Below are 72,089 nucleotides of genomic sequence, written 5' to 3' on the forward strand. Positions count from 1 at the left end.
GGTTGTTACATAAAGCATTTTGCCATATGCCTAGCAAAGCTATTAGGAACTGACATAGAAAGCTTTGCATTTAGCAAACATATTTGCATGTCTGAATTTCACAAAGGAATTTGTCATATCAACTTTTAAGAAATAAAAAAGCTTTAAAAATTTCCAACTACACCTGTTTCTCTAAAGATTTAAGGACACAAGCTGAGGTTTTTCTTCCAAAGTGGGGGACTGGTAGAGGCCCATTTTTTTTACTTCGATTTATTGTCCTGATAACACACCCCTTCATTCCTCTTGAGGTATCCTGCTTTAAGTCCATATTCACATTCATTTAGAGGACCAGGTCTTTCCAAACATTTTGCTTTACAAAATTTATTTTCCCAATATAAAGGACTATATCTATATCCAACTGGGATCTTATACAAGAGGGACGTATTCGCGTCAAAATAAGACACGCTTCAGCTCTGTTTGTCTCTTGACCCAAGCTCCTTAGAATTACATTCTCTTTGTTATAGCATTTAAACTTTGGTTAAATATTTTGCACAAAGTATAATTTTAATAATATATCTTTTAAACGTAGCACAAAAGGATATAGTACAAAAGCTAAAGCAAAGTAAAGTTAAAGTTAGCCAACGTCTCTACTGGCAGTGGCATGTAGGGTACGTGTAGATACACACCCCAGTGAAAAGCATATAGCTACACAGAGAAGTGAAAGGCTCTGGCGGTGAGGAGGCAGCAGGGAGCTTCTGGAGCCTTTCCCCACTGCCAGCCTTTCACTGCATCAGAGAAAAGCTCCAGCAATTCCGTGTGACAGGGAAAGATCCAGCTGCTGGAGTCTTTCCCTGCAGTGGGGAAAAGCTCTGTCAGCGTGACACTGCCCTGCTAAAAATAGCAGCATAAATGTGGGAGGCAGTGCTGGGGTGTGTATAAAGCTGTGTTGAGTATATATCCTAAGGTTCTGGCATGTCTTTACTCACCTAAGCAGTGCCTCACAATCAACACTGCTGTTTATACACAGGCTGGGGTGTGTGTGTGTGCCATGTATGTATTCTACATGCCACCATAAATGTAAATATAGCCTTAGGAAAGCTGCCATTTAAAGTTTGTATAACCACTTTTTGGGGGGTGGGGTGGGAAACAGTTTTTATGACCAGGCAGGTGTCATCTTCTTGACACTTCGCTACTTTCTGGATGCCAGAAACCAGAAGCCTTCCGCAATTTCTTTGATTAGCTTGAACATTTTATAACATAACTAACCAAAAACATACACAGGTGTTGTTACATTTTCAAGCATCCTGGCTATAACCTACTTGTAGGTATATTTTTATATTCAGAAAGAATGCAAACACATTTGTAATGAGCTAACATAATAAAAATACGTTATAATACTTTTATTAATATAATTTTTGCATCAACATTGTGGTCTCTGTACCACACAGGGAATAGCTTTATGACCCAGGAGAGCAGTGGATATGCAGAGTCACCAAAAGTTTCTTTGTGGATAGAGAACTCATCATTTTTGATTTGTGGGATGGGAAGAATGTAGCCCTCAGCCCATTGCTGAAAAGGACCCCATAACATTTAAATTAATCCTGCACTTTGCCTAGCCACTAGGCTTGTCTCATGGGAGCGTAATAGCTGCTTCTGTTAATTAATATACTCCATGGCTTATTGGGGCGGATGCAGAATAGGCATGTGGGTTCCACTTGTAGCTCCGGCACAGTTCAGAAAGCCAAATCAGTTCAGATCATTCAATGGTATTTGCTTATCCTGTTCACATGACCTGCAACTGTCAGTGTATTGCCACAGTGGCACCCACCATGAACTTCTCAACTCTATTGCAAATTAGTTCCCAAATGACCATTAACTCTGTGGGTTAGCCAGCCATGTCAGGACAGCAGGGGCGGCTCTAGAAATTAGGCTGCCCCAGGCAGCGCGGTGTGCTGCGCCGCCCTTCCTCCGTCCCGCGGCGGGTCCCCTCTTCCCGCGGCTCCGGTTGAGCTCCCGCGGCAGGTCCACCGGAGCCCCGGGACGAGCGGACCTGCCGCAGGCATGACTGCGGGAGCTCCACCGGAGCCGCGGGAACAGCGGACCTCCCGCGGGCACGGCTGCGGACGGGTCCGGCGGCGCCGCTTGAGCTGCCGCAGTCATGCCTGCGGGAGGTCCAGCCGAGCCGTGGGACGAGCCCCCCTCCGCAGTCATGCCTGCGGCAGGTCCGGTCGTCCGCGGCTCCGGTGGACCTCCCGCAGGCATGACTGCGGCAGGTCCACCGGCCCAGCCTGCCGCCCCCTAGATTTGGCCGCCCTAGGCAACAGCTTGGTTTGCTGGTGCCTAGAGCCGCCCCTGCAGGACAGTCACAAGTTTCGTTTCCAGGGTGAGTTGTGATCTCATTGTAGCACTGCAATGATTGGGCCAGATCCCCACAAAGACAAAGAAAAGTCTACTCCTTCATTCAGAAGCCCTGCAGGCACATCCTAGATCTCAAGAACTCTTATCCCAAATGTGTGGTTGAAATCCTGTTTTGAAAGCAGTGCTCCTCCAGTGAACTTCATCTTGAAGTAACACCAAAAGCCAATTACTCTGTCAGAGAGGAAACGCATTGTGAATTTCATCAACTGCTGATCCTGGCTGTCTGCAGGTGCAGTCAGTGCACCTTCCACTAGCTCTCCTGGGATGCCTGAGACATCCACAATTAATTTACAGAAGCAGCAAAGAATCCTGTGGCACCTTATAGACTAATAGACGTTTTGCAGCATGAGCTTTCGTGGGTGAATACCCACTTCTTTGGATGCAAGTAGTGGAAATTTCCAGGGGCAGGTTTATAAAGGCAAGCAAGAAGCAAGCTAGAGATAACGAGGTTAGTGGGAGGATGAGGCCCTGTTCTAGCAGTTGAGTGAAAACCAAGGGAGGAGAAACTGGTTCTGTAGTTGGCAAGCCATTCACAGTCTTTGTTTAATCCTGAGCTGATGGTGTCAAATTTGCAGATGAACTGGAGCTCAGCAGTTTCTCTTTGAAGTCTGATCCTGAAGTTTTTTTGCTGCAGGATGGCCACCTTAAGATCTGCTATTGTGTGGCCAGGGAGGTTAAAGTGTTCTCCTACAGGTTTTTGTATATTGCCATTCCTAATGTCTGATTTGTGTCCATTTATCCTTTTCCTTAGAGACTGTCCAGTTTGGCCGATGTACATAGCAGAGGGGCATTGCTGGCATATGATGGCATATATTACATTGGTGGACGTGCAGGTGAATGAACCGGTGATGGTGTGGCTGATCTGGTTAGGTCCTGTGATGGTGTTGCTGGTGTAGATATGTGGGCAGAGTTGGCATCGAGGTTTGTTGCATGGATTGGTTCCTGAGCTAGAGTTACTATGGTGCGGTGTGCAGTTACTGGTGAGAATATGCTCCAGGTTGTCTGTGGGCGAGGACTGGCCTGCCACCCAAGGCCTGTGAAAGTGTGGGGTCATTGTCCAGGATGGGTTGTAGATCCCTGATGATGCGCTGGAGGGGATCTTAATTTACAGGATCTTAAGCAGAAAAGTATCTCTCTATAGCACGAGTGAGAGATCTATGACTGTTCATCCTGGCCTCTGTTTTGAGAAATAGCTATGGAAATGACTGCCCTTCCCAGAGAGTCGTGGGAGTTTCACCCCCATCTCCCACAAACCCCTTAGCCTCCCAGAAGGCCTTTTGAAATGCGTATAGGTACCCAGGGGACAGTGCAACTGCAACAGTGTACTGGAGTGATAAATATGGACAATAGGGCAGAACTGCACCAAAAACAGGACAGGTAGTATGGAAGCTCCAGGCCATTGCTATTTACATCAGTGTGAGATCACTGCTTCAGTCAGTTCCTCAGCGTAGGCTCAGACAACTGGGCAAACAGTAGAAGGTGATTTTATTTGTTAACAGTTGTCACCAGGGAAAGCAGCTCCTTTTACAAATCTTCTAGAATAAGGGATTGTATATTGCTGTAGAGAAACAGACATTCAATTTGCTACAGGCAGAGCAAGCCTAGAAGTAAATATGGTTTTGTTGATTATTTTGGTTGATGGACTTGGGCAAATACAATCTGTTCCAAATCACATTTCTGTCAGTTAAAACTTTAGAAACATGCTAATTAAATATAAGTCATTTTACTTTTCATCTGTTTGTGTCAACTTTATTTCCAGAATTACCAAGGACTAAAACTGAATGCAGTAACTCCTTAATCAATGTCATCCTGGTTAACGTTTCATTGTTACATCACTGATCTATTAAAGAACATAAACATTTAAAGTTGCACAATGTTTGCTTATAATATTTTGTGGCTGTGGGGGCTTGGAACCAGGGTGGGTTGGCAGCCCCCCTATCAGCTCCCCTTCACAACCACTCCAGCGCCTCCCACCCACCGGCAGCCTTTTGGATCAGCAACTCCCCACTCCCTCCCCCCACCTCCCAACTGCAGCAATCTGCTGTTTTGAAGTGTTCAGGAGGCCCGGGGGGGGGGGGGAAGAGGGGAGGAGTGAGGATGCAGCGCGCTCGGGGGGAGGGGGTGGAGCAGGGGAGGGAAGAGGCGGGGTGGGGGTGGAGTGGGGGTGGGAAGAGGCGGAGCGGGGTGGGGCCTTGGAGGGAGGGATGGAGTGGCGGTGGGCCTGGGGAAGAAGTGAGGGTCGAGCCCCCCCGGCACTTTGGAAAGTACAGGAAGAGGAGCAGCCGGACGATCAACCCTCTTTCACCCTGTGACTCTACCACCTCAACCAAGCTTCACAATCATCATTGCTGAGTACACTATTCAATTGTTTGTTTAAAATTGTTTAAAACTTGCACTGTATATATATATATATATATATAATGTCTTTTGTCTGGCGAAAAAAAATTCCCTGGAACCTAACCCCCACATTTGCATTAATTCTTATGGGGAAATTGGATTCACTTAACATCGTTTCGCTTAAAGTCACATTTTTCAAGAACATAACTACAACTATAAGTGAGGAGTTACTGCAGATATTTACCTTCCTATGGATTCAAATACATCTTTGAGGTTCTTCATACCAAGACTCATAGACTTTAAGGTCAGAAGGGACCATTATGATCATCTAGTCTGACCTTCTGCGCAACGCAGGCCATACAATCTCACCCATCCACTTCTATAACAAGCCCCTAACCTATGTCTGAGTTATTGAAGTCCTCAAATTGTGGTTTGAAGACCTCAAGCTGCAGAGAATCCCCCAGCAAGTGACCCGTGCCCCATGCTGCAGAGGAAGGCACAAAACCTCCAGGGCCTCAGCCAATTTGCCCTGGAGGAAAATTCCTTCCTGACCCCAAATATGGCGATCAGTTAAACCCTGAGCATGTGGGCAAGATTCACCAGCCAGCACGCAGGAAAGAATTCTCTGTAGTAACTCAGATCCCATCCCATCTAACATCCCATCTCAGACCACTGGGCATACTTACCTGCTGATAATTTGGCAATTGATCTTTGATTAATTGCCAAAATTAGGCTATCCCATCATACCATCCCCTCCATAAACTTATCAAGCTTAGTCTTAAAGCCAGATATGTCTTTTGCCCCCCACTACTCCCCTTGGAAGGCTGTTCCAGAACTTCACTCCTCTAATGGTTAGAAACCTTTGTCTAATTTCAAGTCTAAACTTCCTAATGTCCAGTTTATATCCATTTGTTCTTGTGTCCACATTGGTACGAAGCTTAAATAATTCCTCTCCCTCCCTGATATTAATCCCTCTGATATATTTATAAAGAGCCATCATATCCCCCTCAACCTTCTTTTGGTTAGGCTAAACAAGCCAAGCTCTTTGAGTCTCCTTTCATAAGACAGGTTTTCCATTCCTCGGATCATCCTAGTAGCCCGTCTCTGAACCTGTTCAAGTTTGAATTCATCCTTCTTAAACATGGGAGACCAGAACTGCACACAGTATTCCAGATGAGGTCTCACCAGTGCCTTGTATAACGGTACTAACACCTCCTTATCTTTGATGGAAATACCTTACCTGATGCATCCTAAAACTGCATTAGCTTTTTTAACGGCCATATCACATTGGCAGCTCATAGTCATCCTGTGATCAACCAATACTCCGATGTCCTTCTCCTCCTCTGTTACTTCCAACTGATGCGTCCCCAATTTATAACTAAAATTCTTGTTATTAATCCCTAAATGCATGACCTTGCACTTTTCACTATTAAATTTCATCCTATTACTATTACTCCAGTTTACAAGGTCATCCAGATCTTCCTGTATGATATCCTGATCCTTCTCTGTGTTAGCAATACCTCCCAGCTCTGTGTTATCCACAAACTTTATTAGCACATTCCTGCTTTTTGTGCCAAGGTCAGTAATAAAAAGGTTAAATAAGATTGGCCCCAAAACCGATCCCTGAGGAACTCCACTAGTAACCTCCTTCCAGCCTGACAGTTCACCTTTCAGTACGACCCATTGTAGTCTCCCCTTTAACCAGTTCCTTATTCACCTTTCAATTTTCATATTGATCCCCATCTTTTCCAATTTAACTAATAATTCCCCATGTGGAACTGTGTCAAATGCCTTACTGAAATCGAGGTAAATTAGATCCACTGCATTTCCTTTGTCTAGAAAATCTGTTACCTTCACAAAGAAGGAGATCAGGTTGGTTTGGAACGATCTACCTTTTGTAAAACCATGTTGTATTTTGTCCCAATTACCATTGACCTCAATATCCTTAACTACTTTCTCCTTCAAAATTTTTTCCAAGACCTTACATACTACAGATGTCAAACTAACAGGCCTATTACTCGGATTACTTTTTTTCCCTTTCTTAAAAATAGGAACTACGTTAGCAATTCTCCAGTCGTACGGTACAACCCCTGAGTTTACTGATTTCATTAAAAATTCTTGCTAATGGGCTTGCAATTTCATGTGCTAGTTCCTTTAATATTCTTGGATGAAGATTATCTGGGCCCTCCGATTTTGTCCCATTAAGCTGTTCGAGTTTGGCTTCTACCTTGGATGTGGTAATAACTACCTCCATATCCTCATTCCCATTTGTCATCCTACCATTATCCCTAAGCTCCTCATTAGCCTTATTAAAGACCGAAGCAAAGTATTTATTTAGATATTGGGACATGCCTAGATTATCCTTAACCTCCATTCTATCCTCAGTGTTTAGCGGTCCCACTTCTTCTTTCTTTGTTTTCTTCTTATTTATATGGCTATAGAACCTTTTACTATTGGTTTTAATTCCCTTTGCAAGGTCCAACTCTGCATGACTTTTAGCCTTTCTCACTTCATCCCTACATGTTCTGACCTCAATAAGGTAGCTTTCCTTGCTAATCCTGCCCATCTTCCACTCCTTGTAGGCTTTCTGCTTTTTCTTAATCACCTCTCTGAGATGTTTGCTCATCCAGCTTGGTCTACAACTCCTGCCTATGATTTTTTCCCCCTTTCTTGGGATGCAGGCTTCTGAAAGTTTCTGCAGCTTTGACTTGAAGTAATTCCAGGCCTCCTCCGCCTTTAGATCCACGAGTTCTTCAGTCCAATCCACTTCCCTAACTAATTTCCTTAATTCTTTAAAGTTAGCCCTTTTGAAATCAAAAACCCTAGTCCCAGATCTATTTTTGTTTATCCTTCCATCTAGTTTGAACTGAATTAGCTCATGATCACTTGAACCAAGGTTGTCCCCTACAACCATTTCTTCTATGAGGTCCTCACTACTCACCAAAACCAAATCTAAAATGGCATCCCCTCTTGTTGGTTCTTCAACTACTTGGTGAAGAAATCCATCAGCTATCACATCCAGAAAAATCTGAGCCCTATTATTGTTACTAGCACTTGTCCTCCAGTCTATATCTGGGAAGTTAAAGTCTCCCATGATCACACAATTCCCAGTAGTGTTTACTTCATTAAAAACATTAAAGAGGTCTCTATCCATATCCAAATCAGATCTCGGCGGTCTGTAGCACACCCCAAGCATTATCTCAGGGGAGGCTTTAGGAGCTTTCTTCCCCCAATGTGATTTTTGCCCAGACAAACTGTCTTATCCATTCCATCACTTTTTATTTCTTTACAGTTAACCTCATCATTTGTATACAATGCTACTCCACCACCTTTGCCTTTATTTTTGTCTTTCCTAAACAGCACATAACCTTCAATACCTGTACTCCAGTCATGACCACTATTCCACCATGTTTCTGTTATCCCTATAATATCCGGTTTTACTTCCTGCACCAGTAGCTCTAGTTCCTCCATTTTGTTACCTAGGCTCCTCACATTAGTGTACAGATATCTTAATTTTTGCCATTTGGCTTCACTGACATTCTTTACCCAGTTAGGCACAGACATTCTACCTCCAGTATCACCCATTAGACTGGTATCTACACTACCCTTCCTCTTATGTCCATTCTTCTGCCCATGGCTGTATCCTCTCTTGCTTTGTTTTCTTCCCTCTCAATGTTGAATTCCGGCATGGAGATTACCTGGACATCTCCCAACCATCTCCCCCAAATTCCTAGTTTAAAGCTCTTTTAATCGGTTGTGCCAGCCTCCATCCTAGAAGTCTATTTCCCTCCTTACTCAGGTGAAGTCCATCCCGAGAGAACAGTCCTCTGTCCATGAATGCTTCCCAGTGGCCGTACATACCAAAGCCCTCCTTATAGCACCACTGCCTGAGCCATCTGTTTGTCGCCATAATCTTGTCACACCTTTGTTGCCCTTCTTTAGGAACAGGCAAAATTCCACTGAAGATCACCTGAGCCTCGATTTCCTTAAGCGTCTTCCCCAGTCTGGCATAGTCTCCCTTGATACGTTCCAGCGAGAATCTAGCCGTATCATTTGTTCCCACATGAAGGACAATCAACGGATTCTTTCCCGCTCCCATTAGGATCCTTTTCAACCTCAGGTCCACATCCCGTATCTTAGCACCCGGCAGACAGCACACCCTTCTGTTCTCCGGATCAGCTCTAGTTACAGGCCTGTCTATTCTTCTCAGTAAGGAGAAGACCTGCCTTTTCCTGGTGACAGTGTGAATCTCCGGTCTATCCCCTGCTCCCACTGGCTGCAAGTCCTCTCGATTCCTATTCACCCTTGCAATCCTCCGCAACCCATCCCGTATCCTCCTGGGGCTCATATTTGGTGTTGTCTCCATTGACTCTTCCCCTCTTCCTGTAGGACTAGCTGCTCTTCTCTTTTTCCTTGCCCTCTCACCTTCAGCGACCACCTGCTGTGCCCCTTCTTCATTTTCCAACTCCGCAAACCTGTTCCTGAGCTCTATTTCTCCTTCACTGGCCCGTCTTTTCCTCTGCCTGGTTCTCTTAGTCACATGCTTCCACCGTCCACTTTCCTCACCCAGCAGTCTCCCCTCAGAATTCTTTGGTCCTGCTTCCATCTGCAAGTCTGAGCTTGTCCCTTCAGCCTCCTCATGTCTTTGCTCCATCATCTGCTTGAACCCCCTTCTAAACTCAACCAGAGTTTCCACCTGCATCTCCAGTCCTCAGATCTTTTCTTCCATCAGCTCTATCAGGTGGCACTTCATGCAGACAAAACTCTTTTCAGGTACCCCCTCCAGGTTCATGTACATGCCGCAGCTTCCACATCCAGTCATCCTCATTGTGTCTTTGCTGCCTCTCTATCAGTCATAGCCTTCCCACCTAAAACCTGTTAGTCCAAGAAACACAAACCAAAACAAACCCCCCCAACAGGCACCAGAACACTGGCAGACCACCACCCATTCCCTTCACTGACCTGTCAGTTCCTCTGCCTAGTTCTCTACATCTCCTCCGCAACCTCACCCTGTAAACTCCCACTGAAACTCCCCTGTTTACAGCTCTGTTTGCTGGCTGCTGTGCCGCTGTCTATGCCACTGCCTGACTGGCTGGCTGCCTTTATAGGACCCCTAAGCAGGGAAGCCCCACCCCCTAAACAGGGCTCAGCTTCTCTCCCAGCACACTGCCCCTACCAGCCTCCACACATACAAACTGCAAAATACAATACACAAAATACAAAAACCTGCTCCTCCAACAGAAGTCCCACTGAAACTCCCCTGTTTACAGCTCTGTTTGCTGGCTGCTGTGCCGCTGCAGCTGTCTATGTGGAATTATTTTTGGTTGGGGGACTTTCTAAATTGGTAGATCATTGTATGTGTATTATATAGAGAATCTCAGGTAAATTAATCAAAATGTTGTGAAATTTTAATCTCTACAAGTTCAAAACAGTGACTGCACAGCCCAAACCAAGTTCAAACTCACATTCTTAAAGAAATCAGAGACATTTGACTGTCATTTTTTTTTTGCCACCGTGAAGCTGGTTAATTCATAATGAGGGCTTAGGTGGTAAATTTCTTTCCTCTCACTTAACATTTAAGTAACATTAATTACTTAAATTAATATTAATTAAAGTAACATTAATTACTTTCTTTTAACAAAGGGAACTGTGTTCTCCCAAATTCCCACTCAATTAAAGCCCTGCTTCTAACTTTGCACAAGGAAGCATTAAAAGAAATCAGCATTACTGGAAGATCCTTCCCACATGAGAATAATTTAAGGAGATCTATCTATATATCTATCCAGCCATGCAACTTAGGCACTTATATGGCCCTGTTACCGTAGTATCTGAACACCTCACTCTCCTTAATGAATTTATCCTTACAACACCCCTGTGAGGTAGGAAAGTGCTATTATCTTATTTTACAGATTGGGGAGTTGAGGCACAGAGAAGCTAAATGACTTGCCCAAGGTCACACAGAAAGTGCAGGGCATTGAAATTGCACTCCCAAATCCAAGGCTACCACCCTAAACATTGGGTTGTTTTGCCTCGCCACCAGCTCAGGAAGAAAGCAACAATCATCATTGCCATCTAGTTAAGTATACCCTCTGTATCCCCTCCGAGAATACAGAGGCTGATTATAGAGCCTGGACATTGAGTTTTGATGTTTGTATATCAGAGGAGGAAATACACCCTGATAGCCTCATATGGAGAAGCACTACAGAATGTAATAAAAAATACTAATTTGTCACATTAAATTTCATAGAAAATTATATTTCTGCTGTAGAATGCTGTAGAATTATTCAAGAAACACAGAAAGGATTTTGTTCCCTTTTAAATTCTATAGATTTTTACAATAATTTCTATAGAATCCTGTTGGTTTAATCTCTATTAAATGTAGTGACTTGATAGTACAGTTCCATTTATAAATAGTTTATAAAGGGCTGATAAATGAGTAATGGATATTACAAGCATACTACAGACATGAGTAGTATGCATTATAGACTGTTACAAACACATCAGTAGAAAGTGTTATCAATGGTTATAAGTAACTTGTTAGACTCTATAACAATGGTTAAATATTTATTAAAACTTCTATTCATCTTTTGTTAACTTTTTATAAACTATTTATCAGTGGAACCTTAATATAAGGTGTGACCTTAAATTCTATGCAACTTTCCCATAAGGGCTTAGAGAAGTATAAGGGGCTGGTTATAAATTAAGTAATACATTTCCGATGATATTCAAGACTCACCCATCCCCTTGTAACACTTTGTAATGCTGAAACAAGTGAAACATGCAAAATTCAGGACCCGCCCCTTAATATGTTATATAATTTATGGACAGCCCCTAAGAATCAACATATCCCTCTAGGTATGTTTTTTGAGGACATAGTTTATGATGCACCGATCCCAAAAGGTTTTGAAAAACATCTTTTCACAGAATTACAGTGCTTCTTTTTTTAGAATTTGTTGCTATGGCTTTTGCTATAGTAATTGGAAGAGCAGTTTTTTCTTATTAGACACCAATGAACCACACTCACATGCTTCAGCGTGAGCACCAGCTGCTGTGGCCCAAATCTTGGAATTGCTAGGGTCAGCCTTGATTATAAATTAGAGCAGCCTTAGGGCCCCCCTGATTGGGAGAAGAGAAAGGTGTCTCTAAACCTAAGGGTTGTTCAGATTTACACTGACTGGAGTGGTTCCATAGGCACTGCTCCACTGGGTAGGGATTGGCTGGAGCACTGTAAGCTCTGGCCTCAACCACTATAACCAAAGGTTGGGGGGAGGATCACGTGACATAAAGCTGGCTACCCTGGGTTTATGCCAGCTAAGGATTCCCTGTGCCTGGAGAATCCTGAGTTGACTGAGGAAACTAAGTTACTTGCACACCACTGAAGTGACACAAAGAATAATTAGGCAGGGCCGAGGATCTCAGGGCCCTCAGCCTTCAGCCTTTCCACTGAATTTTCCAACAAGGTTTCCACTTATGAAGGTGATTTTTCTTACATGGACACCTGCCCACTAAAAAATGAATGGAGATTGTTACAACCTGGCCCAGTGCCCCTCTATACGGTCACCAGTTGGTTGGAAGTGGACCCAGTTTCTGGATCCACATGCTTCTAAACTGACTATCTTGTACCCAACTTTGCTCCTGCCTTATTCTGGTCCTGTACCATTTCACCCCAGCCTTGCTCCCTTGCGTGCCTTCTGACATTGGCTCTGGTTACTGGCTTCTGGCTCCAGCTCTGACCCTTGGCCCTGGTTCTTAACTCTTTACTCCAGCTCTGAGTCTGGGCTTAATTTCTGGTTTCTGACTCCAGCTTTGGCCTGTGGTGGCTCCTGTCTCTTGTCCCCAGCTTTAGCCAGTAGGCCAAGTTCTGGCTCTAGCTACTAAGTCAGCCCACCCATGTCCTGCTCCTGACACACTTTGCAATACAATAAATGAGGTGCCTTGGGCAAGCCTAGACATGTGTTCAGCACATAATACAAAATGGAGATCCCAAAAGAAAATGGAATCCACAGTCACAGAGACCATCAACTTATTGCTCAGAGGCCACTGAACAGCCATCCAATGGTAATAACTATTGACCCCTACTGACATGTACTGGAAATGAAGACTGAGAGGTGAAGGTCCCTAGAACCCCTTTTTATGAACCCCATGACTCTTCCTGCTCCCTGAAGGCTAAATTTCTGAATGATAAAAAAGGGTCCTGTGGTTTTATCAAGAGGCAGCAAGCATTGTAAAGAATATTGATCTCCCCTTATCCACTTTTTTTCAGTCATCATCACTTTCATTTTAACTTTAATAACCATGGTACACACATATACACACAGTCACAACTATAAGACCTAATCCTTTCCCATTTAAAGCTTCACCTTCAAAAGGTGAAAATCCATGTGCTAAAATCTTATTGCACAGAGCCTGCAGATTTTTAAAAATTGTAATATGAGAGTGAAATTATTCCTGGGTCAACATTCATAGCACAAAAAAGGGCTCTAAACTCATCTTTCATGTTGGAAAGAAACTCAGATGATTTGAGACTAGGGCCTTGAATATTTTATACAACTTTTATATCCCAACTGAAGTTGAAAATTGACTCCTATAGTACAACTGCCTCTTTTTAAAAAAAAAATAAACATTTTTACTGACAACCATTCATTTATAGTCCTTATGACTCTCCAGGTATGTCATTACCTATCAGAGAAAATATGAATAGGACAAAATTAATGCTTTCTTCAGGTTTTCCTTGTTACAGAGTTAAGGGAAGATAAGATGCAATGGGCCAGATTCAACCCAGATGTAATCATAATGAAGTAAAGGGATTTACACCAAGGATAAATTTGATCCAATAGTTCTCTTTTGATCAGTTAAATTGTTAATTATAAGTGAAATTCAGTTCTGTATCCTTTTGGATATCCATTTTTTTGTGGATTTCACATCTGAAAAATTTATTGAACTGCATATTATCAGGTATTATAAGAAGAAAAGTGGTATAGTACTTTACCTGCTATTTAAATGTAAACAAACTTTTTTTTAAAAAATGCTGCATTTTAGTATTATTTTTAAACTTGCTATATTTCCTGGAAAAATATCCTGCAGCAAAAATTTTTGCAAGTTAATGACTTGCTACACAAAAATATTTTAAAAGTCTGTATAAAATGTATTACCTTTTAATTCCATATATCACATAATCTTTTAATATAATCTTAACTAAAAAAGGTCAGTGTCAGCTATAACTAAAATATGTCATATTGATTAGATCTGATAAACATCTGAGACCAAACTATGGTCTGTGCTGCATATAGCAGTAGTCACTACTTAAATCTACAAAAACTGCATATCCTCATCCCAGGTCAGAATTTGGCCTATACAATAGCTACTACTCTTCTACTGAGCTAGGCAATATCATTCTCTTCATGGAACTTCTCTGTGTAATTCAGATTTCCAGAGCATAGAAACTGACAAGTTCCAATATATTTGTATACAAATAGTTTAAAAGGTTATTTTTTTTGTTTTAAAAAGACCAATAAAAAACACCACTAAAGCAACAGAAAGATGAATGCACAATAAACACTGCATAAATTAGTGTATTTTCAGAAACAAAGTATTGCAAGTACTGTATAATAACCAACTTCTGCAAAATGGAAGTCAGTATACAATCCCTTACAACTAGAAAACACATGTTAAACCACTTAGTTGATTCTCTGACCAGTGCATAATTCTTATCTATGGAAGATTTTCTATTACTTTGTCTGGCCTTAAGTCATCCTGATTTAATATGCCCTTTTCATTTTACTATACATGATATTTGATGTCTAATAATAGTATCACTGTACACTGTAAAGGTCAATTCAAATATATTCTGTTCTATTGTGTATAGGCTCTTATAGGCATATGTGAATGCCTTCAGTTGTGTATTAAGCAATGCACTTAATAGCTATCAGATGTAGTTGGTTCTCTCCCTCACCCTTTCCCAAGGGGGAGAATTGTATGTGAAGTGGAGTATTTATGTTAGAGAATGCGAGGTCAAAGAAGTAGATCTTGCACTTGCAGTGGCAGGTAAAGAGGTTTGTGATGTTTCTTAGTTCCTGTGGGAATTCATACCATAGTTTCCGACAGGCCTCTGAGAAAGCTGTATCTGCTGCCCGGGAAAACTTTATAAAATATGTTGTACAATGAGTTTGTATGTAAAAATCATGCTGGCTCATGCTGTGGAAATGTATCCATGGTCAAGAAAGCTTTGCCATGTCAAGATATATTTAATATGTAACGACTGAACATATATAACGTTATTGAAATTACAGCATATAGAGTATGCTGTATTAACACTGATGATGTGAAAAGACTTTTCGGTGACTGCATAGCACAAAGTCATCTTTACTTCACCACAGGGTATTCTCTGCCGCCATAATGAGGAAATTACCTTTGGCAGACTAATGTTACTGGTTAATTAACACGCGAGCGCTCCCTCCTTTACATCTGGACATGTAGAGTCAGATTTCCAACTGCAGTGAGGATGCTCTCATGCTTTAATCATAGTTCTCTTGTGAGGACATCTGAAATTACAGAATTCATTTCAACAACATATCAGATGTAGAGGCTAGCCTTTCAAATATATCCAATATACAGCCCTCAATCAGAAAGCTCAAGATTCTCTTTAAAGTAGGCCAAACTTTATCTCCTTATAAACACCAAAGAGCTTAAATGTCTTTAATTCATATCTTCGAGATACGTACACAGTGTTACTCATGCTTTTGTATTAGTGATATGAAGAGGAAACTGATCTTAACAACACAAATGTGAATTAAACTGACTTTTTTTAAAAATCAAGAACTATGCATTCTTTGTTGCTCACTTTGTGTTAAACTGCCTAGAAACTAGTTAGCAGAAGTTAATAATGTTTACAGTCTCCCTAAACCACTTTGACATGAAGCTGTGTCTGTGGGGCATCTTTATTTGGATGGAGAAATGAAGTTTCACTAGGAGCAGTGTTATTTTGCTTGGAGTTCATAAGATGATACCCGGAAACAGAAAAGGCTTGAGAAATCTGAACCAAATCTAATAGTGAACCTCAGGCAAGTTACTTTTAAAAAAAAATTATTTACCTGGAGAAAATTCAACTTAGATGAAGTATTTTGTTTTTCATTGAAGTTCTGCTTTTAGCCAATTTAACAGTTGGGTTGACTGAAGCATCAGGACAGCTGGTGACTTGCCCCAGGTCACACACTGAATCAGTAGTTTAGCTCATGATAGAACCTAGAACTCTACAGGCTCCCAGTCCTTTGACTTTCACCATTAGACTGCTTCCTGCTAGCCTTTTCGCAACCTAGAGAGTGCTTCTGGCATGTAAGTAGCTGCAGTGACAGAACATGCTTTCTGTTCCTGGCTGCTGGTCACAGCGCTGAAATGAGCCAGTATAAGTCAAATATGAGTCAGATAAAGTGGTTAGGGGAAACAGTTCCCAGCTAGGGGGAAATGATTTCAAAACCAGGGCATTTACTGAAACTACAGGCTTTGGAGTAATATGAGAGTTTTAAAACATTCCCTAAAACCAAAACCATCTTACATTCTGGCTATTTTTCCCCCAAATATATTCCTATTTTCAAAAAGTCAGATTAGTGAATTCTCTGTTGTGAATCTGTTTCTCAAACACATTTAATCAAAGTCACAAGGTTATGTACTGTAAATCAGATATGAGATGCACAGGACTATCTTTTAGGTTGCAGGCAAAAAAGTCTTAGAGAACATTTTGCTAAGTTCTTGCTGCACTCAGTAAAAACAATAAAGAAACTGAATGATTATTTTTGTAGGGGGAGGAAAATTCATAAGGAGCTGAAAAAATATCATCCCTACAGGTGTTTGTCTCCAAGTCTTCTCTGTAGTAATTCAAATTTATTTGTATTTTTTCCTCCTATTCTAAGAACTGAAACAGGGTCAAGCTGCAAATACTAGACATTGTGTTTTGATAAGACAACAGAATAAATATAATAGAATTAATTAATACAAAATATTTTACACCTAGAGCAAACCAAAGTAATAAATAAATGGGAAAAATAATAAATACCCATATTAGTATGACTTTTAATCACTTTCCCCATGATGTAGTGCAAAGAAAATAGACCAATAGCTTTTTTTAATACTCACATACTAAATTTAAAGTTTCCTTGAAACTACTTGTAAAAATAATTGGTTTACTTGAAATTGGTGTGTTAAATAGGAACAAAGGAGTGGAAGAAACTTCCTGGGTCTTCAAGTCCATTCCCCTGCTAACCAGGGGAATTTTAATAAACGTATCAAGCTCCATCTTGAAACTAGTTAGGATGTTTCCCTCCCCCCTCTCCCACTACTTCTTTTGGAAGTCTGTCTCAGAGCCTCAATCCTCTGATGGTTAGAAGCCTCCCTCCCTGATGTTTACTGCCCTGATATATTTATAGAGAGCAATCATATCCCCACTGAGCTTTCATTTTGCTAGGCTAAACAATCAAAGCTCTTCCAATCTCCTCTCAGAAGATAGGCCCTCCATTCCTCTGATCTTACTGGTAGCCCATTCCAATGGCATTTTCTGATTGACCAAAGGCACCTGGCAAAGGAGGAGAAGGATACAGACATGGAAGAATCAAACAGACTGATGCTTCTTTTCCTATGTAGGCTGGTGCATCTGGAGCAGGACCACAAGCACAGACTGGTGGGACGACAGTGTCACGCAGACCTGGGATGACCAGCAGTGGGTCCGGAACTTTTGCATGACGAAAAATACATTTCTAGATCTTTGTGAGCAGCTTGTCCCAACCCTCCAGCATCAGGAGACACAAATGAGGGCAGCCATCCTGGTCCAAAAGTGGGTTGCTGTAACCATTTGGAAGCTGTCTACCCTAGACTGCTACAGGTCCATTGCTAACCAGCTTGGCACTGGAAAGTCAACTGTTGGTAAAGTGGTTGTAGAGGATTCAGAAGCAATCAGGCATGTGGTTTATCCCAAGGCAGTGGATATAAACAATACCCCTAAATAACAGCTGGTTTTGAGAGAACTGTGCAGGGGTCATTGATGGGACTTATGTGCCCACAGTTTGCCCTCTTTAAGGAGCACATGAGTACATAAACAACAAAGGATACTATTCGATTATTGTGCAGGCTCTTGTGGATCACCAAGGCCAATTTACGGATGCCAACATGGGCTACTGTGGAAAAATTCATGATGCCAGGATTTTCTGCCAATTGGGAATCTACATTCATGGACAGGCTGGGACACTATTCCCACCAAATGACATTGTCATAAATGGAGTAACTGTCTCCACAGTTATTCTAGGGGACTCAGAATACCACCTTGTATCTTGGCTTATGAAACCATAAACTGATCTCAGAGAGCCTGACAAAAGAAGGTTTAATTACACTCTCAGCAGTGCAGAATGGTGGTTGACCGTGCGTTTGGCTGATAGAAAGCCCACTGGTGCAGACTGCAGACCTGTTTGGATTCCTGTGTCATCAATGCATTGTTGTGGCTTGCTGTGCTCCTCACACTCTTTGTGTAGCCAAAGGTGAGCTATTTGCCCCAAAGTGGAGGTATGACAGTAATGGATTGATGAACCAGTACACTCAGCCAGACAGTGCACTTAGTACAGCTTTGACGGGATGGACCTAGGCAACAGAAGTCAGGGATGCTCTGTGCTCCCACGTTATGGACTTGCATTGGCCAATGGAGAGAGAGAATATTACATCTATGGATGTGCTTATACACTGTTTATGGTAAATGAGGTACTGTCATATCCCACACTGGAATTGGGGTGGGGAGATTGATTACCATGCATTGTAATTATGAATAACATGACCACTTATTAAATGAGGGTGGGGTGGAGAGGAAGCAGCAAGAACTGTGGATTTACAGAATGGCTTGATGTAGAGAAATGTATTGAGAAACAGTGTTTATATACAACTCCGCAGTTGTCCCTGATCATGTGTTTACCTTTATTTGAAATACACATTAGTGATGGCAATAAAATTCCTTAATAAAACAAAAACCCCTTATTTTTGCCCATGTATTAGAAAAGTACCTTATTAGCCCATTGCCAGGCAGACCAAGCGCCATTAGCACACCAAAACACCAGTAACAAACATACCCTGAAATCTTTAACAAAAACAAAGTGCATGAACAGTGAAAACAGTGAAATCATTTCCAAAAAATTAATCCCCTGTCCTGTTTTTCTTTCCTTTCCTTCCACATTTAGCATGCTCTTGGCACTGCTACAAGTGGGTGGAGGCATTCATAGATGTCAGAGTCTGCATGGGAACGGGCACATGCAGCGGGGAAGGGGCCTGCACAAGAGTGGAGGACTACCCAGGGTTGAGTTTCCCTACCCAGCTGCTGTGAGGTCCCAATTGCTTGGGTGTGAAGATGGAAAGCGAGGTTATACTCAAGCCTGAGTCTGAACCCAGGCTTGCACTGCAATGTAGACATACTCTAAGTTACACGGGAGACATTCCTGCTCCCTAAGCAGCCCAGAATTGGGAGGTTGCAAAAGTGGCTTAAAGAGTGTCACCTGTAAAATCTAGCACTCAGGGATATCTTACAGATTTCTGACATTTGGTGGAGGACTCTTGAGTTTGAATTGATTGTTCTCTTCCATAATAGTAGTTCCCTCCTTGTCCCCCCCACAATCAGTGACAGATATGATATAGATAACATTCGTTTTAAAAGTCATTCAAGTGTAACACTCCTTTAGCTCAAGTGACAGAGGCCAATTCTTTGGGGTGCTAACAATCCCAGATTCTGTTCCTGTTGACGTGTGGTGGCCTCTAGAGGAAGATGAACTCCTGTAGCCCTCACACACTTGATACATGCATTCTCTGGAAGGGGGGGTATGCAACACACAGACTAAATGGGTAACATCCTCCTCTGGAGCTTGGTCAACTGAAGAAAAGCATCTGTCATTATATGTATCCTCTATATATGGAACTGCTCTAATCATTTTTGTTTTCTGCTAGCGTATGTGTTTATTTTGTTTGATGAACTCTACTGAGTAAAATGAAATAAACTAATTTATGAACAAACAAGCCAAACAAACTTTACAAGCATTAAGCAGCACTTCTGAGCACTAAGTTAAAAAGCCAGCTTAATGATGCAGTTTGTGGAGACATAGCTTATTGTGATAAGTAACGCTAAAGGAGCTAAACGTAAGGAATTCACTTCTCATTATTTCACTTTTATGACACTCTGGGGCAGCCCTGCAGCCTTTATTCTCCTGACCAATCCTACTGATTTCAGCTGGACCATTCAGGTCACTAAAGATTGGGGCCTGTGTTACAATTGGTAGGTTTTTTGTCTGATTACTAACTTAGGTTCAAATTCTGTTATGATTTACACTCTGGGGAAACTAGAGCAACACTCTGAAGGTATGATTACTGTCTGGCTTATCTTTCACTGACAAGAAATTGAAGCATCTCATCACTAACTAAAACAAATCATTCTATATTTTTAAATCCACCATCCCCCAAATACCTTAGTCCTTCACAGAGTTGTCCATAGAGGACATCACGGTGATAACTGATCTTCACCTCTTAACTTGTTTTTCCATACGGAGGGGAAGTATATTGGGTGTGGTGCTTGTGATGCTGTGATGATGTGAGGTGTAGAAAAACATAGGAAAAGAGTAGAATTCCGGGCCTTTTAAACACTACTTTTAGCAGAAAGCAATGTTAACTTTATTTCAAAATGCATTGTTTCGACTGCAATTTAGAGCAGTGTTTTGCCAAACCATTCCTCATATTTCTTCCATCAATTCCATTTCAAAGAAGGAAAAAATATGGCTTTTCCTCTTAAAAGCAAACTAGTCAGACAAGTTTTCTCCATTCCTCCCCCCTTCAAAAATGTCAGCCTGGGTCAAATGCTGCCCCTGGATGCATGTTCAGAGGCTCTGAGTAAAGTCAATGAGACCTGCACATGTACATTCCAAGGCAGAATTCGGCCCTAGTGTAGATGAGGCAATACAAATTCCAACCGAAATAATTAACTTTTCCTGAAGAAATCCCTTCAAGAATTTTAGTAAAATTGAAACTATGTTTTTCATTCATTTTACAAGACTACACTTCTAATAGATTATTATAATCTGCCTGCTTTTTAAGATAATTTAAGCAAAAGTTGCTTGTTTTTGGAAAAGGAGGGATCCCTGAACATTAGTGGCATGGAAAAGTAAAATATGGGAAACCCTTTCAATAGAAACAAATGACAGACAGCCTCATATCACTATCCAGTTGATTTATTAAAGTACGGTTACCATCTTTAGAATTGAACAAACTAAATATACAGATAAGAGGCTGTCCAAACACAAATGAGTCTTTTAAAGCTAACCAATATAAGTTATGCATAAGGTTTGTTAATACTTGTATGGCAAGTCCATGTATGTTAATAATGCTAAAATAAAAAGTTAAAATGTAGTTTTGGGCAGAAAAGTGTTTATTCAAAAATGTCATTTTACCACTCAATCTATCAGCTCTTTGTATGTCAACAGAAATGCATGCAGTACTTAAACTGTGAAAAGTAAGGTTTTTAAGTACTTTATTACATTATACATTTGAAAATGGGCTCATTGGCAAGAAAAAATTTATTGGGGCATATGAATTTTTCAGTTAAAAAATGGACCCATTTTTCTAACAAAGATGGATTCTCACTGGAAGAGGAGGGATTTTTTGTTTGGTTGGTTGGTTGTGGTTTTGGCTTTTTAATACGAAATTCCCATTAGTTAAAAATGTAACTTCAAAGTACAGAATTCAGTGCAACAGAAGCTTTGACATTTTCACAGATCTAGGTCCTGAGCCACCAAATCACTTAGGCATGTGACTAGTCCCATAGGCACTTTAATTCTTTTCTGGATTAGATATAGAGTGTGAAGTCCTGGCCCCATTAAGGTCAATCACAAAACCCCTAATGACTTTAATGGGACCAGGATTTCACTTGCTTTACCACACACTTTCTAAACACATTTCATTATAATTAGCACCCCAGAAATAAAATGCAGTTTTGGAAGAGTGATTCAATTCTGCCTGATGCACCGTCACCAAACTTCTAAGCTAAGGTTTAACTGTAGAATCTTTATACCTAGTGAAATTGTAAGAGGCAGAAAGAATTCAGCTTCACTTTAAGACCTCAGGTGGAGATTTCAGGCCTGGAAGTTAGAAAAATTATCTTTTGACTTGTAAATTGAACATATTTGAAAAAAAGTTCAAAGAAATAATAAATATGTATGCTATATTTAGAGAATCACGTTTCAGTGTAACCACTTACTCTACCTGATCTGAGCAGAGTCTATGTGTGGGTTTATTTTTAGCAGCAAAGCTGTGAGTATCAACAAAGCCCAGAGAGTAAAATGATATTTCAGCAATTAAAGTATATTCTGGAACCATCATTGCAACTTTCTGAAAAAGAACCTAAATAGTTTTAGGGAAGGAAAAGGAAAAATGGCCTAAAACCTGTCAGTTTATTCCCACTATTGAACAGCACAGTATTACTAGTAAAATCTTGTTGATTAAAAGCCAGAGGCATTTATGAAGGGACATTTGAAAAATGGAATGGAAAAGTCGCTGTTACAAGGAGGGAATGATAATTGAGTGCTATTTCTGAAGAATGCCATGTTAAAATCTGCACACAGAAAATAGTAAAAAAATGAAAGTATAATATTAAAGAAGCACCATGCATTGGTGAAAAAATGTGAAAATGTGAAGTGACAGCATCAGTAGTGGAACAAATAGCTATGCAAGATACCCAACAATACTAAGAAAAGAATCGACACAGAAGATAGTCATTGCTAATACACAGATTCACAGATTCCAAGACCAGAAGGAACCATTTTGAACATCTTGCCTAATCTTCTGTATAACCTTCATTACTCAGTGAGGGTGGGAAAACAATAACAGAAAATGCTAAATGCTAAATAACAGGAAGTGCTAAATTATCTTTTTGTTTCAGTTTTAACTTAACTTAAAAAGTTAAGTAGTAATTGGACATCTAACAATGAATGCCAGTGAAAATGAGATAGGATCAGAGATTAAAATATGGAAAGAAAAAGTTAAAAATATTTAGACAAGTTAGATGTTTTCAAGTCACCAGGGCCTGCTGACATACATCCTAGAATAGTCAAAAAGTTGACTGAGGTGATATCTGAGCCATTAGCAATTATCTTCAAAAAGTCGTGGAAGACAGGTGAGATTTTCAGAGGACTGGAAAAGGGCAAATATAGTGCCAGTCTATAAAAAGGGGAAGAAGGACAACCCAGGAAATTACATACCAGACTGCTTAACTTCAGAAGCAGTCATGCTAGTTCCACATACACAGGTAAAATAACCTTTCTACTCCGTCTTGAGATTCCCCTGTTTATGCATCCAAGGATCACATTAGCTTTTTTGTCACACTGGGAGCTCATATTCAGTTAATTTATCCACCACAACTCCCAGATGTTTTTCAGAGGCACTGCTTCCCAGGATAGAGTCCCCCATCCTGTACATGTTTGTTCCTAGGTATATACATTTACATTTGGATGTATTCAAACACACATTATTTGCTTGTGCCAAGCTTACCAAGTGATCCAGATTACTCTGCATCAGGTACCTGTCTTCATTATTTATCACTTCCCCCAATCTTTGTGTTACCTGCAAACTTTATGAGAGACGATTTTATATTTTCTTCTAGGTCATTAATAAAAATGCTAAATAGTGCAGGGCCAAGAACTGATCCTGCAGAACCCACTAGCAACACACTTGATCGATGACGCTTCCCCGTTTGCAATTATATTCTGTGACCTATTAGTTAGCCAGCTTTTACTCCATTTAATGAATGCCATGTTAATTTTATATCATTGTAGTTTTTTAATCAAAATGTTATGCAGTATCAAATCAAGAGCCTTACAAAAGTCTAAGTATATTACATCAACACCATTACCTTTATCAACCAAACCTCTAATCTCATTAAAAAAAAAGATATCAAGGTTGTTTAACAGGATCTATTTTTTCATAAACCCTTGCTGATTGTCATTAATTATATTACCCTCCTTTAATTCTTTATTAATCTCATTCCATATGAGCTGTTCCATTTTCTTGTCCAGCATGGATGTCGGACTGACAGGCCTATAATTACATGGGTTATCCTGATCCCCTTTTTACATGTTGGTACAATATTAGCTTTCTTCCAACCTTCTGGAACTTCTCCAGTGTTCCAAGACTTATTGAAAATCAACATTAGTGATCCCATGAGTGCCTCAGCCAGCTCTTTTAAAAACTCTTGGATGTCGAAAATTATCTGAACTTGCTGATTTAAAAATGTCTAACTTTAGAGTTGCTGCTTAACGACCTCCTTAGATACTAGCAGAATGGAATGAGTGTTACTACCATCATATGATATGACTAGATCATCTGTTTTTCCCCAGATACAGAACAAATATTTATTGAACACTTCTGCCCTTTCTGATTATTATGGAATAATTCTAACATTTCTACCTAGTAATGGACCAAAACCACTGTCAGGATTTGTTTTGTTGCTAATATACTTTGAAAACTTCTTATTGTCCTTAGCTCTGCTGGTCATAGATTTCCCTTGTGTCCCTTTAATTCCCTTATCAATTTTCTACAGGTCCCAACTTCTGATTTATATTCATTACTATCAACATCCCCTTTCTTCCATTTGTTATATATATAAAAATTTATAGCAGTCTTCACTTTCTAAACCAGGTCAATTTTTAACCAATATGGCCTTCTTTCTCAATTGTAGATTTTTGAGCATCTAATCAAGTGTTCTTAAACAATTCCCAATTACATTCATATTTTGCTAATTATATTCTTCCTTCCAGCTGATTTGATTCATAATTATTTTCAGCTTCAAGCCATCAAATATATATATTTGGAAGGAAGAATATAATTAGCAAAATATGAATGTAATTGGGAATTGTTTAAGAACACTTGATTAGATGCTCAAAAAAATATATATATATTATTGCTCTGGACTCTATTCTGTTTGCACAGTAAGAGTTTGATCAAGTTATGATCACCTGTACCTAAACTACCACAAATTTTTAGTTCTGTGATCATTTCCTCCTGATCTGTTAAGACAAGGCCAAATAAAGAATTCCCCAGTGTTGGCTGCAATACAATCATATGGAATGTTTATATGGTGGGAATGAAGACGCTGTGAAAAGGATTTGCGGACGCATTTGCAGGAACAGTTTAAGATGATCTGGAGCTGTAAGCATATCATAACTTGGATAATTTGCTGTGTCACAATGTCTCTGTCTCCTTACTGTGGCCCTCTCCCGCATTTGGGTAGTGCCATATAGAGAAGGTTACAACCCATTAAGGAAGGACAGAGTCAGTCAAGAGGAGGGTGGTGGCACTCTACTTTAAAGACACTATTACCTGATTTGAAAGTATTGATAACTCAGAACCAAAGGGTCCTGACTGCACATAGATCAATGTGCTAACCCAACAAGGCCCAGGAAGGAGTATTGGTGTTACAGACCACCAAATCAAACCAGAGAACAGGATGAGTTACTCCTTAAATACATGTCTAACATGTGGTAAGAAAAATTGTGTTATTATGGCGGGCTTCAGTTTGGGAGTCATATGCTGGCAGTCTCATGCAGCCAGTGGTAAAAAATTGTTAGAGTTTCTAAAAATTACAGATAATTTTCTGACACAAAAGGTATTGCATCCAACACAAGGAAATCTCACAGACGGAAAGATTGGGAAAAAATGCCTTATAGTGAGAGCCTCAAGGAGCTCAAACTGTTTAGCTTATCAAAAAAGAAGATTGACAGGTGATTTTGTTACTGCGTATAATATCTTAACTGGCAGAAAATACCAGGTACTAAAGGGCTCCTTAATCTAGCAGAGAAAGGCATAACAAGAACCAATGGCTGGAAGCTGAACCTGAGAAATTCAATTTAGAAATCAGGCATAGATTTTTAACAGTGAAAGTGATTAAGCTTTAGAACAGATACCAAGGGAAAAGGTAGATTTTCCATCTCTTGATGTCTTCAAATCAAGACTAGTTCCTTTTCCAGAAGATATGCAGTAGCCAAATACAAGTTATTGGGCTCAATACCAGGTGAAATTTAATGGCTTCTGTTTTACAGGATCTAGTGGTTCCTTCTGGCCTTAAAAAGCTATGAATCTATGAAGCAGAGGGGAGAGGAAAGTGATACCCCAATTGCTGGGTGAATCTGCTTCGATAGGTACACTGGGCCAGCTGTACTCTTCCCCTTCTGCTACACATAGTCATCTATTGGGGTGGTGTTGACAAGCTCTTCCATAAGTAGCATGTCTTGGGGTTAACACCTTATTGAGATGAATGGGTCAGTTTACATCTCCTATAGCTCTTGTTCCATCTGCCTGAAGACTCAGGTAGACCTCACTGCATCAATTACACATGGATAACATTTCCAAGCTTTTCTTTGCACTCACAAAGTTTAGAAACTTTCCTTTAAAAAAAAAGTAGGTTTAGATTCTGATTGAATCACAGGAACTGGTATCATAGAATCATAGAATCATAGAATCTCAGGGTTGGAAGGGAACTCAGGAGGTCATCTAGTCCAACCCCCTGCTCAAAGCAGGATCAAACCCAACTAAATCATCCCAGCCAGGGCTTTGTTAAGCCTGACCTTAAAAACCTCTAAGGAAGGAGATTCCACCACCTCCCTAGGTAACCCATTCCAGTGCTTCACCACCCTACTAGTGAAAAAGTTTTTCCTAATGTCCAACCTAAACCTCCCCCTCTGCAACTTGAGACCATTACTCCTTGTTCTGTCATCTTCTACCACTGAGAACAGTCTAGATCCATCCTCTTTGGAACCCCCTTTCAGGTAGTTGAAAGCAGCTATCAAATCCCCCCTCATTCTTCTCTTCTGCAGGCTAAACAATCTCAGTTCCCTCAGCCTCTCTTCGTAAGTCATGTGCTCCAGCCCCCTAATCATTTTTGTTGCCCTCCGCTGGACTCTCTCCAATTTATCCACATCCTTCTTGTAGTGTGGGGCCCAAAACTGGACACAGTACTCCAAATGAGGCCTTACCAGTGCTGAATAGAGGGGAATGATCACATCCCTCGATCTGCTGGAAATGCCCCTACTTATACAACCCAAAATGCCATTAAGCCTTCTTGGCAACAAGGGCACACTGTTGACTCATATTCAACTTTTCGTCCACTGTAACCCCTAGGTCCCTTTCTGCAGAACTGCTGCCCAGCCATTCGGTCCCTAGTCTATAGCAGTGCATGGGATTCTTCCGTCCTAAATGCAGGACTCTGCACTTGTCCTTGTTGAACCTCATCATATTTCTTTTGGCCCAATCCTCTAATTTGTCTAGGTCCCTCTGTATCCTATCCCTACCCTCCAGCGTATCAACCACTCCTCCCAGTTTAGTGTCATCTGCAAACTTGCTAAGGGTGCAGTCCACACCATCCTCCAGATCGTTAATGAAGATATTGAACAAAACCGGCCCCAGCACCGACCCTTGGGGCACTCCACTTGATACCGGCTGCCAACTAGACATGGAACCATTGATCACTACCCGTTGAGCCCGACCATCTAGCCAGTTTTCTATCCACCTTACCGTCCATTCATCCAGCCCAGACTTCTTTAACTTGCTGGCAAGAATACTGTGGGAGACTGTACCCTAGGCACAGGCTATAATACCAATTTTCAATACTTTTCAGTATCTGCTTTCTCTCATTCCTATTTTTTTCTTCTTCGTTTCTTTTTCTCTCTCTGAGTCTATCTCACTTTCCTCTTCCACCTAGCCCTTCTCATCCATCTCTCTCTTTGCTTGCCCAAGATTATGGGAAAGAAGGGAAAGGACCATAGTTGGAGTATCACTTTTGTGAGTTGGGATATGGACAGTGCTATTCAAGGGGAGTCTCTTGGAGATATGATAGGACAAAGAGGGGGATATATTGGGGAGGATATAAATATTGTTAGGCAGAAGCTGGGCTGCTGCCTGTGTATGGAAGAAAGCTGTAATGAGATGCACCTTTAAAGCCATCGAATTTCAACCAAAGATTCCCAGCATTGCTAGAGGTAAGCCTAGGTCCATTGGAATGAAGACAGAACTGAGCATCAGCAACATATTGGTGATATTGTATCCCATAACTTCTTCTCACAATCCCCCATACTGGCTTAACATATATACAATATATTAAACAACATGGATGCAGGGGCGGCTCTAGAAATCCGGCTGCCCCAAGCAGCGCGGAGCGCTGCGCCGCCCTTCCCTGGTCCCGCGGCGGGTCCTGTCTTCCCGCGGCTCCGGTTGAGCTCCCGCCGGCATGCCTGCGGCCGGTCCACCGGAGCCCGGGACCAGCGGACCTGCCGCAGTCATGCCTGCGGGAGCTCAACCGGAGCCGCGGGAAGACGGGACCCGCCGCAGTCATGCCTGCGGCAGGTCCGCTCGTCCCGGGCTCTGGTGGACCTGCTGCAGGCAAGCCGGCGGGAGCTCCACCGGAGCCAAATGCCGCCCCCCCGGGAAACGGCCGCCCCAAGCGCCTGCTTGGCGCGCTGGTGTCTAGAGCCGCCCCTGCATGGATGACAGGTTGAACCCTGTGGTATTCCTAAAGAGAGAGAGAGCCATCAAGAAAGAAGATCTATTCCCCACCACACTGTACTTGGTAGGATTGTGCCCAGCTCTGTAAGGCAATATTTATTGCCTGATGATGTTTCACAATTTTCCCAAAATATTTTGATAAATGCCTTAATATACTAATGCTAAAACGTAACAGCCTTTTGATTGCAAAAATACTATAGAAATTACATTATATTTATCTTACTACCTTACTGATTTTACATAGCACCCTTACAGCTACTGTCACCACAGAGTATTGCATTGGTATTACCTATTCATGGACCTCTACAATACCTGGAAGATGTTATGACTAGAGAAAGAGGAACAAATTTAATGAAATTAGCAGCCCAGGCACATCAAAAAGACTCATTAAAGTATTCCAACGGTCAGAAAGGAAACAGCTTGTTTTCTCTATTAGAATATTTATGATAGAAATCAGATAGCTGTTTTTATTACTGACTGTGCATGCACTTGTAGAAAAGCTGAATTTAGTTCTTTTGTTATCCACCAGCATGATGATGTCCTATATCATTTTCTTGTTTTGAGGGTCACTTTTCTTCTTATGATTGCAAGCTGTATCAGAGTGCACTTTCTTTGAGCATGCCGAAAAAGCACGTCTTTCTATTATATGACAGCAATTTTGAAGTTACTTTGGTTGTATGGCTTTCTATAATACAACCACTGACCAGGTGCATTGGTTAGGATTAGTGGATAGATTCCTCTCCAGCTCAAAAATCTTGTAAATCTTTATTCAGTGGTCCTTCTTCTGCTCCAGTAAAACCTCAGTGCATGACTTAAATTTGATTTTTGCCTGAATAAGGACTGCAGGATTGGGCTTTCTAAAGGAGTCTATATTTAAAAAAAAAAAATCTTTTATTAACTATTTTCTACTATTAGAGTTATTAAAAACCCTCAAGTTGCCTGATGTCTGACTTTAAAAATGTACAAAATATGAAGAAAAATCACTAAAATTTTAAAAAAATTGTATAAATAACAAATGATGCTTTAAATATAAAAGTGATGTTATGAATCCATTGTTATGGGTTTTAACTAATAATTTTAAAAATAAGTGAAATCTTGGCCCTCATTGAAATCAATGGCAAAATTCCCAGCGGGACCAGGATTTCACCCAAGGATATTTACAAGCTCTATTTTTCCATTAGATATGGCTGTTGCAGTGAAATAAGTGTCTTTCTGAAGTTCAAGAGTGGATGAGAGCCAATTGGCTGAGGCATAATCTAGAGAAATCTGAAGTGGTGAGGGTGGGTTGTGGGAAGAAACCGGAAGAGTTTGCAAGGGTGATATCTGCACTTCTGGTAGAAGCATATCCATCATTTGTGATTCAGGTCTGCAGTCTTGGAGTTTAATTTGATCCTAGGCTGCTGTAACCAAATGTGTTATTTTTTATTGGTGTCTGGCCAAAACATTGTGATCTTTTCCCTCTAATGCAGACCTACCTACCATCATCCATGCCTTTGTCACCTCATGACTATGTTGATGTAATGAACACTACATGGGACTGAACATCAGGACTACTCAGAAACTTGAATGCCCATTGGCTTCGGCTATGTTTCTGAGGGACTTCGAGGTGGTGGTTTTAATCTACTGCATTAAGCTCTACATGGTTTGGGATACAGTTACCTCAGGGATCGTGTCTCTCCTCAGGCTGGCTTTTCATAGTTGAGCTCAGCAGAGGTATTCAAGCTGGAGCTCCCTTGATACAAACAAGAAGGAGATGCCGCAGAATGTCCTCCATGGGGGATTCTTGACTCTTGAATTAGCTTTCTCTTTTGTTCACCACAGCCCATTGTAGGTACAGTGCAAAACCCATCTTTTCTCCTGGGCATTAAAAACGATTGGGGTTGCTGGAGGTTAAGAGATTATTTAGTTGGGGTCTTATGGTTAGATGCAGTTCTTTTGTGTTTGTGGACGAGACTTTTAATTGGTTATTAGTCCTTTGGAAGTTTGAGGAACTGAAATACAGAATAGAGACCTTTTAGATTTTCAAATGGTTTGTTCTTGAATTTTGGGAGGTGCCTACAGCTCTAGATGGCTGCCATAAAATAAAATAAAATAAAATAAAATGATGGAATGGCAATATAAATCTCAAGGTCTCTCATGTCCTGAGTGTTGTATAACATACCAGTATTGATAAGTGCTAGAAAGCACAGTTAGTGCAGTATATATATTAACGTAAGAATCCTCCTTTCTAGGTATTCTTACATTAAAAGAATTGGGGAAAAAATCATCTTTTTCAAAATGAGTCTCATTTGCAAATTGAAAGGTATGTGAAGACCTAAAATAATTTTAACAGCCAGCCATAAATCTCTTACTGAATAGGAACCTAATCTTTTTATCAAAACATGGGGTATCCCTTCCAGACATTGATTAGCTGCATGTACAAATTACAGAGACTTGTAAGTATTCTAGTCATCTATTCTAATTAAAATTTAAATTGAAAACTGGGTTCTAATGAAGAGAAGCTTAGTACTGGTCTTGTGGGAACTCCCTTCAGAGGGCAAGGGGGAAAAATGAACAAAGGCAAAAGAGATTTCACTCAGGCATTTCCTTAGCATATGCTGTATTGTAACATGAAAAACCATACAACACATTCCCTTGTTGTTTAAAGGAGCCAAAGCAGGCCTTGTTGTTCTTTACACCATTGCAAATGAGTGGGAAAGCATTTCTATTTCCAAATGGAGGAGAAAACTGTGATAAAGCAGAAATAATTTCATAATTTTGTCTACTTTAGGAAAGGTGCTATAGTATTTGTTACCTTCAGATTGTCTGGCAGCTCATTTCTGCCCACATAGTCATGATTTATGGCAATAAACACACTGCATGCATCCAGACAGATCTCAGAATCTTGAGGTACAAAGATCTTGCACCTGCTCAGATATTACACATTGAATACAGGTGTCTAAATTTGCTGAACTATTAGAAAGCACCTGAGGGAAGTGCAGAAGCCAATCTCTCTACACTGATCTGCTTTGGCTATGCTGATAAATTAGTTTTTAAACTTTAAAATGATGTTTTAATGCACTTTTAAATGCAATAAAACACAAAGTTATCACACACTTAAGCTAATAAATCGCTCAATGCATTGGAAAATTCCATATGAATCAAATGATAAACTGCTAAATAATTGAAAACATGAAAGCAATAACATTTCTCAGAAAATGGCTGTGTTACTCTATATACTGGATATATATAGAGATACTCTATATAAGATAATGAAAAATACTGCAAATACTTTGTATTTTTAAAGCCTGTTTCTGTGCTGCTTCAGGAGCTGAAGTTTAAATGAGCAATTATCTAATTCACCATCAAAACTTTCTACCAAGGTCTGCCTGTGTTTTGTGATAAAAATAAACTGCAGAAAATGCATGAGACTATAAAGGATCAACCAGACCACCTCTGTCTACATAACAAGATAGGTCATGCTATATTTCCCTATATGGACATTTAATTATGCTCTATGTAATCAGGAAGTGTAATAAATTACCTTAGCGGAAAAAAACCAGAGAGTTCGCATTTGCTGGAGAATCTGTCTACAATTTTTGGTAGGTAATAAACGTGGCATTAAGGCAGTCTCTCTCCCTGGCTGTGAGCTTTCTGTAGATGAAAGTTAACTCCTGTCTTTCAAACTCTGTGAGTGGCAGGTTGCATACCAGAGAGAGAGAGATCTCACAGTTAATCTATCATGAACAAATACAATGTCTTCTCACAAACCTCACTCTGTCAACTGTGCTCAGAGGGTTGCAACAGCAATATTCCTCCTGCAACATTTACAGTAGAGAATGCTGAAACACTATAAAAAAATCACAGGGACAGATTTGACATAGACTACCAGTTGAGTTTGATTAAAATGTACTAAAATTGTATTTTTTTCCCTTTCTCTGTAAGCTTCAGTCAATGTTGTTTAATGTCAGTGCTGTTAATGAAGATGTCAGGCTTGTCACTTTCACTGAATACCAACTTTACTAAGAAACTGGTACTACAATTACCTCCAGCTCTATACAATTAAATTCATCAAAGCACACCCAGGCTCCAGATTGTGCCAGACCTTTGAAGAATTTTCCCATAGCTTTGTAGTCTAGTCCATCAGAACTGTTCAACACAATGCACTGGCCAAAGAAAAGAGCTTAAAGAGATCTTTTTTATTCTTTAAAAATGTACAGAATTTCACCGCACTTGCTGCCACAATCCAGCTACAAAAAACACAGCAATTTTCTTATGTATTCAATCCTATAGCATAGAAGCTGATCAACATTTAATCAATTAGAATTTTCATAGAATGTTAAATATATTTACATATTTTTAAATTTTGTTTTTCAAGAATAGCTAAATAAAAAATGAGCAGCAGCACTTACATGCCATACACATCCTATCTAGATGGTACCTACAGGTAGAGTATGAACACACTATTCATTATCATTCACCATTAAAAAAATCACAGTAACTTATGAGAAACATATGAAATAATAATAGTGATAATAAAAAAAACCAACATAGTGCTCCAAAGCAACATAGTGCTCCAGAGCAGGGTAGGGAGGAAGGAAGCATACTTGAGACTCTACTCAAGGCTGTACTATAAATTTCCTCAGTGTCGCATGGCAAGACATTCAGCCTTTCTGTGCCTCCGTTTGTTCATTTGCAAATCCCTTCCTCATGGAGTTATTGTTTTGAGGTTAAATTAATTAATATTTCGGAACATTTTGAGAACCTAAGGTTTTTGAGACAGACTATGAACTGAAGTAACCTACTTGGTATGCTGAAAGATATCAAGCCCTAAAATCTTGAGGAGCCCGGTAGCTCCTCAAGGTTCCTGACGCAATTAATCTCTCCACCCACATAGGTGATGTGGCTCTCTATGAAAAGGAACATTGCCAAGGCTCCTGGTTGACTTTTGGCACCAAGGCTCAAAACTTATCATCTTGGAAATGAACTGTGGTTAATTCCAGGGACATATCCAGCAGTTAAATAAATATTGTATACTAAATGACCTCAGAAGACATTCTCCCCACACTGGGGATTTTCCAGATTGGCTGGCGGTGATACAGAGTGATTATCATACCAGAAGAGGAGCTGCTGGTCCTTCCATCTTTCTCATCTCCTAGCTAATGCCACAAAAATGGGGTAAACCCCAGTAAAGTAATATTCAGAGTTATCCCTGCACTTTCTCAAGTCAGTGGCTTGGTACCAATCCCCTATACTGTGCTGAATCTGAAAATCCATCTCAAACTAATCTGCACCTGGATATCAACCGTAAGTGTCAGTTAAAACTACCACAAAGAAAACAGTACTACATTTCTCAGGAATGAGTCTCACTTGACAAGGTCATCCATCTTTTACTTGCGACCTGAATGAAGTGGAGTGACTTTCAGCCCCCAGTGGTGACTGAAGACAGTCAATAACAAAAGGTCTAGTTAGAAGAAAATGCATTTAGATGCATCAATGGTGCCTGTAGCTGAGGCAATCGTGTGTTTCCCCTCCCCTCCCACACCATGTAAACTGTACCAAGGCCTTGAAGTTCTGCCATTGTCTCTGTAGGTAATCTGGACAGGCCACATACGATGTCCAGGAAAGTGAGTTCAGGTGAAGGGGCCTATGAAAAAAGGACATTCATTCTCTCGTTATCTGTTTATAAAGGGTGACTGATTCCATTCCTGCTTCCCTAGTAACTGTGTGCTGATAGAATCAATAGAAAGTTTTGAAGGCCAAGCAGGACAGAGCACCATCCCCACAAATGTAGTCTTGTTAAAATATAAATGACGGTCAAAACAAAAATCCCAATAAATGAAACTCTACCAGCTAAGCAAGATGTGGATTTTATGTTGCATTTGGTCAATCTTTGTTCCATGGCTTTCACCAGATTAAAGGATGCACATCTAATGGGAGTGAGCAAGGAGTCCATGTCATTATTCTCTCAATGTCTTCCGTAAGGTATGAATTGAGCTCAGTCTAGAGTAAAGCAACACTTTCCTCATTACTCTTTTCAGCATATTATACACAGGTTACACCTTCACGTTAGGTATTGGTAGTGACTCAAAGGGACCAACCACCTACTCCAATAGGTGACGACTGATTTTAGGTTGTATGCCATTGACTGAGCTCCGGATCCTAGTATAGGATGCAGAAGTCTGCTCTTAAGCCCTCCTACTAGTAAGCCACCTCTTTCCATTGGCATAATGGAAAACCAAAAGTTGGTGTATATTTAATGTAAGTGGAGATAAGATCTTTACCCCCTAAGTCTTACAGTGGCTTCATCCCTGGCCCAATCCCTTTCTCTTTTATGCACAGTACATGTTTGTTTTGTGATTGTTAACACATTTAAGCACATTGTGCTTGTTAACACATATTAATGTATCTAAATATAGTATGAAAACACTGTTCATTGCAATAGATGGATTACTTATCAGCTGTGCTCCACTCTTGAGGTTGCTGTGGAATCAGCAGTCTGCTATCTGTATGTTGGCAAAGAGCACAGAAATGGGCCTCCCCTACGATCGATAGGAAGCCTCTCCCACACAGAGCCTAAACTCTTTCTGTGAGTCCTTCCACTCACTTGTGTCTAAATATTCAGGAACATAGGAATTGCTATACAGGATCAGACCAGTGGTGCACCTAGTCCAACAGTGATCAGTACTAAAGAAAGATACAAGAGAGACTATACCGGGAAAATATGTGCCCAAGAGAACTTTCTATCTAACCTTCCCAGTTAGTGATTGAAGTCTGCCCTGCAACATTAGGCTTTATATCATTACCTGTACCACTACAATAAAAGTTATCCTGTCTAATGTGACTGGATGTTCTCATTATCCATATAAATGTCTAGTCATATTTTCAATCTTAGTAAGTCCTTGGCCTTACTGATAGCTTCTGGCAGTGAGTTCCACTGCTTAGTTGTGTATTAGGTAAACAATTATTTCCTTGTATCAGTTTTAAATTTGTTGCCTTTCAATTTCACTGACTGTCCTTTTGCTCTGGCATTAAGAGAAAGGGTATAAAGAAGTACCCAGTTTACCTCTTCCATACTGTCTTTGCTATAAATTGAACAGATCCAGGATTTTTTTCAATCGCTCCTCATATAGTAACTTTTCTCTGTCACTGTTCATTTTTGTTGTCTACCTCTGCACAACCTCTATTTCTGTTAGATCACTTCACAGATAGGGTGAAAAGAACTGAACACAGTATTCCCAATGAAGGTTTACCATCCATTAAAGAGTGGCACTGTATCATTTTCACTTGTATTTTCCACCCCATTCTTTATACAGCCTAACATTTTGTTTCCTTTTTCTGTCTGCCACTGCACATTTGCATATTGAGCAGAGGCTTTCACTGAGCTGTCTGCAGTGATACTGATGTCTTTTTTTCCTGAGTGGTTACAGTTACTATAGAACTCAGCAATGTGCTCAAGTAATTCAAATTATGCCTTTGAATGTCCATTACCATGCATTTGTCAACAATGATTTTATTTGCCATCATGCTACCCATTCACTTAGCTTTGGTCCTGCTGAAGTTTGTGCTTAGCTCCCAGCAGGTCACAACAAAGAAGCACTTTACTGACGGTGGCTTGAGGCAATATACCCTCTCCGACCTACTGCTGGTGAGGTGCAAAGATACCTCATTCTCAATGGAGTGCTGTGGCTAAATGTCACATTTTAGCCCTAGGGAGGGCCAATGGGTCATCAGAAATCTATCAGAAATGTAACTGGTTTTGCCCCCATGCATATGTCTAATAGAAGTCTCTAGTCTGACAGGCCCACTTTTAAATATCTGTGAATTCAGGGGAGCTACACTAGGGAGGGATTTGAATCACTAGGCTTAACATGCCACAATAGCTCTGATTTTATATGCTCCTATCATCACTCTTTCAATCTTCACATGCCCACCTATTCCTGTCCCTTCTATGGTCTTGCAAGAATGAGGCAAAGGGTATTTCATTTTTTCCATACTTTCGTCTTCTTTTCAATTACCATTTTTCCCCCTACCCCTCTTTCCCTCCCTGTCAGCTTTCACTTTCCCCCTTGCTCTCTGTCTCCAAGGCTGGGTCAAACAAATCCACGACCCTCTCTAAAGTCATCTGATGGGGACTCATGTCTGCAAGGACTAAGAGTCAGACTTTCTCATTCCACCTGTCCCAAACAAGCTATAGGAGGCTGAGGCCCAGATGGGTCTAAAGTGAGGAAAAGATAAGTGACATAGCCAGAAATGGTGCATGTATTGTGGAAACAGGGGAATAATGAATAGAGGTTTCCTGTTAAACAGCAGTTGTAGCCAGCCTTAACCATGACAAATGGGGAGATTCCTGATCCCCCCCGGCATTCAAATGACCTCTAGAGATCTCTGAAACAGTACAAAGTAGTTCAGACAACACATTTTTTCCTGGAGCATGAACAGTAAACAGCACATTAATCCCTATGGGCCTCCCATGAACCCAGGCTTGCTGCAGCTGTTGATATGGCAACATTTCTGAACCAGCTAAGTCTCCTTCAAACACCTTTCAGTTCCCTACCTCTTCTCTCTCTCTCATGCTTTGACTGTACTCCCCCATATTGTAAGCATCTCTTAACCTCTCAGCTTTTCTCTCCCTAGTTAGATCCTTCCAGAACCTGCCAGCTCTGAGGGACAGAGGAGATGCTCCACTCCACACTGCTAGGCAATTCAGGCCTTTTGATGTATCAGCACAGTTACTGAGCAAGGAATGCTGAACAATTGAAGGTTGTCAGGGGAGGGAGCTGCTGAGCATCGAGATTATTGCTCTTCATACTAGTGCTTCCAGCTATCACGTTCTGGCCACAGGGCTGTGGATTTCACAGAGGAACACTGCATTCTGCTGTGGAACACAGTTTGAGAAGCACTGAGCTGGAGCATCATAGAACATGCCAGAAAGTGCCCTCTTTCCTCAAATAACCAGCATTGCCCAGAAGTGTGGACAAATGTCTATATTACAGATATACGCTGTTTTGTTGTAACCATGTTGGAGACACCAGGTGGGTGGGGTAACATCTTTTATTGGACCAACCTCTGTGGGTGAGACAAGCTTTCAAGCTTACACAGAGCTCTTCTTGGGAAATGTACTCAATGTCAAAGACATAAATAATTAGCTTTGGGTTCTCCTATCTCTGCCATTGGCCCTGATTCAGGAAACTGGTGAAGCATGCACTTTAAGTGCTTTGCTTAAAGTTTAGTGTTGTGCTTCTGTGCTTTGCTGAACTGAAGCCCTTCTTAGCTAGAAATTAATAGCCACTCATACATTACTTCAACATTGGGGTTTGCTGTTATTGCGTGATGATGACAAGAATCTCTCACAGGGAGAGTACACATTTTGGTGTCTATTCCCCTTTATTTGCATACACCAATCTGGTTAGGAGTTTCATACATGCATCTAGAGGAGGAAAGTCCCCCTGCCACATTTCTTGATTTAAATTACTATGAAAAAACACTGAAATATTCTTCCCTTTAGGGCCACTAGACTCTTTATCTTCCATATATAATAATTTCTCCCCCATGTGGCTATTGCCTTTTATGATTTAAGAGAACTATATTCAAAAAATCAACAGAATATCCCTATGTGCAGTTTTACTACATTATAGATAATGGAAGCAAATCTGCACCTGTCATACCAGTGCACTTATCCTACCAAACCACTGGTCACACAAGTCTACCTATCCTACAAGTAAGTCTTTTACATATAACACACAGACACACACACAGAGAAAAAATACTTAGGATTGATCTTATTACAATTTAGATGAAATTCACATCTTTTCTTTTCAAATACAGGCTTATTTTACCCAATACACAAAGTGGGACTCTTTCCAATGCCATACTGTGCTTCAGAGTTATGCATGTACGTACAAACTGTGTTTCTCTAATCAGTGCAAATTCACCCTGCAATTTTCTCTCCTGACCATTACCCACTTTAGCAACTGCTTTTTAAAATAATCTGCTTAGCTTCTCCCAGCTTTGAGTGCAGCCAGTTCTCCTAGGTCGGGCTTTGGGTAGATGAGCAACTGTGCTGACTCCAATGACTCACATACTTGTAATTATGTGCACACAGGGAATCCACATCCTTAATTTGTTTTTTGCCCCATGTGGCGTTTAAATCATGAGGGTTTGTTTTTTTTTACCTGCTTTGCTGCAGCTCCAGCGAGGTCTTTGCAAATTTCAGTTTTCCCTGTTCCTGTTGGCCCTTGAGGTGCTATGCCAAGGTTTAACTGTAAGGCTCCCATTAGAGTCTTTAAAGAAGAAAGATTTCCAGGGTGAATATACTATATTAATAAATGAAACCCAACCTTTTAAAAATTACACTGTCAGAAAAACCCATTAGGCTGTAAAAGAGTTGAAGTAAACATTAGATTTTAATATCTACTGCTCCTTAGATTTTTTTGAACTGCAAATCCCCAGTGAGCACTTAAAACTTCATTACTAAGCTGAAAGGTTGTGAAAGGCTATTTAAAGGTTTTCAATTTTGCTGAAGTCTAGAGGTTATTACAGCTAGAAAGAATACCAATCCTAATATTACATGGAATGAAAGGAATCAAATTTATGTTCTCATCTCCCCTGCAGTTTAATCCAGTTCTATTAGATTCATTGGAAAAATTAGGGTATGTTGAAACTTTTTAGAGGTCTGATGAAAAATAATATTTGGTCACTGTAGAAAAGCATTTCTGTCTATTACCCACATTCAGAAAGATATTCCTATCTCTCAGTCCCACCGTCATATGTTACACGATTATCAGCCTCATGCCCAGGAGCCCCTGGGCTATGACCTGTGTCAGATTTGTACCAAAAGGGTCCAGAACTGTATAAGAAAAACAACTGTATCCGACTTCCATCTCAAACTCAAGATTATCTATAACTTGATATTTAGTTTTTCATTATAAATGTTCCTTTACACTATTTGCTTCTTTTCACTTAATTCTGTGGTGGGACAGTGGTTCTCTTGAATGTTATGAATCAAGCCACTGTTTATCAAATAGTAACTAACTGTAATGGAATATGACCTAATAGTGCAGTAGCAATTATGATACGGAAGAACCGGTAACTGCTCATATACTGAAAAGTAAACCAGTCTCCCAGTTTTTTTTTCAGTCCTGAGGCCATAATGAACAGATGCAGTGTATTCTACATGGTTGTAGTTAGGATGTGTGTTCATTTGAGTTAAATCTTCAGTTTTCTTGGAAACTCTAGAGAAACAAATAAGACCATTCTATTCTGTTCTATGCACCACACGTTGCACATAATCTCACATAGCTGAAAGAAACCACGACCCACTTATAATGAGCATTTCCTTTTTAATTGGCATCACTATACTTTACAGTAGTCAATAGTAATCTCGATTCTTTTTAATCCCTTCATACACTAGTTATACCTTCACCTGAGATTTTACCTTGAGTTAACTGATTGCCCATTAACACCGTTGTAAAGGCTAATCTGGATACTCACTCCCCAACCATTCAGTCTAGGCTATAACAGCTTGTTGTTTGCCCTAGAGATCAGCCTTGAGATTAAAAAACTGGAAGTAAAATATTCTAATGAACACAAGCCCTGTAGGAGAAAAAAAATAATAAACCAGCCATTTGATGGCTGGCTTTGGTAGAGAGTGGATGACAGAGGCTTGCCCCTCCAGGATGAGGAGAGGAAGCAAATAAGGGTCTAAGACACTTTTCTGTCTCCCTGTATCCCTTAGCTTCAGGCATAAGGTAGACCTGCCCATATGACTGCTCTGCCTTACGCTGGCTAGAACGGTGTCCTCGGAACGAGTCTGCTGGCCTATGATCACTGGAGAACAAGAACAGCAGTCTCTGGTCCCACTTGTGTCCTGTTGGGGGCATCTGTGGTATAGCTAGATCCACAACGAGGATGTTTTTACAGCGACAATATATCTTTATTGTCCTCTCCCCAGTGACAATCTTCTCCTGCAGAGAGCTAATACTTGAAAACATTTTACATGTTCCACAGTCCTACCTCATTCTACCTGTGGATGTGCTATTCAGGAATCTGGTCCTCCTGAATACACACACACAATTTATTGTTTAATTATAGGTTTATTACGGAACAAATTGCAAATATTTTTTACTATATGATGAAATAATCCTAAACCAAAATTTTCCTCTTTGAACCCCCTTTTCAGACCATGTACCATCTCTTTAGGTCTTGCCATAATCAGAGATCAACAATTCTTAATAAAGCACCTACATTAGCTGCTGGAAAACTATTTAGAAGTGTTTCTATTGAAGCCCAAGCTGGAAGATACCAAGAGCAGAACTGTAGTTCCAGTTGGGTTTACCCTGAATATAAATGCAGTTATAAAGAGAACAAGTATCCATTATTATCAGCAATGGTAGGAGTGGAGGAACTTTATCAAGGAATGTTTATGAAAAATCATAGGTGCTGACTCTGGGGCTCATAGACTCATAGACTCATCGACTTTAAAGTCAGAAGGGACCATTATGATGATCTAGTCTGACCTCCTGCACAATGCAGGCCATACAATCTCACCCATCCACTTGTATAACAAACCCCTAACCTATGTCTGAGTTACTGAAGTCCTCAAATTGTGGTTTGAAGACCTCAAACTGCAGAGAATCCCCCAGCAAGTGACCCGTGCCCCATGCTGCAGAGGAAGGCAAAAAATCTCCAGGGCCTCTGCCAATCTGCCTGGTGGAAAATTCCTTCCCGACCCCAAATATGGCGATCAGTTAAACCCTGAGCATGTGGGCAAGACTCACCAGCCAGCACGCAGGAAAGAATTCTCTGTAGTAACTCAGATCCCATCCCATCTAACATCCCATCCCAGACCACTGGGCATACTTACCTGCTGATAATTTGGCAATTGATTTTTGATTAATTGTCAAAATTAGGCTATCCCATCATACCATTCTCTACATAAACTTATCAAGCTTAGTCTTAAAGCCAGATATGTCTTTTGCCCCCCACTACTCCCCTTGGAAGGCTGTTCCAGAACTTCACTCCTCTAATGGTTAGAAACCTTCGTCTAATTTCAAGTCTAAACTTCCTAGTGTCCAGTTTATATCCATTTGTTCTTGTGTCCACATTGGTACTAAGCTTAAATAATTCCTGTCCCTCCCTAATATTAATCCCTCTGATATATTTATAAAGAGCCACCATAATCCCCCTCAACCTTCTTTTGGTTAGGCTAAACAAGCCAAGCTCTTTAAGTCTTCTTTCATAAGACAGGTTTTCCATTCCTTGGATCATCCTAGTAGCCCGTCTCTGAACCTGTTCCAGTTTGAATTCATCCTTCTTAAACATGGGAGACCAGAACTGCACACAGTATTCCAGATGAGGTCTCACCAGTGCCTTGTACAACGGTACTAACACTTCCTTATCTTTGCTGGAAATACCTCGCCTGATGCATCCTAAAACTGCATTCGCTTTTTTAACAGCCATATCACATTGGCGGCTCATAGTCATTCTGTGATCAACCAATACTCTGAGGTCCTTCTCCTCCTCTGTTACTTCCAATTGGTGCGTCCCCAATTTATAACTAAAATTCTTGTTATTAATCCCTAAATGCATGACCTTGCACTTTTCACTATTAAATTTCATCCTATTACTATTACTCCAGTTTACAAGGTCATCCAGATCTTCCTGTATGATATCCCGGTCCTTCTCTGTGTTAACAATACCTCCCAGCTTTGAATCATCCGCAAACTTTATTAGCACATTCCCACTTTTTGTGCCAAGGTCAGTAATAAAAAGGTTAAATAAGATATGTCGCAAAACTGATCCCTGAGGAACTCCACTAGTAACCTCCTTCCAGCCTGACAGTTCACCTTTCAGTACGACCCATTGTAGTCTCCCCTTTAACCAGTTCCTTATTCACCTTTCAATTTTCATATTGATCCCCATCTTTTCCAATTTAACTAATAATTCCCCATGTGGAACCGTGTAAATGCCTTACTGAAATCGAGGTTAATTAGATCCACTGCATTTCCTTTGTCTAGAAAATCTGTTACCTTCTCAAAGAAGGAGATCAGGTTGGTTTGGCACGATCTACCTTTTGTAAAATTGTAAAACCATGTTGTATTTTGTCCCAGTTACCATAGACCTCAATGTCCTTATCTACTTTCTCCTTCAAAATTTTTTCCAAGACCTTACATACTACAGATGTCAAACTAACAGGCCTATAGTTACTCGGATTACTTTTTTTCCCTTTCTTAAAAATAGGAACTATGTTAGCAATTCTCCAGTCATACGGTACAACCCCTGAGTTTATTGATTCATTAAAAATTCTTGCTAATGGACTTGCAATTTCATGTACCAGTTCCTTTAATATTCTTGGATGAAGATTATCTGGGCCCTCCGATTTTGTCCCATTAAGCTGTTCGAGTTTGGCTTCTACCTCGGATGTGGTAATATTTACCTCCATATCCTCATTCCCATTTGTCATCCTACCATTATCCCTAAGTTCCTCATTAGCCTCATTAAAGACGAGGCAAAGTATTTATTTAGATATTGGGCCATGCCTAGATTATCCTTAACCTCCATTCCATCCTCAGTGTTTAGCGGTCTCACTTCTTCTTTCTTTGTTCTCTTCTTATTTATATGGCTATAGAACCTTTTACTATTGGTTTTAATTCCCTTTGCAAGGTCCAACGGGGAACACCCACGGGGAAAAATGGTGGGTGCTGAGAAAACCCCGGTAGCCCCCCATCTGCTCCCCACTCAGCATCCCCTGCCCACCGGCAGCCCCATTGATCAGTGCCTCCCCCTCCCTCCCCAGGCCTCACACCCACTGCTATTTCACAGCATGCAGAAGGCTGGGGAGGGAGCAGGGAGTGGCGAGGATGTGGTGCGCTCGGTGGAGATGGGGTCAGATTGGGCAGGAAGAGGCTGGGCAGGGATGGAGCAGGGCCAGGAAGAGGAGGGGCGGGAGAGGAAGAGGCGAGGTGGGGACCAGGGGGGAAGGGGTGGCATGGGGGTGGGGCCTGGGGAAGACCCCGGGTTGAGCCCCCCCCCCCCAGCACTTTGGAAAGTTGGTGCCTATGATGAAAATCATATAATTCTTTAGCAACATCCTCTGGTTGTCCAACAAAATTTAGACTATTATTCAAAGTTAATCAGGAACGCTCTCTCATAAACATGTGAGCTGTTTTGCTCTGTGGGACCAGCAGGGCCAGATTTAGGGATTGGTGACCCAGGCCACCACCTGGGGTGCCAGGTTTGGGGGGACAATAGGCTCAGGTTGCTGTTTTTGTTGTTAGCAGCAAAAAAAAAAAAAGAATGTTTGAAGTAAAATGTTTGAAGTAGTCTATATGTGGATTTATTTTTCATTAACCTCCTAGAATGTTCTGGATCTTTGTAGAATCTCGTGGAGCCTTCCTGCCTTTCTGAGAACTACATTTTCCTTAAACCTCCTAAAATGTTGTCAATCATGTCCTCGCTGGTGTATAACGGCTGGCGCATCACGAGTCAGTGAGTGAGATATAAGAACGAACTGAAGTGAAGTGAGAGCCCAGCTGTGCTATTGTGAACCTTGTTTTATTGTGTAATTGTGAAAGTGCACTTGTGTTTTAAGGCTTGAAAAGTGTAAGTAGCAACTAATAAAGGACATATTTAATGAGACGCCAGAGATATGTATCGAACCCCTATCTATGCAACAATATAAAAGAAATACTGCACTTCTTTTGCCATGCTTAACACATAATGGTTGATGACTTTCTAAGAATGCAGAACATAGACTTTTGCTCTCCCTAATACTGTCTGTTTTCCTCCTAGAAAATAAAAGATGTCCCTGAAGAAACCTTCAGGAGCTCAGTATAGGAAGCGGAAAGCTCAATTGCAATCTAGTTTGCAGCAAGAGGCAAATTTGATGGAAAAATATCTGAAATAGAACAACATATACCGGGCTTTAGGCAGTAGTGATTGTGCCAGTGCAGAAGAAATTGAGGCACAAAGTGTAAATTATGAAGTTCTCTGACTAAGGAATTAGCAGATTTACCTGAAGATAAGGAATGGAAATGTGAGGAAAGTGATGGAGACTCATCCAGTTTTCCTGGTGGTTTAAAGGAGAGTGATGATAAAGAAGAATGTGACTCGCATGAAAAGGAGAGGAAACAATAAAAAAGAATCAGCTTCTCATGATGACAGAAACAGCAGTGAGAAAATTTGCACACCACAAATCAATATATAAGATCCTGCTTTATGGAGGTGATCCTAAACTGCCAATATTGATCATACAGTTTTAGGCAGCTGGGAAAAATTAAGGATATGACATTTTCAGTAAATGAGCAGAAGGAAAACTTTTCAAAGTCATAGTGCGAAAGAGTGCTCGAGAATGGTGAGAAACAACTGGTTTTGGCTAGTTTACTCAAAATCTACTGACAAAGTGTTCTGTTTTTGCTGCAAAATATTGACAAGACTGCAAAATTGTTGCTTATGCTTTCTGGGTACAATTACTGGCATAACTTAGCCAATGCTCTGAAGCAATTTGAAAAGTCACATGGATATTTTATGGCCTACTCCAAATGGATGGAGGTTGAGTCCCGGCTCAAGCTCAATAAATGCCTAGATGCAGAAGACTGCATTATTAATGTAGAAACCCAGCATTGGAGGAATGTATTTGAGTGTCTGGTCTCAGTTACTCTCTTCCTTGCAAAGAATAATTTTCAGCTTTCCGGGCTCGTTGGATAAATTGTTCACTGAACATAATGATAATTTCCTCAGTCTGATAGAGCTCCTTGGGAAATACGATGATGTCATTCATGAGCACCTATGTCGAGTAGTTCATAAAGAAGCTATAGACCATTACTGCAGCTAAACAATTCAAAACAAGTTGATTGACCTTATGGCAAGGAAGGTGCTTGACAATACATTGATGCAGCACAGCAAAATGAGGTACTATAACATATTAATGGCCCGCACTCCAGATATTAGTCACAGAGAAAAGATGTCATTGACAGTAAGATTTGTTGACAATGAGGATGGCTGTATCCAAGTAAAGTACCACTTTACCTGTTTCTGGACTGTGGATGAATCTACTGGAAAAGGCCTAATGGAACTGTTTATGAGCATTTGGAATGAGAATAAAATGTAGCTTCAGGGCTGCCGCAGCCAAGACTCCAACAATAGTGCGAAGATGAAGGGAAGAAACAATGGCATCCAAGCAAGGATCCTTGCGGTGAATCCAAGAGCTTTCTTGATGCCTTGTGGCTGCCATTCCCTCAACCTGGTTGTGTCAGATGCAGCGTCATTGTCTTAAGATTCAGTATTTCTCTTAGAAGTACTGCAAATGATATACATCCTGTTTTCAGCGTCAGCTATCAAGTGGAAGATTCTCACGGATAATGTTACAAATCTGACTGTGAAGCCACTAAGTGACACTGGCTGGGAGAGCCTCACGGACAGTGTAAGGCCAGTAAGGCACCAAGTGACTGAGGTTTATGAAGGCCTGGTGGAACTGGTGCAATTGAGTAAAGCTAAGGCCGGATTCTGACATGAGGAGCAAAGCCTGGCAAACTGGATCACTGACTTTAAATATCTGGTCTCAGTTGTGGTTTGGTATGATATCCTGTTCCAAGTAAACATTCTAAGCAAGGCAATACAAACTCAGTCGATGGACATTGTGACCACTCTTACTTTGATGAGAAGCTGCCTGGATTTCATTGTGGCCTACAGAGACAACAGATTTGAATATGCCATCACTGCTGCCAAAGAAAAGGCAGAAAACATAGGAGTTGAGCCTGTCTTTAAGGAAACTCATATTCATTGGAAGAAGAGACAGTTTGGTTACGAGGGCAGAGATGAGGTGATGGGAAGCTTGGAAGAAAAATTCAGATGGAGTTTTTTTGCTTGCTTGTTAACGCTGCTTGAGTGTCCATCGAAGAAAGGTTTGGACAAATGAAGCACCACAAAAAGACCTGAGGGGGCATTGTCTGACTTCTGGTGGATAGGAAAACACTCTTGAACAATTGTATGGACCTTCACTGGATGCTGACACATGGGGAATGTTTGGATGCCAGTGATAAAGACCTCTATGTTCAATTGGACAACATACATCACATTTTGCAACATGGGAAACACTCTCCATTCCAAGTTCTCCAATTCATTCATGATGCAGAGCTGAATGACACTTTTCTTAACGTGTAGATAGCTTTGAGGATTCTGCTCATGCTGCTGCTCACAGTCACGTGTGGTGAGTGCAGCTTTTCGAAGCTCAGGCTCATTAAAACATGTCTTTGATAGACGATGGCCAATAAGAGACTGACATTGCTTGCTATTTTATGGTTTGAAAATACCATTGGCCAGTCTTTGGATCTCTCAGACGCTGTGCTTCAATTTTCTAGGACAAAGGCAAGAAAAGCGATCTTTTGAACCAAAGGACTAGGGTTAACGTTCTAAGGCTTCTTACCTACTGTAACACTATTTAATACTGGTCCATGCAATGTTGGTGCACAGTTCAATTTCTTGATATTAGTACATTTCAGTTTTTCTTAAAATTAAAATGTTTCTATAACCTTAGAGGAAACAATTTTTTATTTTCTTGTGTATGACATGAATAAATACAGCTTTACAGATCCTAGCATGCAAATTTATCTTATATGATAGGGATAAATCATTCATGAAAATCATGCATCAAAGTCATAAAATGGGGTACAAATGCAATAAAAAATAAGGTATTCAAAAGTTTAACAAATGGAGGGGGGAGGCGCCAAAGACAGACCTTGCCTGGGGTGCCGTTTGATCTAGGGCTGGCTCTAGGGACCAGTATAACCGCTGCACCATATTATCACAGTGTATTGTATAACAATTTATGCCTGTGCACAATCTGATGCAACTCAGAGGGCATGCACACAGGCAGAATGCATGGAACTATCTACTGAATTCAACTAGGTATCATGGTTTTAAGACTCAAATTGCTATTTACCAGAAACCTACATCAAACCTTCTGTTTCTTTCATTTGGGAGAGCATCAGGTTGCATTTAAAGTGTTCACAAGAAATGCCAGACCAATACTTTTATTAGCCTTTTATTTGTTTATTTATTTTTGTGGGATGGGAGTGGGAGGAATGACACTGAGCACATTTATAGCTGTGTTAAACAAAGCAACTGCAACATGTCATTTAAAAATATGTATCTTTAACACATTCATAAGTTGTTAATAAGAAACAGATAAGCTTTTATGGATATTTACCTTTTTCTGTGTTAGTATTAATCTGCACATTTATTGTATAGGGAATGTCTGTTCAGCCAGCCCCAATGCACAGATCCTGCTTTTCCTTTTATGTTTGTTTAGAGACAACCTGGATTTAATTTCTTAAATGTTGGCATGTGTGCAGTTTCCACCAAGCCCATAAAGGTCAGTGAGTGCATTGTGAAAGAGAAAGAAGTAAATAAATACTCGTTTGCCCAGGAAGACAGGTGATATTTGAATCACTCTTACTAGGCAATTTTCTAAATGTATTAGTTGTGTCAGCATCAGGAACACCAAATCAAGCAAAAGCTTCTTGTCCAAATGGATTCTGTTGTTTTATTGCAATGGGGGGAGGCTAAATTCTTGTAACAAAAGATGAAGAAGTAAAGTAACAGCACAAAATTGAACATTTTTACCCAACTCACCTATCAGTGAGGGGCTGGTCCATGGATGGTCTATTATATAAATGAAAAACTGATGGATATGGTGAATTTTTCTTTGTGTGTTAAATAATTGCTTTGATTCAACTTCGGAGATTTTAATTTCTCAGGTGTAAATGTGAAATTGTGAAATACCTTCTGTCTCTTAGGAATCTCCAGAAAACAAGATGGTATGGACTCTCCAGCCTTTCTTGGTATTTGGACTTGTATTACTATATTAGAAATCCAGCTGAAATGTTTTAGAGGGGGTCTACTTTTTGAAGAGAAGCGTATGAACCCAGCCTATTCCCTGGTAACCCTGACACCTTTTGTTTCTAAACTAAAAATAAACAAAACTGTAAAACTGGCCACAGTAATCCATGCTCTCATCATCTCCAGGATGGACTCTTTTGTACCTTGAAGACCATCCGGAAAGTTCATCTGGTTCAAAGAAACAGCATTTCTGTTAAGTGGAGCAATTTAGCTGGCTCAAATCCTACACCAATACTCAAAAGTCTGCACTGGCCGCCTAAGCAGTAGCAGGTACAGTTCCAAGTCTTTGTCCTTACCTTTAAAGCCCTAAATGAGCATTGGCCTAATTCCCTGAAGGATTCTCTCTTACTATTAAGCAGTTGTATTTTATAGGGCTGTAGAAGCTGGCAGAATCCAGGTACGAATGCACTAAAGCTGGAGGTTTTCTGGGGCAGGCAGATGACTGTGGAACTCACTAGACTCAGAGATCAGGATAAGTCAAAATCTTGCAACCTTTAAAGTGAAATGTGAAACTCCACTCTTTTAGTCACCCTTCTCCTAAGAGGGCACAATGGCTCCAGCTGTATGTTCAATGAAATATACCACTTAGCTCTGCTTACACCAAGTTTAATGCCTAAATATATATAGAATGTGCAATATGGGTGTATTGCTATGAAAAACTTATTTTTTTGTGCTTAAAAGTGATTAGAGCACAAATGTCAGCCACATTATTTAGCTATTGAGTGGAGCTAGGTGACCAGTAGGTATCATCATAGATTGTTTGGGAATACTACAAATAATACTTTCTAGGCAGAACATAGTAAAATGTCTTGCTTCTACAGTCACTATACATTAATTTTATATGGGGGGCCATAAAAATATCTGAAGCTACTAAAAACACATTATAAATGGCAACATGGTTTTAAAAAGTTGTAACCATTTTCAGTTGAATGCAAAAGGCCTAATATGGAAATACCTAAAAAGATGTACTCATCTAGGCCCTAATTCAGCAAAGCACTTAAATCTATGCTTAAGTCCATACCTACTCAGCAAATCAATTAACTATGTACTTAAGTCCATCCTTGTTTAACAAACACTTCAGAGTACATTCAAATGCTTTGTGTAATAGGGATGGATTTAAATGCATGCTCAGATGCTCTGATGAATCAGGGCCTTATTTAATTCCCAGACAAAAACTGTATTAAGATGAAGTAAAGGCTGAGAGTAATTTAGGGTAAAATATACTGAAGGGAAATTATAATTATCCTAAAGCCAAGCATTATAAATCCAGACAATTCAGGGTTAAGTTTGAAATTAAAAGAAATCCAAACCGATTAACAAGTGGAAGTGCATAATTAGAGCATCCAAAGAACCTTAGTTCTGCCCTGGAATGACACCATTCAACAACCATGTCAGTACAATTAAGACATTTTAGTGTTTACTGTTTGTGCTCCCAGATAAGATTAAACTGATTTTAAAGACACAGATTGGTTTTCTATTTTTTCCCTTTGGTGTCACTGTAGGGTGGTTACAATGCTGTTTTCATACATAACAGAGGTTGAATCTCTGTTATAATAGCAAAATTAATCTTAGCCTGAACACTGAAGCTTCAACTGGCACTACCATAATATCTTTAGAGGAAATTGCATAATGATGCATAAATGGGATGATATACAAAAAAAGCCGTAGGTAAATGCAGTAGGCATTACCAGGACTATCTTTATAACACGTGATCTAAGCCACATTGGTATTAAAGTTTACTTTATTATGGATTCAATTAACAGCACATTAACCCCTTTGAGTGCTTTAAAACCTGGGACCATTTCTACCTTTATGTGTACCAAGCTTTATCTAGACCAGTGGAAGCAGTGAGCACGCTTCCAAGGGAAGAATTCTTTAATTTATATACTGAATACACACTTGCATAAGTCTCCATGTGTATTTTGTACACCATGTTGCTTCACACCTTATAAGAAGCCACTTTCAAAGGAGCAGCACTTAAGGAGTTAAACATATAATGATTATATGCGGAGGTTTCTAATGCTAATGTTTAAATGGAATCTGGTTGATTAATGAGGTCTTTCATTTGCACAGTCACTATAAAAATGAAAAAAAAAGGCTTTTTTATCTTACTCACACAGTCTTCAGTACTTTCAAAGGCACTGACTGCTCATTATGAATAATCATAGTACTCATGAAAGACATGTACACTGAAAATAACAAAACCCCTAAGTCATTAAGGCATAAATATTCCAATGGAAAACAAATTTTTTGTATAAAAAGCACCACAGTGCTGAGATGCCACTTGTATAAATTCACTGTGTGAAAAAAAATGATACAATTTGACTTTGTTAATCTTCTGGTTAATATTCACAACACCCAGAATGGATTTCCACCTAAAATCAATCTCTCTCATTTTACGACATAGGATATACATTTGCTAGGTTCAGATTTTAAGCCAAAGATTCTCCTTTAAAATATTTCTAAAGAGGAGAAATAGAAGCATCAAGCAATTTGCCTGTTAATTCAGAAATATGAAGTTTTATGGAATTTTTATATATATAGCTTAATTTTCCATAGAAAAATGTTAATTTTGCATAAAAAGCTCCTAATTTCCTAGTAACATTGAAAAACATACCACCCCTATAGGAACGTATCTATATAGAATTGTTGCAACAGTCTCCTTTGTGAGTGGCAGTGCTTAAAATATTAAAATAATGAAAGATAAAGAGAAGGTATATTTTGAACTTTTAGTCACTTTTCCTTCTAATACTAAAAACAAGGGCAACACTCAATGAAATCAAAAGGCAGCAAATTCAAAAGTGATAAAAGGAAATTCTTTTTCACATAATTATCTTGTGAAACACACTGCTGCTTAGCAGGATCCAAGACAATGTTTATATGGATAACAAGGTTATCCAGAGAGATAACAGTATCTATTTTTTAAAAATGTTTTGGAATTTATATAAACTCACATGCTTCAGGGCATAAACCAGACTCTAATTATTGAAAGTTAGGAGGAAATTTTCCCTGGGGAAAGATTATCCATAATTGAAGAGTTCTTGTATTTTCCATTGAAGTAGCTGATAATAAACCACCATTGGAAACATAATACTGGATTAGCCAGACCAGTGGGGTGAGGCAGTATGGCAGGTGATGCTTATTTTCCTACATAAAAAGAAGGCAAAACTAACAAAAGAAAGGAGCCATCTTATCTCAACATTATGGTTAAAATAATGCCAGAATCAGCTACGAATAAGATCCTGAATCCTGCAAAAACTTATGAACCTGCTCAGTTTTACTCACACCAACATACCATAGGGCTATGCCTATGCAGAAAGTTACTCAGATGCATAAGTGTTTGCAGTATTAGGGACCAAATCTGATATTTGATACTGGCCTTCAACAGTATTTGTACAGGGTTCAAATGCACTTCTCCTATTCCACATACACAATATGTATGAGCACCATATTCTGGTGGAGATCTCCTCACTCCCTGCTCTCAGGGTATGTCTACACTACCCGCCGGATTGGTGGGCATCGATTTATCACATCTAGTCTAGACGTGATAAATCGACCCATGAGCGCTCTCCCATCGACTCCTGTACTACAGCTCGGCGAGAGTCACAGGCAGAGTTGACGGGGGAGTGGCAGCAGTCAACTCACCGCAGTGAAGACCCCACGGTAAGTCGATCTAAGTACGTCGACATCAGCTAAGTTATTCACGTAGCTGAAGTTGCATAACTTAGATCGATCCCCCACCCCACCCCAGTGTAGACCAGGCCTTAGTGTTGCCAAAAGAGAAGAGGGCTGAGATTTGAATATCATTCAAGTCTCTACAGAATTCTGAGGGCCTCTGAAAGGTATTCTGAATTTCATGTAACATCATTTCTTCAAAACTTAAATTAGTGTTGTTTATTGAGAGTATTTTTGAGACCGATTTCTCTGTAAATTAATTTCTAGTGCTATATTCACTGCTTTTGGTTTGCAATAATTTAATCAGGATCTGTAATCTTCTGCTAGTCATCATGCCATCCTATTGATCCTTTTATACTTGAATAGGGTGCATGATTATCATTCTAGCCCATTGAAAAGAAATGCTTTGGATATCACAATACCACTGATATATTTCAATGTATGAAAGCTGAGAAATAGTTGAAATGGGTCAATATCATCTTTAAATATTTGATTTCTTTCTCATTTTATGGGCATTTAACATAAAATAAATCTGTGCTGTGAGAGTGAAGAATTATATACTATTTATATCTGTTCCATTTCTCAGTGGAGTTTATTTTGAAAAAAATGGGAATTCCCCTGGTTACAAGTATGTGAAGTACCCTAAAAAGGAAAATAAACAACCTTGATTGTACTAGGATGCTCACATACAAATTTTTGTTTTACTCCTTCTTTACAGCAATTTAGAACTGATTTATTCCCCAAATCCAAGTTAAAATCCATCATTCCTTTCTGCTATACAATAAAACAATGCTTTTCTCCCTTAACATGACCCTGATGCTGTAATATTTTTCTAATTAAGATCACCTTAAAATTAATCCTTTCCTCCACTGCCTCCTCCAGCTCCCACTCCCAATTTCATCTCCGAATAAATAGACTATCGTTTCTGTCTACTCCCAGCATAAATCAATTCATCACAAATAGCCTTGTGTGGTAGCTATTAACTTGTCACCATGGGTAAAATTTATTTAAAACTTAAAGACGTCTTGCAATATAAAATGCTACCTAACACTGCAGTAAATAGTACATGCTTGACTAATAAAACATTCTTCAGGAATCATTTTGCAAAATACAATTTCCCTACACCTTAAGACTGAATGAAATTCACGTATCGTGAACATCTGTACCGATGAGTGACGCAAGAGTAATTCATGCCATTTTGGTCAGCTCGCCTAGCACTAGGTAGACAAGATCTTCCATTTGTTTACTGCTATTTTTCCCCCCGTTTTTTTTTTTTTTTTTGGCAAATAAGCATGCAGACCAGCTTTTTTGAATAATGGCCTAAGAGACTGATGAGACAGATGGTTATTTCAAATAATTTAGTGGTATATGTCAAGGCATGGAGCCCAACTAATTTCCTTCTTCTATTTGCTTTATGGTAATTTGATTTTACAGATTTCACAAATGGCATTTGTTAATCAATTCTGACACACCTATAACAGAGACTAAGAAATCCCTTAATATTTTCAATATAGATTAGACAAATGCTTTTTAGGGAATCACCTAGTTTGCTAGGCCTGTAAAATGAAGTAGAATAAAATATTCAGAGCAGCATTTGCTTGCTCAGTCACAGCATTTCTACAATCTTCTGTGTATAGACATCTAATCGGAAAGTTAAAGAAAAGGAAAATAACAGAAAGGGAGAAAGGCAAAGAAATTACAGGAACAGGAAACAATTGACAATAAAACTGAGTGTATATAGAAAAGGAAAGTGACAACTTATGTCTTAAAACATACAGGAACCTTTCTAAAGGAGCAGCAATGACACCTTTGGAAAACAACCATAAGGGGAAAGGTGGTGTTATACTTTAAAGCACTATTTAAAGCTCCATTCAATTGTAAAGAAGAAATGTTGCTGTATTTTTCCAGTTCTGTCTACCACCCAATGTGTCTACCACCCAATGTTAATTTCTCCTTAGAGATGTCTTGGATAGGTCTATTTAGCAATTTTGAATAAGTCAGGAGGTTTCAGATTTCCCTTATCTGAGTATAACTCATTTAGCCAATAAAATCGATATTGAAACCCATTTTTGCATCATTAACTGGTGTTATTAAATCACTCAGTACACTCAGAAAACACAACCAAGGGAAAACAGTGTATGTTAGTGTGAAGCACTTTTGATAAGCCCTTATACATAGAGCTCCAGTGCCTAAATCCATAGCTTCTGCCAATAAATGAAATATGCAATGTTTTCACAATGTTGATGACATCGCAGATATCCATGTTGTACCTTTCTTTTTAGATTACAGCGGTGATGTATTTTGCAATGTAATTGTTATATTTTTTTTTCTGTGTACTGCACCTTTAAATTCCTATAAAGCATCCTAGCTAAAATGTCAAGCTGTGGTGCTTAAATTTTAAGGTAAACTGTTACAGAGGGGAAGGATGAATTTTTGATTAAGGCACTAGCACGGGGACTCAGAAGACCAGGATTCAACTCCCCACTCTGCCACAGATTGCTTGTGTAACTATTGATAAGGGATTTAATCTCTCTGTGCCTCACTTTCCTGTCAATAAAATGTGGATAATTATACTCCCTTTGTCCCATCCTTCACCTGTCTTGTTTATTTAAACTGATAATAGATAGTCCCTGTCCTAAAGAATTTACATTTATATGTATAGTGTTAAGCACAAAGGAGCCTTAATCATGCTTGGGGTTATAGACATTAATGTAATACAATTAATCAACCAAATTATAATGACGAAGAGACACCACACATTGTTCCCTGTCATGGAGACTTTACTTTTGCTCTTTCTTGTTTGCTAGATCTTAAATAAAATTCATTGAAATTAAATGTGTAGTTATTTTCTTCTGGATAGAAAACGTAAGTGTGAAATAAACCATTATGCCAATGTATCATGAAACATTTTGTGAAGGAAGGAGTTGGATCCAGACAACACATGGAAAATATAAATTAGGGCTGGATTCACTATCAATTAGTTGTTTTTGTCAGAAAATATGTTAGCTGGTCCATGTGACATAGTACTCAGGATATTTGTTGTTCCTACCAGCATGCTTCTTGCCCTTCCTAATCAATTCCCTTTTCTGGGGAAATCTGCAGAGCAAGAGGCAGCTGCAGGCAGGCCCGAGCAAGGCAAGAAGATGGAAAACAAAATGTTGGTTGCCTGGCTGTAGCAGAATGATGAATTCTGTGGCAGAAAGGCTGAATTCCAGGACATGTTGGAAAAATGCTAAATTGGGTGGCCAAAGAATTATGGAGTCCAAGAGGACATGACTAAGAGTGATGATACACGTCACACCTCTTAGCACAATTGTTTCAGGCTCTCTGCTGACACTAGCTGATGTCACCACATCAGTTTATACTCAGTTCATATTTACGAGATTTTTTTTCATTGAGTACTAGTAACATTTTTTAAAAAATTAAAAGCTGAGATTCTGTAGCAAGATGTCAATACAGCCACAATTTCTGTGACCATGGAATTACAGTATACAAGGGACCCTGGCCATAACCTCTGAGAAAGCATAGCAATTAATGGCAAAGAAAAGAGTTTTCATTTATTACCAATATGTCCCTTGCACTCTATAATTAGTGAACAAGGAGAGTTTAGGGACCAAGCCAAAAAGTATTATCTGAAAACACTTTTAAGGGTATTCATTCATTCTACAGATGGTTATTTTTCCCTTTTATAATTTGAGGCAATCAAATTGATTGATGCTGGAAAAGTCCAACTGAGATACAAAGCTGGATGCATATGATTATTTTACTGCATACTCCAAGTGCTGTAAAACATAATTATGATTTACTGCCAAAACCAATATTTGATTAGTGAACTGAGATCATTCCTACCCCGCAGGTTTAACCAAGCCACATATAAAGACAAAGCTCAAATCCATGATAACTATTCAACTAAGGCATCCCTTATTTGATTTTCATTGATCTCTTTAATTGAAGTTTTGCCTCTTTTCTTCTCTCATCTTTATTAGGCAAGTTACTGTGTTCAAAGCTGAGCTTCATTTACCTCTGAGGTCACCACTGTCCAGTGTGCAATGCTAAATGTCAAACAGCCCTTCAGCGGCCCAGTACAGAAAGCCTTCTTCCCTTGGGTTATCTGCATAAGCCATGATCGACTGGATCATCACTACCTGCAAAGATTTCTTCCTTTACTTCTTTATCTATAAGCAAAAAAAATACTAAAAATATTAGGAAAATAGTTTTCACTTTTTCTTAACAGATATATTGTAAGGAAATTTGGAAGTGACTCTCAGATGACCATTTTATATCTTTCAGACATGGTGAAGAGATCAGTCACATATACCTGTAATGGTCACTGAAAAAATGCTCTACCAGTTTGCTTGGAGAGCTTATTCTTCCATACGGGGTTGGATTAATTCTAACAGAAGTTAGGGGTGGAAATTGCCTCCCCGTGTAATACATTCGATGGGAGAGAGGTATGTGTGGGAGCCTCTTCTCTTTCATTGCAACAGTCTGCGGGCTGCCCCTCTGCTGGAGGAAAGGTCAGGGCCGCCCAGAGGATTCAGGGGGCCTGGGATCTTCGGTGGTGGGGGGCCCCCACAGCCAAATTGCCACTGAAGACCCGGCACTTCAGCTGTGGGTCCCGGGGCAGAAGGACCCCCCACCGCCGAATTGCCGCCGCCGACCCAGAGCGGAAGAAGCTCCGGGGTCCTGGGCCCTGCGAGAGTTTTCTGGGGCCCTCGGAGCGAGTGAAGGACCCCACTCCAGGGCCCCCGAAAAACTCTTGTGGGGGCCCCTGCGGGGCCCAGGGCCTGGGGCAAATTGCCCCCCCCCCCGGGCGGCCCTGGGAAAGGTAGTCACTTATGTGGAGCATTGACTTTGTGTGCTGAGGAGCTATGGATAAGGGGAACTGACAGGAAGCACTCCATTAGGGGATCACTAGACAAGTTTTGTGCATCAACACTCTCCTGTGAGAGAGTCAGGAATCAGCGTGGAAATATTAAGCAAAACTTCTTCCTAATTTCAAATGCTGTGCACTGACAATGGACACTCAGAAAGCAGGAGTGCTTGCAGCTGTCTGCTTGGCCTGCTGTTGGAGGCAGGATATACAGGCTGCAAGGAGAGGGCATGTGGCTATGCAGGTGTGGCTTCCAGGACACAAGTCTGCAGCTCCCCATGGGTCCTGCCCAGTGCACAAACTTCCCAGAAAGCAGGTCTAGAGGAGATGGATAATTTAGAAACCATCACACACCACTGCTTATATAACACCCTACGATATTTTACCTGATGGTTGCAGAGCCAGGCCACAGATGAAACAAAGTTAATTATCAGTGGTAATGATCAATCCCTATTTCCTGACTTACAATGATAACAAAGTATCAGAGGGGTAGCCGTGTTAGTCTGGATCTCTAAAAAGCGACAAAGAGTCCTGTGGCACCTTATAGCCTAACAGAAATATTGAAGCATAAGCTTTCGTGGGTGAATACCCACTTCGTCGGACGCATGTGGTGGAAATTTCCAGAGGCAGGTATAAATATGCAGGCAAGAATCAGTCTAGAGATAGCTTTTACAGATCCAGACTAACACGGCTACCCCTCTGATACTAGTCTAGAGATAATGAGGTTAGTTCAATCAGGGAGGATGAGGCCCTCTTCTAGCAGTTGAGGTGTGAACACCTGGGGAGGAGAAACTGCTTTTGTAGTTGACTAGCCATTCACAGTCTTTGTTCAATCCTGAGCTGATGGTGTCAAATTTGCAAAAGAACTGAAGTTCAGCAGTTTCTCTTTGGAGTCTGGTCCTGAAGTTTTTTTTGCTGCAGGATGGCTACCTTTAAATCTGCTGTTGTGTGTCCAGGGAGGCTGAAGTGTTCTCCTACAGGTTTTTGTATATTGCCATTCCACAGGCTGTCTTTTCAGTCAGGCTCTCCCCTTTGATCAGGGTTTCAGTCGCTTGGTGGTGATGGTGTCTGTAGATGGAGGTGGAAGAGAGGGGAAAAGATGATAACAAAGATGATGATGGCACTCAAACAAGAAAATAAATGGAGCACGGACAACGTTAGCTTGGGCTCAATTCAAAATCACACTACAAAAATCAACAGAAATAAAAATACCGATGGAATAAAAGATGTTATTCCCACTGTTAACATTGTTTGTTTTGCCAACCCACCCAGAAATGCCTCAAAGTAAAGCAGATGCTTCCCCCCTCCCCCACCCAGCTCTAACAGCACAGCACATTCATTTAGCATGGCTGTTTAGATGCTATTTTTGTATTCTACCACTTCAAATCATTGTGTCTCACTTGCTGCAGAAAGGATGCTGGGTTTCGATATCCAAGGGAAACATTGCATACTGTGTCTTATGAGTCATTATAAAGCTTCATGAATGTACCATAGAGGAGTGTGTACTGGCTGAAAGGGTACGTTGTACCATTTTGAAACCTACTTACTTAGGGATTGTACCTCAATGCAAAAAAGACAAGTATTTTTAAGATAGATTTTTACTATCATCAAATGAGATTTGATGTCCCTTTCAAGCACAAAATGAAAGTATCCTGGCTGAAAATTTCAAGCATAATGCTGGAAATCTTGCTCCCAAGGGCAGCCGCTACTGAGGACCCCATGACATGACTCCCTCATGCCTGTCCTTGTTCATTCCCCAGTGCTGAACCCATCAGTTAGAGACTACACACTAGAGTTAGAGTTAGAGCCAGTTAGTTCAGTCCACAGCCAGAGGAAGTATTGGGAAAATCACCTCAGCCAAAACCCAGCCTCGGACTATGGACTTCCTGTGAAGGAATGCTGCCCACAATTTGAGCTGAATAAATCATCAATTATTTTTTTTGGTTCAGTGGCAAACTGAAAAATCTGGAAAAAAATTGTTTCATTTCATAACAAAACCATTTTTTTTCATTTTTTCCTCACTGAAACATCATCAGCTACCTAAGAAAAATTGTTCAGGTTGAACAAAATGTTTCTCCCATCATTTCAAAATGCAATGTTAAAACAGTTCATTTCAAAAACATCAAAATCCCCCCCCAAAAATTTCAATTTTATTTTTGGCTGAAATTATGAGCCAGATTTGACCCAAATTCACAAATAGTTTCAGTCCTCCTCCCCCTAGAAATGCATTTTTTGATAAATTTAATATTTGCTGAAAAAAATTTCCCCAGGCCTACTCTCAGTATTGTGGGAATATTCATTTGAATTTTTAACTGAATTAACTTTAATCAAATTAGTATTTATGCGCATTTACATTCACTCTCCATGAATTTTTTAGCAGATGAGTTTACTGGCAGGAATTTGTTTATGAACAAATATTGGTGAATTTTTGCAGAAAGCAAACTTTGAACTCAGAAATGTGAATACTCACAGAGTAAAGTTTGTTCACAGAGTTACACTAGTCCAGCCATGGAACAGAAACATACTTTTTTCCAATTAGCATAGCTCTAATTTCAAATAGCAAATACTCAGCATATTGTTCATGAATGAGTTACAGACTTTGTAGAAGTTATGACTTGAATAACCTGAGTAATTAACTCTTAGAAGACAAGTCACAATCTGCTCACAGGTTTCAGAGTAGTAGCCGTGTTAGTCTGTAGCCGCAAAAAGAATAGGAGTACCTGTAGTACCTTGGAGACTAACAAATTTGTTAGTCTCTAAGGTGCCACAAGTACTCCTATTCAATCTGCTCACAGAAAATTCAAAACAGAATTCATTATTTGTTATGAATTGTTTGTCCACTTTCAAAGACTAGACTCAGGTGAGCTAAAAGGGAGCTTCCCAGGGCCAAACCAATAGGCCCTGGACCAGTTTTAGTCTTGCATATTTTCCAGCCAGAAGCCAACAAAGGGACTTCATAATGGTGACCTTGATTTTGGTTTTGGTTTTCTGCCCTTTCAGTGGTGAAGAGAGAAGGGTAAGCGGTGTACTTTTTAATTATACCTAAACAAAGCTGGTTGAGAATTTTCCATTGAAATATTTTTGATGGAAAATGCAGCTCCTGCAAACTTGAGATTTTCCATGCAAAAATTTCAACTATGGTGATATTTTTTTATTTTCCATTGGGAAAATTCAAAACACTGCATTTTGTTTCAGGTTGGGTGAACCTGAAATCATTGTTGTTTCAGGTGTGTTTCCTTGAGCTGCCAGGGTGCCTCTTGGGAGTTGGAGTTTGGGTGTCCCATTTTTTTCTCCACAGGCTGGGTGCCCTCAGAACTACAGCTCCCATGGTATAGACTGTTTTGACATGAAACCAGGCAAAACTAAACTGTTTCAACAGAGTATCTCTTTGAAAATTTTGCCTGTACAAACTGAAAATTCAGCTGAAACTTCAACGGGAGTCTCTGATTCCATCTGGTTATAAAGCTAAGAAAATATTTGACCGAGTGGTTGCAAACTGATTCAGCAGAATTTTACACAGCTATAGATATAGGTCCTGAAGCTATAGATTGTCTGTGGAATGGACTCATGCACCTGCATGGAGCCTCAATTAATTGTATGGGGCTTTGTGTGGGAACAAGGGACTGCCCATCGGAAGTAGCTTGCAGGATCCAAACCATAATGCATAAACAACGTCGCTGGTTTCTGAAGCTTGACAGAATAATAAGTTCAAGGTCTTCATTTGGTTGCCTAGAGTTTTACATTACAATGATTCAATGTGTGAATCATGTTCAATGGTTGCGAAATGTATGATTTCATTGCACTAAAAGCCCTCCGAATGGTGCCCATTTAAGAATAAAGATAGTAACTCTCCTTCCAAGCATCTATGCACTGCTGGATACCTAGTCATTGGCTACTTTCCTCATTTTATTTCTATCACATTTTCAAAATTGATTCCCTTTTGCAAGCTTTTCTTCCAAGACGCTCAGGATTGTAAAGGGTTCGGCGGCAGATGTAACATCTGGTTTCACAACTGAAAATGCAAGGGTGAAACGGTACATACTTGAAAAGGAGAGTTTCAACATTTTATTTTAACATAAGGGTTCTTTCTTGCTAGGCCACTAATGAGAAGCCTGTACAGAAAAAAAAAGACACACACAGGTGGCACAGAAATTGCAGAACAACTGTAAGATTCCCTTTAGTGAAGGCATATTAATGCCGACCTGCTGTTACACCAGGTTGCTGGCTCAGCTGTGCCAGGTCATTCCAAACATTCCCTCAGGACTTTTCTTTCCCAGGGAGAGTGGGAAGGCAATTTATCCGAGAAAGTCTGCTTTGGCTTGGCACTGGGAACTGAAAACTCATTTCAAGCACTTCTAATTAGATTCCAATTGATCTTTTATAATGGGACTTGAAAAATATTTAGCATTTTTAGGGTTAAAAATTTATAACAATCTTTTTTTCTTCACTGACTAATACAGTCTCATTTAATCCAGACTACTTCAAATCTGTACACAGATACAGTACATCCCTCACAAAATAAACCTAGAGCTTAACTACTGTCTTCTGTTTAGTCTCCATAATTCTGTATAGTCTCCATAAGCAAAAACAGATACATATGGAGACAGATACTCAGCTGGTGAAGTCAATGGGGCTATGTGGATTTACACCAGCTAGGGATCTGGCCTATATTGTTTTATTTCCCATATTACTGGGGAGAAGGAGTTCTTATTTGTTTCATATGAGAAGTACAATATGCTACCCGAATAATTAGAAATGAACTAATTATGCAGAGTGTGTTTAAAATGTTATATTTAGTTGGTGATACACTTTTAATTCAATCAATATGATATGACAGGGCATACATTACACTAGATGGAATATTAGGCACTTAGCAAAGCAAAATCCCTCCAATAAATCAAGAAGTGGCATTTTCCTTGCATAACACTTCCACCCGCAAATGTCCTATTAGAGTTGCATTTTATAACAATCACGATGTAGTATCCTTTCTAATTTTTCTTGACAGATTCTTTATTAGATATTGGGTAACATTTTCAAAAGCACTTTAGGAACCTAAGCCCATTTTCCAAAGACACTAAGGTATGTAGGAGCCTAAATCTTATTGAAAGTCAATGGAATTTAGGCCTGCCCCTTTTGAAAATGGGACTTAGATATTTTGAATATCCCACCCATCGTCTATTACAAAAGGAATTTTCTCATTGAATAATTGACTATGCTATTATTATTGTCACTTTTTTATTTTTGAGGCATCAGTTCCATAATAAACATCTGGTCACAGTTTAATATACTGTATAAATTCATGTTCACTTACATTTATTGATTGAAAATGTTAATGAACTGATTAAAAGCACCTTGCTAATAAATATATTTCCCATCCTTTTTATTTAACCATTGCACTCTGCAAACTGGAATTTATTGTAGCAACAACATTCAAAAATATAACTAAGAATAAATGCAAATATGACTAAAAGTGCTTTCAGACACAGAGCTTCAAATCACGACTCTGCCGTACTAGTAGCAGAAGCATTTTAGGACCTGAAGTATTAAAGTGTCTGAGATCTTGTAACTTTCTCTTCAACAGTGCTGTTAGTGGGAAAGTGGTTGGGTTATAAATATCAATACACCACAATAACAAATCTTCAGACAGCCCAAAGGGCATGAATCTGGTCTCAATGACACTTGTGTAAGTCCACTGACTTTACTGGGATTGCTAATGACTCCTTTTTGTGACGATATCTGAATCTGGTTTAATAAATCTGTGATTTTCTGTGCCTCCCTCTAAATGCAGAGAACCCATCTTCCTGACAAGCCTGCTTTATTGTGGTTTCCAATCAATACTGTGAAATATATAGCAAAATGGGGAGGGGAGGAGGGAGCAGTGCCTGAACTTCTTGCTCACCCTCTTCCTTGCAGAAGCCCCTCCACCCCATGCTGGAGGAAGAACAGAGGAGCTGTCTCATTCTGTGGCTCCCATCTGACCCCAGCAAGTATCCAAGAAATTATCCTCACAGGAGTGAATGCTGGTACAAAAAAGTCATCGTTTGCTCTGTGTCTACAACCTGCTGGGAAGGTGTTTGTGCAGGCACAGAGCAATGACACGGGAGGCTTTGCTGTGGTGCTGGTGGAAGTGGAGAGCACCAACCCTGTGGAAGATGGGTGCTGTTCGATTCTGCAGAGTTTAAAGCAATGGTGTCCAACCTGTGAACGCTTGTGACCCTTCAGGCTCTAAGCTGTGGCCCTTGAGGGCAAGTGTGTTAAGAACATTTCACTCTGAATTGAAAATGAGTTTCCTGAGCTGCCCCTTGCTGCTTTTAGGTGGGATTCTTTGAATCAGCCCCAGTGCAATGGGGAAGAGGTCGGAGGCACTGCCACCAACTGCCTCCCTGGCACCCTCAGTGGCTACGTTCTGTATTGCAGGGGAGAGAGGCGACAAGAGCTCTGGTGGTTGTACTGCCTACTAAGCCTGGCCAGAAAACAAGAATTTAGTTTCAAAAATTGTTTTGTTTCCACATTGGGACAAAACCAAGAACTTAAAAAAAATAATGAAAAAACAGAGAGAGACTTCCCCACCTTGCAAATAGGTCAGTGGTGAGAGAACTCAGCTGGGGTGGGAAAGACCCAAGTTCAAACCCTTAGGCTGGTTTTAGTCATGGCTCCAAATCAGGCAGAGCAAAGGCTTGAACCTGGAGCTGTGACTGGAACCCACCGACCTGGTTAACCTGAGGCTCTCTCCTGCTCCCCCAGCCCCCCAAAAATTCATGCTGGATCTGAGAAACCTTTCCCAATCAGCTCTATTGACTACTTGCCTGCTGGACAGTGGAAGGGAGATCTGAATAGGGGCTTGATCAGCTCTGCCTAAACCTAGGGGAGTGCCTAGCAAAAAAAAGGCTCCCCTCTCCCACCCAGGAGAGGAGAAACTGAGAACCAAAAACCAGGTCTGGCTCCCTGATTTTTTGCTCCAGCCCCAGTGCAGTTAGAGCAGGACTCCTCCAGGCTGGGAGTGTCCTCAGCAGGAGTCTTCTGCTCACTTTGCACCAACTGAGCGGCGCAAAGGAAGTGGATCAGAGTAAAGAACCTCCCCCTGTGTATTGACTGTAGCCCCTGGATGTTTTTGAGATACTATGTTTGGCTCTCGGGCTGGAAAGGATGGCCATCACCCATGAAAGAATGCTTCATGAAGGGAATCTTGCAGAATTCTCTGTGCCTCCCCCTTCCCCAGATTTTATTGAAGGATTCAATATGGTGCTATGATTTCACTACCATCCCTACAACCACAGGGAAATAATGTGCAGGTATTTTCTATTTGATCTTTCATTTGTCATAGGAATTGCCATGCTGAATCAGATCTTTTTCCCTCACCAGTCCAATAGCCTGTCTCTGGCCAACATCAGAGGCTCCCAAAGAAGAAGCAAGAAACACCATACTGAGCATTTAAAATATTTCCAGTTGATAAGGTATTTCCAGCACATTGCATTTCTGATATGTGTGATTACTATTTCCTTTCTAATGTATGTTTTGCACACTGCTAAACTAAAACAGCCAGAAATAGAATCTATTAAGTATGGTTGCAAGATAAATACTGGCATTTTGTTTCTAAAACTATAGAAGTAATGGAAAGTAATTGGGCTACAGCGTAAAACATTTTTTTCTTTTGCACTTACCAAATCGAAAGGTCAGGTGTTGTGAGAGATTATAGTGGATTTAGGAAGAGAGACCAACCCTCCACTATGGGCCTTATCATGAATAGATCATTTCTTTCTGTAATAAGGCAAGGAAGCAGGATTCATACTTCTGACACAACCAAAGAAAGCTGACTGGCGTGTACAACTAACACATATTATCATTAAACAGCATCTTTAAAATGCCAAACTTATTTACTGATCTTACAATTCTATGTTATCTCATACAAGCAACGGGAAAAGTAATACACTTTGTATAGATTAATCCTTGTAATTCTACACAACATACTGACAGAGATAACACACGCTCACTTTGTCTTCTCATTATCTAAATAGACATGCCTTTCCCTAAGTCATCAACAGAGGTCATCACACCAATGCCCTTGTGAAATATTCATTAATCAAATAACTAATTTGAAATGGATCTTCAAAGCATTATTCACTCCCCATCATTCTTCATACATCAATTTAAATGCTTTATGTGTATAATGAGTAGGTTGATGTTTAATTAATTGTGAAAACGTGAATTAAAGCTAAATTACAAGATAAATTATTCCCTTGCACCCACATAAAAGAAGCTGAATTCTGTTCTGTTTGGAAATCTTGGGAAGTTTCTATAAACATCTTTATCTATTAGCTTTTTACTGTAAGATGACTGTATGTCAGGTGGCCACGTTGCTTAGTAAGTTACATTTTCTGTGCTGCTTTCTTTTCTCCAGTTGGAGTATAATCAAAAGTCAATGCAAATACAGATTTATATGTGTCTTAGGAAAATCTGTTTGTAATTAAGAATGAATATGATGTATATTATTTCAAAGAAAACTCACAGACCCAAGACAGGGAGGTGTATTAGAGAAGCTCCTTCTCAGACTGGGTGATTCAGTACGCAAAATATAATTTTGTGAATCAACACTGAAGTAACGCCCCAGTGTGTTGTTTGCAAGGGGAACTGGAGGTGCTGTCTTCTGGATGAGACATAAAATCAAGGTCCTAGGCTTTCATGTTTATTAAAAGAGATGTTTTGCATGAATATGGGTTTTATCACCAGTGACTTAGAGAAGTGGCCTAATTGCAAAATTGGTAATTACATTTTGTCTACCTAAAACCATGTGTCTTTATTTTTCAACTGAATACATGATTATTCATTTTTCTTCTTAAAAACAGTTGTGCATTGCTGCTGGTGCAAAATGGATGCTATTTCCTACCTTTAGAGGGCATTTCAGAGATGGATAACTGAGCCCAGTACGGTACAGTCCAAGTGCTTTGGGATACTTTAAAACAACCATACCTCCTCAACATTTAGAGGTGGAAAATATTCTATTTATTTACAATTCAACAATAGTCAGAACAAATACCAAAAAAGACAATTTTTTTAGTTCAATGTGCCTACTAGATATATATGTTCTCAGGATGCTCCAAAAATGATAATGGTAGGATTGTAACACACTTTGATAGGTAAGTATTGCATAGTTCTTCTTTAATTTTAATTAAAAAATACATACTTCCTCAAAGAAGATTATTTTTGGGAAGCTTATTTAATGGAAATGGGACAAAGAAAAAGCACTCCTATTAGAAATTATATTTGTACCCAGAAATAAACAAGACAAAAGATGTGCAGAAGGTGAAATATTGAATTCTAGAAAAATTAGGATAGAAAGCAGCTTTGCTTTCTTACTAATAGGTCACATTCTGGTGGGGCACAAATTATATGGACATCTGTCAGTAAACTTATGATCCTTTCTCACACTCCCAGAACTCATTTGTGCACCTACAGCAAGGTGCTTAAACACATGTTTAAGCCTATCCCTATTCAGTAAAGCACTTACACATGTACTTAGGTTTTACTGAGCATGTGTCTGAAGTTAAGCATGTCCTTCAATGTCTTGCTGAATAGGGATGGACTGCTGAATTGGGGGTCCTAAAGGATAAACTGTGATGGAGGATGTTGAATGGGGCTACTACTGGCCAAAATGAGGGCAGACAATATTTTAATCTTTCCAAAGTAAGTGTTAGCCGATCTGGGGACCCTTTTCATGGGTGGGGCCTGATTCTGAGACGTGTTGAATAGCCATAACTCTCACAGACTCAGAATCAGGCACATGGCCAATAATGGAGCTCATTCTCTTATATCTGCTTTGTCTAAATAACAGAGAAAAAATACCAGCTAGAAACAATCCATGCCATTTCAGCGTCATAGCCCAGACTTCACTAAGAACTTGAGAACTGGCACATCAAGCAATAAGAGTTTTAAGGATGATGACTATTAGTCGAGATGAATTTTCAGATGACATTATCATCAAAATACAGTACTGAAAAGCCAAATAGTCAAGCAGCATTTCATTAATTTTCTTGTTTGGGGAAAGTTCAGTAGTGAGTTTCAGATAAATCAAAAGTTTTGAATTTGTGTCTTGAATAACAAGTGCTTCACCTCCCTCCTTCCTCCCTCCCACCCCCCGCTGTCAGTATAATAGCCTTAAGGTCTACACGCCACAGATGCTAAGAAAGAGCCATGTCCAAATTCCACTTCAGCACAGTGCAGCCCTTAGCAACCAATAAAAAGCAACATTAATAAAGCTGGTCTCATCCAAGTCAAAGCAAATATCATTCAGAAGATGTAAAATACAGCAAGAGGGATTCAAATGCATGTCTTGTTAGCAGCGATTTATTTGTGAAATTCCTTGGGGGTGCAGATAAACACAGGTCTCAAAGCTGTAGACTGTGGTACAAAGTGTGCCATAATATTTTCAGCGAATGATGATTTTAAACCATAGAAAACTAAATTGGGAAAGGGAGAAAGGGACAAAAATGTTTTCTGGCTGGGAAGTTACTGAACACCTTGTTTTAACAGATCATATTACCCACGATGAAACTGTTCAATGTAACTACAATTCCAGGTCACTGACAAGATGCCAGACATTCCCACCAAAGAGTCCTTGTGGATCTTCTGCTAATAAAGAATGTGGTTTCTCTCATTTATGGGATAAGAGGTTAGAGGTAATTCAGATCCAGTAAATATAATTATAAATTATGTCTAGGACTAAAATAAATAAATTTAGCATCAGAACAAATCTGAATCTACCCACCATTAGAGTTCTCCAAATTAGTAACAGAATCAGAGATGGGAGAGAAAAAATATTAATTATATAATCTTGTGAATTTCTCTACAATCCATTCTCAAGTGCTTTGTCTTGTCTAGCTGTAAATGGCTCATCAAATAGAGCTCCCAATGGTCCTGAGAGACATTTCCATAATTGAACAGACATTGCTGTTAGAATTTTTTCCTGATACTCAACCTAAATTTTCCTTTGCTCCATTTAATGCCATTATAGACCCTCTACCTCCTTAAACAATTCCTTTTCTTCTTGGATGCATACCATTTGTCAAATACTTTACACTTTCTTATCAAAAACAATCCACCCACCCCACTTATCTATCCAGGCTATGCATATTTATTTTGCCTATCATCCATTGCAAATTAGCCACTTATTTTTGTTTGCACTCTTTTCATTTCCCTTCAATTTTGTTCACTTTTCTCATGCAGAGTTGCCTCTAGATGTTCAGTACACTCAAGAGCCTGGTTTCACTTAAACTCAGCTATGCTTGTCTGTCTCATGTAATGTTACACTGTATCAGACATATGCTACTGCTACTAAACATATGTTTACATTGCTGTCAGTTTTTGCTACAGTATCTTTACTAAGGCCGTATAAGGTTTCCATAATGTATTTCTGTCAAACACCATGTGTCTGTAAATATTAGGAAAATTCAGTTTGGGGAATTCAGAAGTTTTTTAAATGTATTGTTTTTAATTTTGTTTTTTATTATTTGTATATAAATATAGCCACATAACAAAACATATATAAATACATGCACAAGATGGAAATAGCATATAAATAACAAAATTCAGTGTTCATTATTTGAAAAACCTGGAAAAAAACAGAACTCTCAGAAGTCATGCAGGGCATCAATTATTAAAGTGACTAAATAGATAAATAAGTGAGAACATAACCTATGACTATTGGGGACTAATATTTACTAAACTGAAAAGATAAGAAATAGTTTCATATGGGACCAGAAATCCTTATATTTTTTTCCAAATGTTCCTATTCACAGAGTCATTATTTCCATTAGTGCAGCAGTAGAGACCTCAGTAAGCCAGTCTGTGTATGAGGGAGGAACTGCAGCTTTCCATTTTTCTCAAAATAATTCTTCTGGCCACTAAACAGTTACTGCAATCCATTTCTTAATGTTAACTAGTAATACCAACTCATCCAGAACCTCTAACAATGAGAAGAAAAGATAGTGACAATTTTAGCTTTTGAGAGAGTACTAAAGATGGTGTTCCAGAACTCATGTATTTTTTGGCAGGTATAAAGGACTTGCAAAGGCTGACATGTGGCTGTTTGTATCTCCAACATTTGCTGTGTATTGCCAACGTACCCTGAAACAAACATTCTGCAATCCAGTAGTTCCTATTTAATATCTTGTTCTGGAAGAATCACAAGGATAAAGAACATGAAGCATTTTTTTCACATTAAGCCAGAGAGGCTGTTGAGAAAGTCAGGCTAAGTTCTTTTTCCAATCTTTCTCTGGGACCGAGATTGAAAGGGTACTGCAAAGCATTAAGCCATCTATAAATAATTCCTCCAAAGTTACTTTTGCTTCCATATTTCTTTACATGTTCTCATGGTGAGAGAGTTGAAAGAGACCAATTGTCTCCTATCCTTGCAGGAATCTTTGAGTATAGATTGTAAGGTGATGAGTCACTCCCATATTAGGCTCCAGCCCAGGGGTTCTCAAACTGTGGGTTGGGACCCCAAAGTGGGTCACAACCCCCTTTTAATAGAGTCAACAGGGCTGGAGTTAGATTTGCTGGGGCCTGGGGCAGAAGCCCAAGCCCAAAACTGAGCTCTGGGTGGCAGAACTCAAGCTTTGGCTTCAGCCCTGGGTGGTGGGGCTTAGGTTACAGCTCTCCCCCACACCCGGGATGGAAGCCCTTGGACTTCGACTTTGGGCCCTCTGTGGGCCAGGGTGGTGGGGCTTGGGCGGACTCAGGCTTCGGTCCCCTCTGCTGAGGTTGTGTAGTAATTTTTGTTGTCAGAAGGGAGTCACAGTGCAATGAAGTTTGAGAACCCCTGCTCTAGCCAATCCACAGGCTAGGAACTGGCCTTATGACTCCCAGACCAAGTATACACGTCTCACAAGAGGAACAGCAGCTCAATCTGGTCAATGTCACTCCAGGGCTTGGAACTCACTCCTGCCTGACAGTGGCAACAGATTTAGAGATAACAATATTGTTGGGTGAGTTAAGTGTACCACTGTTGTAGCCCCCTGTGGCATATAGGAGCACTCAAAAAAGCAAAAGCAACATTCCCTCTCCTGGCATTGACACCTCCTCATCAATTATTGGGAGTGGACTACATCCACCCTGATTGAATTGGCCCTGTCGACACTGGTTCTCCATTTCTGAGGTAACTCCCTTCTCTTCATGTGTCAGTATAATAATGCCTGCATCTGTAACTTTCACTCCATGCATCTGAAGAAGTGGGTTTTTTACCCACGAAAGCTTATGCCCAAATAAATCTGTTAGTCTTTAAGGTGCCATCAGACTCCTCATTGTTTACATGAATAATGCTTCCAAATTAACATGAAAACACCTTTGTTATCCCCCAATAATACAACCCTTGGTAACTGCCCTTCCAAAATAACCCTTAGTTTCTGTTAATCTGAAAACAATGTGAGACATGAATCTTGTCCAGTAATATTAAAAATAAGGACTTTTTGTTCCCCCTTTCTTTGTTGGTATAATGTGTTGCTAAGGGTGATTGGGCTTAAAGTAATCTCAGCATAAGGTAAGGGCTTTAACTTTCACATCTGTGAATGGTTGGTGTCATCAGTACACACAGACAAGCATCTCTAGGATGGCCTGTAGTGGTCCCCCATTTATCTCAGCTGCTCTTCTTGTACTTAGAACTCTTGCATCTTCACCAGCCTAGATTATTCCTCTCAGAGCTCTGCAATCTCTTTCTACTAGCAGTTGCTTCACCATTCACAGCTGATCTGGTGCCCCAGTCTCTGTGTTGCATTTATCCCTGAAACTCCACTCCCCAAATGCTCCATACCAACCTGGTGCCTCTGCAAGAGGCTAGGAGCTGTCTTATTCATGGCTCCTCGACTTGAAGTGAATTGTTAATAGAGTTTCTTAATGGGTTTTGCCAATATGAAAGTTACTTGGAATACTCCCCTGAAATGTCTGTGACCTTCAGCGTTCTAAGGGCTTCTCAATATGAGAAAGTTCTACTGCTTTAATTATACTAATGTAATACAAGTGGCAATACCTCCACCCCCGCCCCCCAAGCCTGCACACAGTTATTCTAGTATAAAAGTTCTTATACCAGTATAGCTTACTCCATTTCAGGAACTGAAATAAACAATACTAGTGTAAAGCATCTTTATATCTTTAAAACTGTGTTTATGCTATGGCTTTTACTGGTATAACCAGGTTAGCCAAAAAAAATCACCCTCACCCCCCTCCATCCAACATAGTTATACTGGTAAAACTTTTAAGCAGGGACCATCTAAAGTTCTCCTCTGCCTTTTTACCAGTTACTTCATCATGTTCCATCTGAGGCTTTCCTGCTCTAGCATGGGAGAGCCATGTTAGGTCTAGTCTACACCTAAAATTTAGGTTGACCTAAGTATGTTTGTCAGGGGTGTGAAAAATTCACATCCCTGAGAGATGTTAAGCCAACGTAAGCCCCAGTAAAGGCATCAACTAGGTCAACAGAAGAATTCTTCCATTGGCTTAGCGACTGTTTCTCAAGGGGGTGGATTTACTACTACAATGTAAAAACCCTTTTCATTGCTGTAGCACATGTCATAATCATAGCCTTCCCTTAGACAAAAGGGTTGGAAGCAACTGCTACTAAAACCTTTCCCCTTTCTGACGTTGTAGCTCTGCCTTTGAGCATGCAACTGGATCTTTCCATTTCTTTTTTACAACAGTGGGTAAAACCATAAAAGATACATTTCATGTTGACTTCAAATGGACTTGCATGTCCTTAGCACTGCTCACCTTTGATCCAGTGCTAGGACATTCAATTTCTGCTCTCTCAAATATACCAAAAAAAAATCATCCCAAAGAAATCAAACCTTTCAAATGATTGCAATGCTTCTTGCACTCAGAATGTGGTCCTTTTTCATTACATGCTACAACATAAAAAACCAGGTAGTACAAAAGGTGGCATTGGTTACAATATTTAACTTCTAGATACTCCCACAAAAGATCATTGTGGTAGCAGGAAACAAAAGAGTCTCTTCTCCCAGAAAGATTGTGGGTGTCAGACAGGCAGATGGAAGACAAATGGGATGGGGGTGATTTGGTAGTTTGAGGAAACAGTAAAATGAAGGTCAGCAGAAGTCTCAGCTTGCCACTTGCATGAGTAGGGTACAGTAGTTCCAATATCTTCAGATGGCTTCCACCAAATGTGAAATAAACAGGACCAAACTTTTATTTGCAATGTTTCAATAATGATTTAATGGATGTTAAGTAAGAGTTAAAGGCATTTCTGTAAATGAAATTTTGATTTCACTCAGTAACAAATGACTTATTTCTCTTTGAGAAATAAATATTTAAGATTTTTTATTTAAGTAAATGGTTTCCATTTGTTATTAAAGTAACAGTGTGCAACTTCCAT

At 40.0% G+C, this 72,089-nt stretch overlaps 1 protein-coding gene across 1 annotated transcript; it reads right to left on the reverse strand.

The window, feature by feature from the left end:
* Positions 1–15,248: 15,248 nt before the first annotated feature.
* LOC120374415 (dynein heavy chain 12, axonemal-like) lies at positions 15,249–33,653 on the reverse strand. The gene is made up of 4 exons (XM_039494107.1): positions 33,637–33,653; positions 31,082–31,193; positions 22,000–22,137; positions 15,249–15,275 (listed from the first exon to the last, which is right to left on the reverse strand). Exons 1-4 carry the CDS (start codon positions 33,651–33,653, stop codon positions 15,249–15,251), a joined length of 294 nt encoding a protein of 97 aa, XP_039350041.1.
* Between the last annotated feature and the right edge of the window lie 38,436 nt (positions 33,654–72,089).

This window comes from Mauremys reevesii, linkage group 1 (genome assembly GCF_016161935.1).
Source record: "Mauremys reevesii isolate NIE-2019 linkage group 1, ASM1616193v1, whole genome shotgun sequence".
Taxonomy (NCBI): Eukaryota; Metazoa; Chordata; order Testudines; family Geoemydidae; genus Mauremys; species Mauremys reevesii.

Bases quoted from the DNA above. Each gene is read 5' to 3' on its own strand.
- LOC120374415 (XM_039494107.1), bottom strand. The intron at 22,138-31,081 runs GTAACAAATACT...AAAACTATTTAG, and splicing joins AGCTGCCAGACAATCTGAAG to GTTCTTTTTCAGAAAGTTGC. The intron at 15,276-21,999 runs GTAGAGTAAGTG...CTGTAATTTCAG, and splicing joins ATAGACTCTGCTCAGATCAG to ATGTCCTCACAAGAGAACTA.